The 72089-nt window shown below is 42.5% G+C and overlaps 1 protein-coding gene across 1 annotated transcript; it reads left to right on the top strand.

The window, feature by feature from the left end:
* Window positions 1-27910: 27910 nt before the first annotated feature.
* Window positions 27911-69609, top strand: gorasp2 (golgi reassembly stacking protein 2). The gene is made up of 10 exons (XM_078228362.1): window positions 27911-28052; window positions 49029-49109; window positions 51012-51215; window positions 54738-54824; window positions 55769-55899; window positions 56584-56716; window positions 58482-58593; window positions 63187-63276; window positions 63882-64001; window positions 67283-69609. Exons 1-10 carry the CDS (start codon window positions 27990-27992, stop codon window positions 67606-67608), a joined length of 1347 nt encoding a protein of 448 aa, XP_078084488.1. The 5' UTR covers window positions 27911-27989; the 3' UTR covers window positions 67609-69609.
* The last annotated feature ends 2480 nt before the right edge of the window (window positions 69610-72089 follow it).

The following is a 72089-nucleotide window of genomic DNA, read 5'->3' as shown; positions in this document are numbered from 1 at the left end:
TACCCCACAGTGTTTAAATTAGACACAGGCACACATGTTTCAGTCTTATATGATGAAGTAAAGTGGTTTAAATATATCATCCATCCAGTTACAAGGTCCAGGAGGGACGACACAGAAAGTCATAGCTCAACACTTGGCACGATTCAGATACAAGGATAAAGAAATCTTTGAACATCTGTATGTCATATGGAACCAAGATTCATCATTATAATGCAGGAAAGCAAGCTTACAATTGAGGCTAATCTACTAGGGTGATGAAATTGCTGATGAGCAGTCTTATAACATATTCAGGAATGCATTCCAACATTATTTTCAGGCTCTGGAAAGCTGAAGTCAGAATATCAAGTGGATGCTAAGACAATTTGCCTCTTTACATTCAGGAAATTCGCTCACCCATCCTTAGACATAGTCAAGAATGATATTGAGCACATGTTACAGCGGGGGTTATCTCTTCAAGAGCCTAACAAATTGGTGTTCTAGAATGATCATAAAGCTTGCTGGTTTAATTAGAACCTGCGTGAACTTGACTCAACCAACCAAATCAGCGGAATGTGAAATCCATCCTATGTCATCAGTGGATTGAAGTCTTACTAAATTAGCAAAAAGTACCCCATTCATCAAATTGGGTTCTGTTGTTTTTGATAGTTTCCTCTGGACAAAGAATCGAGACTGCTAACTACTTTTATAATACCATTCGGCTGTTATTGTTTTAACAGGTTACCATTAAGAATTGTTTCTGCACAAAGACATTCCAAAGAACAATGTTTCAAACCCTGGAAAGCATACTCATAAATGATTCATCTAAAGAAGAACGTGACTGTAGAGGGAGAACAGTCCTTAAAATTCTACAGGGAGCAGACTTGACATTAGATGAGAAATGTGAATTTGCAAAGCCAATTATTAAATTTCTACGGCTTCGGAATAACAACCAACCCACAGAAAGTTCCCACAGTCAGAGAGCATCACAGAGTGGAAAGATTCCTTGGGATGGTTAATCCAATAGGCAAGCTCCTACCAAATTTGACGGATATCAATGAACCGTTGAGACAACTGTTGAGACAAGGTCAACAGTGGTGCTAGAATATGAGCTGGCAAAATACTTTTGACAAGACTAAAATCTCCTAATTTCACTTGAAATTCGAGTGCACTATGATCCAGAACTATTGACCACAGTAGCAGCAGATGCATCATGTACAGGTTTGGGTGCAGTTTTGTTTCAAGTTCAAAAAGGTGGAAAAAGATCAGTTTATTGCACCTCAAAATCACTCCAAGATACAGGGAAGATGAAATCAACCATTGAGAAAGAAGCAATGGCAGCAACACAAGCCTGCAAGAAGTTCTCTGACTATGTGATGAGATTAATGTTTAAAGTTAAAACCAATCACAAGCCTTTGGTTCCACTTCTTAACCTAAAGGATATTGCAAAAATGTTGCCTAGAATTCAGCACTTCAGGTTCAGACTTATGAGATATGATATAGTAACTGAGTATATTCAAGAAAATTACCAAGTGAAAACAGATGCACTATGAAAAATACCTGTGGAAGGAATCAAACTGGAAGATTGAATTTTATTGAGGAAGTGGAAGCATATACTTCACTGATTACCCATCATTTAACAGCTATGGAGAAGAGATTACGAGAGATGAAGCAAGAACACCAACAAGATGAAGAATGCATCCAAATAAAAGGGTATTACCAGAACGGATGGCTGGATTATTTTCCTGACAACCCAATACTACATCAGTACTTTGAACAGTTGATCTCACAATCATAAAAACGTAAGAACTAGGAGTTGGAGTAGACAATTAGCCCCTCGAGCCTACTCCGCCATTCAATACGATCATGGTTGATCTTGTCTCAACTCCACTTTCCTGTCCATTCTCCATAAGCCTTCAACCCATTACTAATTAAAAATATGTCTATCTCCTCCTTAAGTTTACTCAATATCCCAGTATCCAACACACTCTGGGGTAGTGAATTCCAGATTCACCACCCCTTGAGAGAAGGAGTTTCTCCTCATCTCTGTTTTAAATTTACTACCCCTTATCCTAAAACTATGACCTCTTGTTCTAAATGGCCCCTCAAGAGGAAGCATCATCTCTACATCTACTTTGTCAATACCTTTTATCAACTTATATACCCCAATTAGATCTCCTCTTATTCTTCTAAATTCAAGAAAGTAAAGGCCTAAGCAGCTCAATCTCTTTTCATAACGCAAACCCCTCATCTCATATAAGGGAACCAAAACTCTACACAGTACTCCAGGTGCAGTCTCACCAATGCCTTGTATAGTTGCAGGGACACTTCCTTACTTTTATACTCTATTCCTTTAGCTATAAATGTCAAAATTCCATTTGTATTCCTTATTACCTGCTGTACATGCATACCAGTTTTCTACGACTCAGGTATGAGGACACCCAGATCCCTCTGCACCAATACTATTGGGATGGTTCACCGTGAAAACTGAGGCAAAATGTTGATTTAGCGTCTCTGCCATTTCTGTGTTCCCCACTATCAACATCTCGGTCTCATCCTCCAAGGGACCAACATTCACTTTAGCTACTATCTTCCCTTTTATATACTTATAGAAGCTTTTGCTATTTTTTTATATTTTGTGCTAGTTTTCTTTCATAATTTACCTTTGCTCTTTTTATTACTTTTTTAGTAACCCTTTGTTGATCTTTAAAAGTTTCTCAATCTTCTAGCCTGTCTTTGTAATTTGGGTATGCCTTAGTTTTTGCCTTTATGTTGTCTTTAACTTCCTTGCTTATTGTTGATGTGTTTTTCCCCTCTTACAATTTTTATTCCTCTCTGAAATATACTTTAGTTGGGAGGAATTGAATAGCTCATTAAACAACTGCCACTGCTCATCAACTGTCCTACATTTAAGCCTTCCTGCCCAGTCCACTAGGGCCAGGTCTGTCCTCATGCCTATACAATTACCTTTGTTTAACTCCAGAATGCTAGTATGGGACTCCCGTTTCCCGCCCTCAAACTGAATTTTGAATTCTATCAGTACAGAGGGATCTGGGTGTCATTGATGATATCTTAGTTTTTAACGAAAGGCTCATCATCCCTAAAACACTTTGACATATAATTGTCCAAAAAAACATGAAGGTCACTTGGCAAGGTGAAATGCAGAGCAAGAGGCCAACAGTCAGTCTGGTGGCCAGGCATTAGTTGTTCTACTGAAGAGCTAATCTTGAATTGCCTTGTGTGTGCAATGTGTAGCCAACAGCAGAGCAAAGCACTGAAACCCTTCACTTTTCCTTCAAGATCCCAGGAAAACCTGGGAATTTATTTATTTATTTGAGTTTAAAGGCAAAGTGCGGAATTTTCTGGCCCTTCCTGCCAGTGGGATCTTCCGGTCCTGTTGAAGGTGACCCCCGTCCCCCTAACCCTCAATGGGTTCCCTGGTGGCGGAAGGTGCGAGTCATGCAAAGCCTTTTAGACATTGGCGGAACTGGAAGATCCCACCACTGGCCACCTCCACCACTTGAAAACATTGCCACGTGGGGTCTGGAAAATCCCACCCAAAGTATTTACCATCGTCATTGATTATTATTCCAGATGGATTGATGTGAGCAGATTGTGCTACATCACGGCAGGGAGAATCATTCAATCACAGAAGGGAATCTTTGTGTCACATGGCGTCCAGACATTGTGCTGTCAAACAATGGTCCTCAGCTTTCCACTGAACTGTTCTGCAGGAAGATGGTTTCATGCATGTGACTCACTCATCTAGCTAGCCTCAGCTGACTGGAGTAGCAGAAAGGGAGCTGAACTATCAGGAATTTGATGAGAGAAAACAAAGATATTAATCATCCCTTCTTACTGAGCCTTGTGGCATCAAACTGAATTCTCACCATCAGAACTGTTGATGGGAAGATGCCTGCAAACACAACTTCCAACTCTACACCAAGAACTACAGCCTACCATTAACTCAAATGATCATGGGAAGGTTAAAAAGACAGACAAGGAACAAAGACACCAATAGGTTTGTAACTTAAACTTCAGGCACAGAGCATGAAACTTAAAATAGCTACAGCCTGGGGAGAGAGCGTGGATGAGAGACCAACAGAAAGAAGGCAAAATGATACAAAGAGCTCCACAGCCGAGATCTTATTCAATCAAAATGGACAAAGGAAGTATAGAGAGAAACCAAAAATGCTGCTTCTTTCATTTCTCTTCAGAGGTGCAAGACAGAGCAGCAAAAGTTGCTGCTCCCTTGCTGCAGTAAAGGTTCATAGCAGGTAAATGCAGGTCATAGTAAATGAAGTCCAAGGTTACAAAAGGGGGTTCCAAAATGCAGGAAATCATCTGTAAAGCAGCGAATGTACAATCTGAGAACAATTCCTGTGAGCAAAAGCCTTTCACCTGTGTGAAGAATTTGTGTCACTTCAGTATTTAAAGGCTTTCCAGCCTATCAATTTCACTAAGTCATCAAAGCCACTGCTCTTTTGCCTTGTGATGCTGGCACAAGCTCAGGCAACTCCCTCTTATTATCAAAACAAATGCAAAAATACATTACATTATTCAAGAAAAAATGCCATCTCAATTACAAATTATGAAGATAACACTTAACAATCAACAACAAACATGTTATTTAATATTTACCTACAATGGTACTAGTAATGCAGCACCATGGCGGACAGCTGGTATGTATTGCAAGTTGTCCACAACCCGCCTTCAAAGCTGCAGACAACTCACAACAAAGACCAGCAAGGTTATATATGAACATTACCGATGGCTAACGCCAGCTCAGGAAGCTCATACACTGGCTGTTCAATGATTATTTAATTGCCTGTTTACATATTCAAATAGCAGGTCTATCATTGCTGAGAGCCTCCAAGTGCACACCCATTAAAGACAGAAGTGAATATCATCGTGTCGGGTTTCTGACACAGTGAGTTTTTTTACTACTTCATCACTTTAACCACCCGCCGGCACTGGGCACCCACCCCCAGACCTCCTTTCAGTTTAGAATTCTGCTCAGTGTCAGCAAGGAGCCAATGTCAGTGGTTGAGCCATTAGTCATTCAACCCATTAGTTCTGAGTGATCTGAATGTCCAAGAAAAGTCTGAGATTCCAAGTACAGCATAAACCAAATCCCACTATGTACCTTTCTCGTGCTAAGTAAAACTATTGTTTCCTTAAGACACTCTGGTTTGACACTAAGAGGAATCCATCGCTGAAAATGTAAAAACCTTGGGTGGAGCCTCAGGTGAGCAGAGCTGTGTGTTTCTTATCGCCTGCACAGACAACATCTCAGCAAATAATCCAACACTCGGTGCAAAAAAAGTGGAAGTATGGCCCATACTGTCAGGCTGGCAGGCAGGGCCAGAAAAAGCCAACAACGCCAAGTGTCCTGAGATAGGGACGCCCCACCCTGATCTCCGATAACAAAACGAGATGGAGCCTCCCCAACACTCACATGCACCCTCCCATCTCCATGGTCCCCCACCTGTATGTACATGGGAACCACACCCCCCCCCCCCCAATGGACATGGGAACCCCCCCCCCCTTCCATGGACCTCCGCAGAGGGGATCCCCAGCACCTCCCCCCACACTCCTGCCCTTGACACCCTGACACTGGCTCCTGGCACTGCCTGTGGCACCCTGACTGGCAGCAGTGCCAGGGGACATGCCAGGGTGGCACTGTCAGGAGGCAGTACAAGGGTGCCAGGGCAGTGCCAAGGGGCATTGCCAGGGTGCTGCCCAGGCATGTTCCTCTCCTCTCCCCCCCAGGGACTGTACTTACTTGTACCAGCAGCTGGTTCCCTTTGCCGGGTTCACATTTTTGAAAACCTATCATAAGCCTCGCAATGTGACGTCACGTGGACGAGGGGGAAATTCCAAATGTGGGGGAGGGGGCAAAAGCCGGCTAATGATATTTAAATGTATTGAAATGAGGTTTCCAACCTTCCTTGGCGGGAACCTTATTACGTCACTGACAGGGCTGGGGGGAAAATCAGAAAACGAGATCTCGGCGGCAAGATTCTTGTTTTCCAGCTCTCGTGGGATTTTGCGCCCATGTCGCCATTTGCACTTCTGCTGGACATGGATACAAATCCCACTCCCCCTTATCCCTGTTATTTCTTCAGGAGAAGATCCAGTCGGAACACCGACACCTATGGCTCCGGAAGTAGCTCAGTGTGCTGGCCATGACTGGAGAGCGGATGTTTGGAGTGCTACCTGTACATTTCTACACATGATTAATGGAAGACAACCATGGCTGAAGAGGTTTGGTGAAGTCCATGTTTTGTATAAGGTGGTAAGCACAACGAATCAAAATAAGGAAAGGATTTCAAAACACTTATTTCACATAAAAACCTCGGAAACAAACATTTAGTTCTCCATATGCATGTGTAAGTGTTCAGTAAATGTTGAATGTGTGCCATTTTGAAGACTGAGAGTGGGATTCTCCAGTCGTTCCTGACGGCGGGATCATCCAGTCCCACTGATGGTGAACACTGCCGCAGGTTTCCTAATGACGGAGGGTGCAAACAACCCTGTTGATAGTGGCAGGACTGGAAGATCCTGCCGACGGCCAATGGCAGCCGTCTCTGACGTCGCAATGCATGCCTCAGCGGGGCTGGAAAATCCCACACTGATTGTTGCTCTTGACCTTCATCTCTGGAACCATCTGACAAGATGGAGGAGCTCTCTCTCTGGATGGAAAGGTCTGAGTTGAAGCAAGTTTGAAGCAGTTTGGTGTGGGGGGCGGTGGGGGGGGGGGGGGGGGGTAGTGTCATGTGTGTATGAATAAAAGAAAATGAGCAATAATTTGGATCTAATTAGTTACAACTTTGGTTAAAAAACCGAGAAGGATGGCTAAAATGGGACTTTCAGAATTAGATGTTACACTGCTGAGGATATAGCCAGACATGGTTGAAACAGAGTAGGAAATGTTTCATTTTGACCTAGAAGTACTTAGAGATGATTATGGGGGTGGAACCTTCCACTGGTGTGACTTTCTGCTCCCGCCAACATCAATAGACTTTTGAAGGGCTCGCCGCATTTTCCAGCCCCATCCACCCCGTGAAGGGGCCATAAAATTCAGCCCCCCCTCACCCCGCCGAGTATGGAAAATGGTGTTTTTTCCATTTCATCTTAAATACTGAAACAATCACTCAGAAGTATAGACCATAACCATTCAGTCCTTTGAGCCTACTCCAGCGTTCAGTTAGATCACGACTGATCAATACTTCAATCCAATTTACCTGCATTTGCTGCAAGCCCCTTGCTGTTCAGGCTTTGGCAACCTCCTCACACAGAAGGAGCTCAGATTCCTGGTTGGTTTCGGGTGATTTTAACTATCTTCACCTCCCAGCACCCTGCGCCCCACCAGTATGGTTCAGATTGAAAACACCCCCAAAATCTCTGACAAATTGCACATATGCAAATTGGACTTTCCTGTAATTTGATTGCGTTTTATTGCCATTGGGTAAAAATATTACCATTGTTTCCATTTTTACAGGATTGCCCTTTGTAATAAATCCAATGCCCGAGTACATTTTTAATGAACTATTTCTGCTTCATTTATCGGTTATAAATCAGCTATTTATTTGTCTCTTCCTCTGTCGTCATTTCAAACTTGTTTCTACACTATAAAATATCTGACATTTTGTTTTTCACCATCGTAATAAAAGAAAGTCTTCCCCTTGCAGATTGTAGAAGAGAGTCCGCCATATTTTGAGATCCCCCATCATGCCACATTCTGGTGGATAGTCTTATTAAGAGGGGCCTAATGGTGGATCAATATGAGAGACCATTTGCTGCAACCTTGCGAGATGAAGCAGGTGATGTCTTGGCTCAGAGGAAGAAACAATTTCTAAAAGAATACTGATTTATATATTCGTTGGAAATTTACCCCGTTTCACTCCTATCGGAAAGATGTTAAAGGACCTTTCTAGGCAGGTTTGCTATTTCACATTTGTGTTAAAATGAAATCAAAATGTCAGCATTCTGGTGACGCCGTGTTTCAGAACTGCAATGTTCCGTGTGGGAAAAAAACCCTGTGGATATGGACTTGTACTCACAGTTCACAACAGGATGAGGTCCCAACTATGGCTCTGCCACCGTGAGGAAATGCTAAGGAAAGATCGGAGGGATGGCAGGAAAGGCATGTGTAGGATCAATCTGGAGAATATAAACCCAAGTAGCCAGTATGCAATCAGCAAAGGCCAGACTATAGTGTGTGGAGCAAGAAGTCATAGAATCATAGAATCCCTAAGGTGCAGAAGGAGGCCATTCGGCCCATCAAGTCTGCACCCACAACAATTTCAACTTATCCACGTAACCGCAAGTATTTACCCTGCTAGTCCCCCTGACACTAAGGGGCAATTTAGCATAACCAATCAACCTAATCCGCACATCTTTGGAGTGTGGGAGGAAACCGGAGCACCAGTGCAGACATGGAGAGAATGTGCAAACTCCACACAGTCACCCAAGGCTGGAATTGAACCCAGGTCCCTGGCGCTGTGAGGCAGCAGTGCTAACCACTGTATCACCATGCCATCCATTTATATTTATAAAGTGTAAAATTACAATATAAAATCGAATGAATTATTTAGCAACGTGGTGAAATTGCATAGGCTAGCATCTAATTTGTTTAGAAATGTTACTTAGCTGTATAAAAAGGGTCTCAGAAAACTACCGACAATAATGCTTGCCTTGTTTTTGCCAGTTTCAAGGCTTCAGTTCATATTTGGGGAGCAGTATGCTGAAGTAACCTCCCCACTCTGCAACGAAGATACATCTGAGTATTCTTCTCAAACCAATCTTGAACTATCCTCCATTTTAAAAGATTTAAGTGACCCACCTTCAGGATTTGACCTCACTCCAGAAAGTGAAGATAAAGTAAACTAAGTACAAACTGTGGTTGAAAACACTTATGAAAAGCGGCAAAGTCGACAAGGGAGTACCATGGACAACGACAAAAAGGACGTTCATTCCAAGCCCTACGGTTCTAATATTGAAAATCAAACTTCACTTTTAAAAATGAATCCCCAACTGTGCCACAGAAAAGCAAGGCGTTGCCAATCGGTTCCTACTGCTGCAATCACAGAGAAATGAAGGCACTGAGCAGCTTCCATGAGGTATATCGGTGCTCAGAGTAGGTTTAACAGCTTCCTGCTGAAAGTGCACTGCAGCGATAACCAGCCTGCTGCTATTTCTAAGGCTCAGTTTACACCATGCTGTTACACTCCATTTGGACATAAATGTCCAATTAGGGAGTGGTAATGCTAATTGTATTTTACAGCACAGGGTGATAATATTTTAATACTGGTTTGTGTATTTAACAGGAATTTAATCAATTACTAGGATGGGGGGTATGTAAGAGGAATGATGCAACTTATTTTAGGCAGACAGCAACTCCTTCATCATTTCGCGGCCTGCTTACCCCAATAACTTTACTCTCGCAGACCAAATCCTAATTTAACACTGATTAGTGCAATTAAATGCATATTTCTCTCATGCATTCATCCCCTCATGGTAACTCTGCTATATTCTAATGGATAAGGAGTCAATAATCATCAACACAGAAGATTAGCAAACACATTTGTAAACTGTTGTGCCTGGATGTGACCTGAACTCACTTTGGATTGCATTGCAAAACAGGTAGTTTGTGATTCTGTGCACATTTAATGAATACACATGCAATTTAAGGAGATAATCAGCTCTGCCTCCTGATCGTGATGAATGGCGGAGCAGGCTCGAAGGGCCTCCTCCTGCTCCTATCTTCTATGTTTCTATGCTTCTATGTTTCCCACCTCTGCTCCAATTGAAGGGAAGGCTCATGGATAGCCTTCCCACACTGCTCTCATTGGTGTTCACACAGCAGTAGTGCCAGAAAGTTCCGACTGCACCCTTCCTGCTGGCTGGAATGGCGGGAACTCGTGGCCAATTCCAGGCTTGGAAACTCATCAGTTCTGTACAGACAAGTATCGGTCCAAATCACCTGGCAGTTCAGGAGCTGATTCGACCACCTGACACCAGCTGGGGAGTTCAAAGATCCTATTTAAACACCAGTTCAACACATACATCTCAATCTCTCCAGCCCACCTGTCTTCACAAAACTGTTCAAGATGTCAGGAAGCCAGAAGGAAAAGGCTCGCAGTCTCAAGAAGAAGGTAGCACCCCAATTCAGCCACCTGGATGATTAGAGGAGTGCAGTCACACAGGTATGTCCTGTACCCAAGTGATGGCTCTAGGAAGCACAGCAACCTCGCCCAGGAAGTCAGCGCCATGCCGTGCAGGAAGAAGATAAATGACCTCACCCGCTCCACCAGGGTAAGTCCTGCCTCAACTCCATCCAGCATCAAACTCTCAGCATGGCATCATGTACTCAAAGGGCTACTCTCTTCATGGATCTCACACATCGATTAGTGGGAGACATATATCAACGCTCACTTTCTCAACAGGATTTTCACATCACCACCATCCCATCTGTCTAATTGCTCACACTCCATCCTCTGACCCTTCTGGGGAGGACTCACCACACACAGCGGACATGTATATCACCCAACCTCTGCTCCATCCCCTCTGATCACATGCCTCTCCTTCATCTTCATGCGTGCCAAGCTAGTGGACAAGAGGGAAAGATTGCAGACTGGGGGAGGGATGGCCAAGATCGTTGCCCTCACAAAATTCAAGGAGGCGGCAGCCGAACCTGCTGGGGAGGATAGGGATTGCTTCTGTGGAGAAGGAGAGACCGGTCTCTCTGAGCAGCCTTGTACGGATCACAGCTCCATCACTTCATCAAATCCTGACGATCACGGTGAGTCACACGCAATGTTATATTGCTCATGCTCATCAATGGAAATTGATCTCTATTTTGTAGGCACTAGCAGATCGAGGCACTCCAAGGAGCTGAGCAGCATTCCGAGCTGCCAAACCACATCTGAGGAGGAGGCTCAGGAGGATTCTTCACAGTGCTTACCCGCACCCTCCACCATCGCAGAGACACACACCTTGGTGGGGAACAACTCTAGATTAAGCACAGGTTCCCTTTCTGGAGGACACCTCACTGACAAGTCCCTGCAGCAGACGGAAACAGGGACGGCCCAGGTCTCGGGCAATCGGACGGCTGCTGGAGACCGGACGGCTGCTGGAGACCAGCCACCTGCTCAGTCCCAGTCAGATTATAAGCCTCTGGAACCGGCCACCAACTAAATACTGGGGATGCAACAGACAGCGGTGGAATATCAGGCAGAGAGTCAACACTCACTGAGCAGACTAGAGTGAATGGTGGAGGGGTCCATCCCTATGCTGTCTGATTTAGTGGCTCCGACATGTGAGCGCCTGGCAGTCACCAGGGGAAGGTTGTCAACCACCATGGAGACTTTGGTCCAGTAGGTCTTGCTGGCTTTGTACCCAGGCACACACTCCATGGCCACACATCCTGGTGGGCACCATCAGGATGTAAGTGATATGGGGTCCAGGCACCTTAACATTCCTCCAGGTGCACCATCTTCTGCAGGAGTCAGGCTGGGGCCCACAGGCACCCACAGGAAGGATGTGCATCAGCTAGACATCCTGGTGGCCTCACCTGAGGACACCCTAAGGTGTGCAGCTGCTCACAGCCCCTACTCCAGCAGCTCAGGCCACTCAGGGCATTTCTGCCTCTGATCAGGAGACCCTTATCAGGCATGGGCCCTCAAGTTCTTGGACCATCAGAGGACATCCGCCAAGGTCATCACAGGCATCGGGATGTAGCAGTCAGCAGGTTGCCTCCACCGTTGTTGGAGCTGCACCAAGGTGTAGCAGTAGGGTTAAAGTTGATGTCACCTCTGGTTTGTGGTGTGTTAACTATCAATAAATTGTGAATACATTTAATGGTGTGTGAATGTTTGGGATTTGTACATTGAAATCCTCTTATGTCAAGGTTTAGTCATCCTCCCACTCAATGATAGTGTCCCACTGTGAGACTAACATTTGTGTGACGTCGACCTGAGTTGAGTTGGTCTCTGCACTCTTGTGTGCTGTCAGGGAGATGTGTTTGAATCTTTAGTCAGTGTTTCTAACACTTCTTCCTCAGGAATGCCACTGAAATGAGGGCAGCTCATCAGCACTTATACTTAACGGCATTTGTGTCTCGTCAGAAGTAGTGACAGAACGTATGCATGTATTGGGAGTAAGAGATCCCTAGGCATGTCCTCCTCTCAGTTGCAGCAATGTTTACATCATTAGAGGGAGGTGAAAGTGTCAAATCTTCTCTCACATTGCTCTGGTTCCTCAGTGGACTCTTAGTATCCAGAGTGCGAGCATTCACAGGGCACCATTGACTAAAACAGAGATCATAGCCTGGCCAGAATGTACAAGTGTGAATGCCGGACTCGTTCTTGATGCAAGTGGTTAGACATCCCCTGAGATGAAAGGAAATGGCATTGAGGGTTAGGAGAGATGTGGCCATATGTCCTCAATTGACTTTACTCTTCTTGTAACCTGTCAGTTATTAAAGTATGATGGGCACATTTCCAACATCTTCCTTCATCCATGGTATCATTGCACTCTTACTGACCTTCAGCAGCCCCCTGAGCTAGACTTCCTTTTTAATGAGCTCTCATCCTCCTCCAGTTCACCCTCTGACAAGGACTCTTTACATTTTTTTATATTTTTTATTCATTTGTGGGAAATGGGCGTCGCTGGCAGGCCAACATTTATTGTCCATTCCTAGTTGCCCTTGAGAAGGTGCTGGTGAGCTGCCTTCTTGAATCGCTGCAGTCCATTTGCTGTAGGTTGACCCACAATGCCATTAGGGAGGGATTTCCAGGATTTTGACCCAGCGACCGCGAAGGAACAGCGATATATTTCCAAGTCAGGATGGTGAGTGGCTTGGAGGGGAACTTGCAGGCGGTGGTATTCCCATGTAAATGCTGCCTTTGTCCTTCTAGATGGAAGGTGCTGAATAAGGATCTTCGGTGAATTGCTGCAGTGCATCTTGTAGATGGTACACACTGCTGCTACTGAGCATCAGTGGTGGAGGGATTGAATGTTTGTAGATGTGATGCCAATCAAGTGGGCTGCTTTGTTCCGGATGGCATCAAGCTCCCTGTGTTGTTGGAGCTGCACCCATCCAGGCAAGTGGGGAGTATTCCTGACTTGTGCCTTGTAGATGGTGGATAAGCTTTGGGGAGACAGGAGGTGAGTAACTTGCTGAAGTATTCCTAGACTCTGATCTGCTCTTGTAGCCACTGTGTTACTGTGCTGAGTCCAGTTGAGTTTCTGGTCAATGGTAATTTCAAAAATGTGGACAGTGGGGGATTTGGTCATGGTACCACCATTGAATGTCAAGGGGCGGTGGTTAGAGTTTCTCTGATTGATGATGGTCATTGCCTGGCATTTGTGTGGTGCGAATGTTACTTGCCACTTGTCAGCCCAAGCCTGGATATTGTCCAGATCTTGTTGCTTTTGAACATAGGCTGCTTCAGTATCTGATGAGTCGCAAATGTTGCTGAACATTGTGCAATCATCAGCGAACATCCCCCTTCTGACCTTATGATGGAGAGAAGGTCATTGATGAAGCAGCTGAAGATTGTTGGGCCTAGGTCACTACCCTGAGGGACTCCTGTAGTGATGTCCTGGACCTGAGATGATTGACCCTCCACAACCATCTTCCTATGTACCAGGTATGACTCCAACCATTGGAGTGTTTGTCCCCGATATCCATTGATTCCAGTTTTGCTGGAGCTCCTTGATGCCACACTTGGTTGAATGCGGCCTTGATGTCAAGGGCTGTCACTCTCACCTCGCTTCTGGAATTCAGCTCTTTCATCCATGTTTGAACCAAGGCTGTAATGATGTCAGGAACTGAGTGACCCTGGAGAAACCCAAACTGGGCGTCACTGAGCAGGTTATTGCTGAGCAGGTGCTGCTTGATAGCACTGTTGGTGACCCCTTCCATCACTTTGCTGATGATCGAGAGTAGACTGATTGGGCGGTAATTGGCTGGGTTGGATTTGTCCTGCTTTTTGTGCACAGGACACACCTAGGCAATTTTCCACATTGTTGGGTAGATGCCAGTGTTGTAACTGTACTGGAAGAGCTTGGCTCGGGGAGCGGCAAGTTCTGAGCACACGACTTCAGGACTATTACCGGAATGTTATCAGGGCCCATTGCCTTTGCAGTATCCTGTGCCTCCAACTGTTTCTTGATATGACGTGAATCTAATTAGCTGGAAACTGGCATCTGAGATGCTGGGGACCACGGGAGGAAGGCGAGATGGATCATCCAGTCGGCACTTCTGGCTGAAGATTGCTGCGAATGCTTCAGCCTTATATTTTGCACTGATGTACTGGGTTCCTCCATCATTGAGGGTGGGGATATTTGTGGAGCCTCCTCCTCCAGTGAGTTGTTTAATTGTCCACTGCCATTCTCGACTGGATGTGGAAGGACTGCAGAGCTTAGATCTGATCCATTGGTTGTGGGATCGCTTAGCTCTGTCTATCATTTGCTATTTCTATCACATAGCATAGAAAACAGGAACTGGAGTAGGCCATTTGGTCCTATGAGCCTGCTCCACCATTCAACATGATCATGATCTCAACGCCATACTCCCACGCTCTCCTCATACTCCTTGACACCTTAGAGCCTAGAAATCTATATATTTCCTTCTGAAATATATTCAGTGATTTGGCTGCCACAGCCTTCTGTGGTAGAGAATTCCGCAAGTTCACCACCCTCGGAGAGAAGAAATCTTTCTTCATCTCAGTCCTAAGTGGCCTACTCCATATCCTGAGACTGTGACCCTTGTTCTATATCCTCCAATCAGAGGAAACAACATCTCTGCATCCGGTCTGTCCAACCTTCAATTAGATCCCCTCTCATTCTTCTAAATGCCAGTGAATACAGGCCCAATTGCCCCATCTCTCCTTATATGAAAATCCTGTCATCCCAGGAATCAGTCTGGTGAACCTTCACTACATTCCCTTTATGGCAAGTATATCCTTTCTTAGATAAGGAGACCAAAACCGCCCATAATACTCCAGGTGTGGTCCCACCAAGGCCCTGCAGTAAGATATCCTTGTTCCGGTACTCAAGTCCTCTTTCTCCAAAGATCAACATACCATTTGCTTTCCTAACTGTTTGCTGTACCTGCATGCTAGCTTTCAGTGACTGGTGTAAGGACACTCTGGTCCCTTTGTACGTCAACATTTCCCAATCGATCACCATTTAAATAATACTCTATCATGTTATTTCTCCGTCCAAAGTGGATAACTTCACATTTAAACTAGGAGAGGAGTGACAATCTGATTCTGATTGGACATCTCCTTGTGTGGCTTGTCATATTTTGTTTAAATCACTCCAGTGAAGAATCTTGGGATGTTATACTATGTTAAGGACACTATATAAATATATGTTGATACTTTATTTCCTTTATTTCTCTCTAATTGAGTCCTCTTTGATAGTCACCAAGGTAGTTAGTGCTGTTGCCTACTTACCTATGAGACTTCTGTCTCCAATTTAAGTAGTTCTGTGCCTGGCTCCCTAGGTTTAAATGTGTTTTTTTTTAACGTTAAGGTAAAGCGGCACGGTAGCACAGTGGTTAGCACTGCTGCTTCCAAGGTCCTGGGTTCGATTCCCGGCTCGGGTCACTGTCTGTGTGGAGTTTGCACATTCTCTGCGTGGGTTTGCTCCGGTTTCCTCCCACAGTCCAAAGGTGTGCGGGTTAGGTTGATTGGCCAGGTTAGAAAATTGCCCCTTAGAGTCCTGGGATGTGTAGGTTAGAGGGATTAGCGGGTAAAATATGTGGGGGTAGGGCCTGGGTGGGATTGTGGTCGGTGCAGACTCGATGGGCCGAATGGCCTCCTTCTGCACTGTAGGGTTTCTATGATAAAGTGTTCTTGCTGCTGGTCCCTGCCTGTTCTGATTGCCACCAATCCAATCCCACCTTTTCCAGCAGCTACCAAACAATTTGTCACCACTGTAGGCTTTGTACCTCTTCTCTCACTCCTTTCTCTTTATAGGCTTCCAGGTGTTAAGATGGAGATCAACCATTAGTTTTTTTTGAAGTGCATGTCGTGGTACAACATGCTATGATTAAAAATATCAAATACATTATTAAGGTGGCACAATGGCACAGTGGTTAGCACTGCTGCCTCACAGTACAGGGATCCGGTTCAATTCCAGCCTTGGGTGACTGTCTGTGTGGAGCTTGCATGTTCTCCCCGTGCCTGTGTCAGTTTCCTCCGGGTGCTCCAGTTTCCTCCCACAGTCCAAAGATGTGTGGGTTAGGTTGATTGGTTATATTAAATTGCCCCTCAGTGTCAGGGAGATTAGCAGGGTAAATACATGGAGGTTATGGGGATAGGGGGTAGGATTGTTGTGGGTGCAGGCTTGATGGGCCGAATGGTCTCATTCTGCACTGTAGGGATTCTATGATTATATTGCTATTATCACTGTAGGGAATCAAACTGTTAGTTTCCCAGTCTTGAATATCAAAAGAAGATTTTAGGGTCAGGCTAATGGGACAATAGAGAGACTGAAGGAGTTGATATGATGATGAGGGACAGCAGGAGAGTGGTGAGTGAAGGAAGGAAGGAGTGAAGGAGTGAGAAACATAGGGAGGAGAGGATCCTGCAGCAGAAGACCAGGAATAGGAATCTATACAGGGAAGGCAATAGGGAAACAAAGGGGAAGCAGGACGGAGGAAGTATGGATTTAACATCTTTGTGAACATCTGGACATGATTGTTAAGTTTATCAAATTTAACATTACAAAGATTGGTATCATAAGGCCCTTACTTTTGTACAATGGATAATCAAATTGCCACAGTAAACTATGAGCAAAGGCCTGGCACAACTTTGAATTGCTGTTTTAATTGATTTATTATGGAGGTTTGGTTTAATAATTTACAATTTGTTATTTTGGTGTGTTAACAAATTAGAATGCTGTAAGTCAAACAACCTAAAGAGCATTGATTTCTTATTTTTGAAATAAGTTTTAGATCATTTAAGAGTGCTCTTAAAGTAATGTAATTTACATACTGCAAATGATTAATTAATCCAATTAAATCTCTATCTTTCTAATTTATTCTAAATGTACTTTTTGTTGCAGTTGGGCCATCATAAAAATGTGACCTGAAAAGAGTCATTAATTTTCATCTTGCTGAATGAACTTGGACATCTGAAACGCTCTTTACCCAGAGAAACAGCACCTGGAATTCAATTACAAAAGATCTAATTATATGTTATCCTTTTTCATTAATTATCCAAGTCCATTAAATTCTTTGAAATGTTTATATTATTTCAAGGAGTATTTTAAAAGGAAACCAGATTTCTTAACACATTTTATCTCTGAGCTGTACTTATAATAGCATAATAGTTTTACTAACTTTACCCTCCGAGCATAGTAAATTTATTGAGGCAAGCTTAATGTTAATCTTCATCCTCAACTAAGAGTGATCTTAAATTAGTATGAGAGCTTAGCCACGTATTCTAACTATAAACTCATTAAATAAAATGTCCTCCCTCCCCGGAGTATTTAGGCTAAACAAAGATATCTCAGAAAAAGATATGCTTAATAGATATGTTAAAGCAGAATATACTCCTCTGAGCTAATCAATCTCAATACAGAGAATTCCCCATTTAAGAATTCTAGGGAAGTTAGGATCCTGAGGTATAAATTATGAATCTACAACTTTTATAATGATTGCTTAATATTTTATTATGAGAATAAATCCTAAATCACATTATAGTATTCATTGCAATATTAGTGTATAAAGTGTAAAATAATTACAATAATCAAATCCATCTAAAAAAAATAAATGCAGAATAACAAATGCACCTAGAAATAAATGCAGGATATTCAAACAAATAATGTACTAAGATTATGCTCACAAAGTATAAAGTACAGTTTTGTCTTGTCTCAGCTGTGAGGAAATCTTACATAAGACCTCTATTCTCTGCTGGGTCAGTGATGGCAAGTTCTGACATCGATATTTACCTAGAGGTCAAATTTAAAGAAAATACTTTGCTTTAGTAGTAAATTAACCATTGATATTTGTTATTGGGTTTTTGATTTTCTTAGAAGTCTTTTGACTTAGAATTTTGAGGATCAATTGGTGTGTGTGTATGTGCAGGTGTTTTCCAACTTGTAACAAGCCACGTCGAGGCCTTGGTTTGCAACAAGCAGTATCGAGGCCTTGGCGTGTAACAAGTGATGTCGAGGGCTTGGCTTGTAACAAGTAGTGTTGAGGCCTTGGCTTGCAACAAGCAAAGAACAAAACAGGCCCTCCAAGCCCGCGCTGATCACATTTATCTATCTAAACCAACTACTTTTATCCCTCTATTCCCTATCAAGATAAGCCTTAAATGTGGCTAACGTAACTTGCCTCAACCACCTCACTTGGCAGTGCATTCCAGGCCCCCACCACCCTATGTGTAAAAAACTTCCCCCGCACATTTCCACTGAATCTTCCACTTATCTTGAACTTGTGCCCCCTTGTAATTGTCATTTCTACCCTGGGAAAAAACTTCCAACTGTTCACCCTATCTACACCTCTCACAATTTTATAAAGTTCTATCAGGTCGTCCCTCAGCCTCCATCTTTCCAGGGAGAACAATCCCAGTTTATTCAATCCCTACTCACAGCTAATACCCTCCATACCAGGCAACATCCTGGTAAACCTTTTCTGCACTCTCTCCAAAGCCTCCACGTGCCTCTTGTAGAGTGGTGACCAGAATTGGACACAGTATTCCAAATGCAGTATCGAGACCTTGGCTTGTAACAAGTAATGTCAAGGCCATGGCTTGTAACAAGCAGCATTGAGGCCTGAGCTTGCAACAAGTAGCATTGAGGCCTTGGCTTGCAACAAGCAGTGTCGAGGCCTTGACTTGCAACAAGCAATGTTGAGGCCTTGGCTTGTAACAAGTAATGTTGAGGCCTTGACTTGCAGCAAGCAGTGTCAAGGCCTGGGCTTGGAACAAGAAGTGTCGAGGCCTTGGCTTGTAACAAGCAGTGTCGAGGCCTTGGCTTGTAACAAGCAGTGTAGAGGCCTTGGCTTGTAACAAGTAATGTCGAGGCCTTGGCCTGCAACAAGCAGTGTCGAGGCCTTGGCTTGCAACAAGCAGTGTCGAGGCCTTGGCATGCAACAAGCAGTGTCGAGGCCTTAGCTTGCAACAAGCAGTGTCGAGGCCTTGGCCTGCAACAAGCAGTGTCGAGGCCTTGGCTTGTAACAAGCAGTGTCGAGGCCTTGGCTTGCAACAAGCAGTGTTGAGGCCTTGGCTTGTAACAAGCAGTGTTGAGGCCTTGGCTTGTAACAAGCAGTGTCGAGGCCTTGGCTTGTAACAAGAAATGTCGAGGCCTTGGGTTGTAACAAGCAGTGTCAAGGCCTTGGCTTGTAACAAGCAGTGTCGAGGCCTTGGCCTGCAACAAGCAGTGTCGGGGCTTTGGCTTGTAACAAGCAGTGTCGAGGCCTTGGCCTGCAACAAACAGTGTCGAGGCCTTGGCTTGTAACAAGCAGTGTCGAGGCCTTGGCTTGCAACAAGCAGTGTCGAGGCCTTGGCCTGCAACAAGCAGTGTCGAGGCCTTGGCTTGTAACAAGCAGTGTCGAGGCCTTGGCTTGCAACAAGCAGTGTCGAGGCCTTGGCTTGTAACAAGCAGTGTCGAGGCCTTGGCCTGCAACAAGCAGTGTCGAGGCCTTGGCTTGTAACAAGCAGTGTCGAGACCTTGGCCTGCAACAAGCAGTGTCGAGGCCTTGGCTTGTAACAAGCAGTGTCGAGGCCTTGGCCTGCAACAAGCAGTGTCGAGGCCTTGGCTTGTAACAAGCAGTGTCGAGGCCTTGGCTTGTAACAAGCAGTGTTGAGTCCTTGGCCTGCAACAAGCAGTGTTGAGGCCTTGGCTTGTTACAAGCAATGTCGAGGCCTTGGCTTGCAACAAGCAGTGTCGAGGCCTTGGCCTGCAACAAGCAGTGTCGAGGCTTTGGCTTGTAACAAGCAGTGTCGAGGCCTTGGCTTGCAACAAGCAGTGTCGAGGCCTTTGCTTGTAACAAGCAGTGTCGAGGCCTTGGCCTGCAACAAGCAGTGTCGAGGCCTTGGCTTGTAACACGCAGTGTTGAGGCCTTGGCCTGCAACAAGCAGCGTCGAGGCCTTGACTTGCAGTAAGCAGTGTCGAGGCTTTGGCATGCAACAAACAATGTCGAGGCCTTGGCTTGTAACAAGCAGTGTCGAGGCCTTGGCTTGCAGTAAGCAGTGTCGAGGCTTTGGCTTGCAGCAAGCAATCCGCAATCTCAAGCAATCAGTCTTAATGCGAGTTATTTTTGTGTAGAGTTGTTATTTACTTTGCTCTCCCTGCTCTTGACAAAGTTTCAAATTCTTAATTAGTTGGATTAAATCCTTAACAATAAAATACTGTCTTTGACCATTACCTTTTGTCAATATACTTTAAACATTGATGAATTCTACAATTTGTCTTTGTCTCTCCATATCTTACGTTTCCTGCCTTTGGCTCCGTTAAAAGATAAATTCAATTTAAGTATAAAGTGATGATATAAATTCATATTCCATGGCTTGAATGGTTGTCTGAGGAGGAAGGGGGACTGATGGCGGGTTTTGAAGGGGAGGGGGCCTAAGTAAGGCTCCAGAGGGGGGAGCGGGCCTGAGTGGAGGGTCTGAAGGGGGGCTCGGGTCACCTTGTGCCTACATGGTGTGGGAAGGGGTGTTACCCATTATTTGTGTGTGAGGATGTCCCTCTTTGGTGAGGGGTTAGTGGTCAGTGGGGGAGAGGCACCATTTCATTCTTTGGCGGGGAAGGGGGCTTGTCTCTGAGCACAGAGATTGGGGCACCCTTGAAAAAGGCTCTCAGATTTCAGAACAGCAAGGCTGGACGCTGAGTTCCCCGAGATGAGCTCATTTGCATATTTCAGGTTGTTAATCCTACTTGGCAGCGTGAGTGGGAAACACTCCCATTCTCCTGCCGGCCTGGGTACTTAGCCTGAAAACAGGAGAATTCCACTCTATCTTTTTAAACTTAAATAAGGGCAATTATGAGGGCATGAATGCTGAGCTGTCTTAAGTGAATTGGCAAATTAGATTAAGGGTTAAAGTTAAAGTTTATTTATTAGTCACAAGTAAGGCTTACATTATCACTGCAATGAAGTTACTGTGAAATTCCCCTAGATTAGTTCAATAGAGATGCAGTGGCAAACACTGAAGGAGATATTTCAGAATATACAGAATAGATATATTACAACGAGTAAGGAAAAGTCCAAGGGACAGACCCATTGTCTGTGATTAACTAGCAGGATTAAAGATAGTATCAAACTTAAAGAAAAAGCATATAATTGTGCCAATTTAAAGTGGTAGGTCACAAGATTAAACAGAATATAAGGAACAGCAACGGATGACTAAAAGATTAATAAGGAATGAAAAATTACAAGAGAAAGCTAGCCAGCAATATAAAAAACAGATAATAAGCTTTTTAATAAATATTTTAAAAAGAGTTAACAAAGAATTGTTTAGTGAGATAGTCAATGCATTGGTTTTAATTTTCCAAAACTCCCTAGATTCAGGGAAGGTCCCACTAGATTGCAAAATAACAAATGTTTAAAAAAAAGTTTCATTATTCTAAAAGGTAGGGAGACAGAAAGCAGGAAACTAGAACAGTTAGCCTAACATCTGCCATAGGCAAAATGTTAGACACTGTTACTAAGGAAGTTATAGCAGGGCACTTGGATAAGTTCAAGACAATCAGACAGAGACGACATGTTTTTGTGAAAGGGAAATCATGTTTAACCAATTTATTGGAGTTCTTTGAGGAAATAACATGTGCCGTGGATAAAGTGGAACCAATGGATGTACTGTATTTAGATTTCCAGAAGGCATTTGTTAAGGAGTTACAGCAAATATTATCGGGAAAAATAAAAGCTCATGGTGTAGGCGGTAACATATTAGCATGGATAGATGATTGGCTGGATAATTCCAAACTTGGAGGCCACAAAAAGATATAGAAAGATTAAGGGAAAAGATCTGGCAAATGGAGCATAATATGGGAAAATGTGAAAATTGTTAACTTGGGCTGGAAAAATTAAAAAAGAAGAATATTATCTAAATGCTGAGAGATTGTGGAGCTCTGAGCTGCAGAGGGATCTAGGTGTCGTAATGCATGAATCACAAAAGACTAGTACACACATACTGCAAGTAATCAGGGAAGCTAATAGAATGTTATCATTTATTGTGAAGGGACTTGAGTACAAAGTAGGGAGTCGGGATGTCCCTAGTCAGAGCTGCTCTATCCTCTCTCCACAGATGCTGCCAGACTTGCTGAGATTTTCCAGCAATTTCCGTTTTTGTTTCTCGCGTCCAGAGTAATTTGCTTTTAATTCAGATCAGGTCGGTTTGCTCAGGACCAGGTTAATTCAGACCAGGTTAATTCAGTTAGGACCAGGTTAATTCAGACCAGGTTAATTCAGACCAGATTGATTTGCTCAGGACCAGGCTAATTCAAACTGAACCAGGTTTATTCAGTCAAGACCATGTTAATTTAGACCAGGTTAATTCAGTCAGGACCAGATTAGTTTGCTCAGGACCAGGTTAATTTTGACCAGGTTAGTTCAGTCAGGAGCAGGTTAATTAAGGCAAATCATGTTTGACTAATTTGATAGAGTTCTTCGAGGGTGGATAATAGGGATCCTGTAGGTGTAGTGCATCTGGACTTCTGGAAGGCATTTGATAAAGTGCCGCACAAAAGGTTCATTCAAAAGGTTAGATCACATGGGATTAGGGGTAATTTATTAGCTTGGATAGGTGGCAGAAGACAGAGAGCCTGGATTAAAAAAAATTTCTGGATGGCAAGAAGTAACTAGTGGGGTGCCACAGGGTTTGGTTCTTGGGCCCCGAGCTATTTACAATCTATATAAATGACGTGGATAAAGGGATAGAAGGCTCTATAGCCAAGTTTGCAGATGACACAAAAATAGGCAGGACAGTAAGTTGCAATGAGGAAATAAGAACCCTACAAATGGATATAGATAGGTTAGGAGAATGGGCCAAAATGTGGCAGATGGAGTTTAATGTGGATCAGTGTGAGGTCATGCATTTTGGTCGGAAAAATGGGAAGGCGACTTATTATTGAAATGGGGAGAGACTTCGGAGTGCTCCGATGCAGAGGAATCTGGGTGTCCTCGTTCATGAGTCACAGGAAACTAGCTTGCAGGTACAGCAGATAATAAAGAAAGTGAATGGAATGTTGGCATTCATAGCTAAAGGAATAGAATATAAAGATAAGGAAGTATTGTTGCAACTATACAAGGCATTGGTGAGGCCACACCTGGAGTATTGTGCACAATTTTCATCCCCTTATTTGAGGAAATAGGTAGTTCAGAGGAGGTTCGCTAGATTGATTCGAGAGATGAGGGGTTTGTCGTATGAAGAGAGATTCAACAGTTTAGGCCTATACTCTCTGGAATTTAGAAGAATGAGGGGAGATCAAATTGAGGTATACAAGATGATAAAAGATATGGATAAAGTAACCGTGGAACAGATGCTTCCGCTGGTGGGGCATTCTAGGACAAGAGGTCATAGTCTTAGGGTAAGGGGTAGCAAATTTAAAACAGAGTTGAGGAGAAACTATTTCTCCTGAAGGGTTGTGAATCTGTGGAATTTGATATCCCAAAGTGATTGGGTGCTGGGACAGAGTAAATTTAAGGAGGAGTTAGGCAGATTTTTAATTGGTAATGGGTTGAAAGATTATGTTGAGAAGGCAGAAAAATGGGGATGAGGAGCATATAAGCCATGATCGAATGGCGGAGCGGACTTGATGGGCTGAATGGCCTAATTCTGCTCCTATATTTTATGAATTTATGAACTTTTCAGTCAGGAGCAGGTTAATTCAGACCTGGTTAATTCAGTCAGGAGCAGGTTAATTCTGAACAGATTAATTCAGTAAGAAGTCTCTCACACCACCAGGTTAAAGTCCAACAGGTTTATTTGGCAGCACAAGCTTTCGGAGTCTCGCTCCTTCTTCAGGTGAGTGAGGAGTTGTGTTCACAAACAGGGCATATACAGACACAAACTCAATTTACAAGATAATGGTTGGAATGCGAGTCTTTACAGGTAACCAAATCTTAAAGGTACAGACAATATGAGTGAAGAGAAGGTCAAGCACAGGTTAAAGAGGTGTGTATTGTCTCCAGCCAGGACAGTTAATAAGATTTTGCAAGCCCAGGCAAGTCGTGGGGGTTACAGATAGTGTGACATGAGCCCAAGATCCCGGTTGAGGCCGTCCTCGTGAGCGGAACCTGGCTATCAGTTTCTGCTCAGCGATTCTGCGTTGTCGTGTGTCGTGAAGGCCGCCTTGGAGATTAATTCAGACCTTGTTAGTTCAGTCAGGAGCAGGTTAATTCAGACCTGGTTAATTCAGTCAGGAGCAGGTTAATTCAGATCTGGTTAATTCAGTCAGGAGCAGGTTAATTCAGATCTGGTTAATTCAATCAGGAGCAGGTTAATTCAGACCTGGTTAATTCAGTCAGGAGCAAGTTAATTCAGACCTGGTTAGTTCAGTCAGAAGCGGGTTAATTCAGACCTAGTTAGTTCAGTCAGGAGCTGTTTAATTCAGTCAGGAGTGGGTTAATTCAGACCTGGTTAATTCAGTCAGGAGCAGGTTAATTCAGACCTGGTTAATTCAGTCAGGAGTGGGTTAATTCAGACCTGGTTAATTCAGTCAGGAGCAGATTAATTCAGACCTGGTTAATTCAGTCAGGAGCAGGTTAATTCAGACCTGCTTAATTCAGCCAGGAGCAGGTTAATTCAGACCTGGTTAGTTCAGCCAGGAGCAGGTTAATTCAGACCTGGTTAGTTCAGTCCCCCGTACTCCCCGCGCTGGAGATCTCTACTGCCTCCCGAAGATACACAAGGCAAACACACCCGGCCGTCCCATCGTATCGGTCAATGGGACCCTGTGCGAGAACCTCTCCGGCTATGTCGAGGGCATCTTGAAACCCATTGTACAAAGAACCCCCAGCTTTTGTCGCGACACTATGGACTTCCTACAGAAACTCAACGCACATGGAGCAATTGAATCAGGACCACTCCTCGTCACAATGGATGTCTTAGCACTCTACACCAGCATCCCCCACGATGATGGCATTGCTGCAACGGCCTCAGTACTCAACGCCGACAACTGCCAGTTTCCAGATGCAATTTTACAACTCATCCGCTTCATCCTGGACCACAATGTCTGCACCTTCAACAACCAGTCCTTCATCCAGACATACGGAACAGCCATGGGAACAAATTCGCACCTCAATATGCCAACATCTTCATGCACAGGTTCGAACAAGACTTCTTCACCGCACAGGACCTTCAACCGATGCTATACACTAGATACATCGATGACATTTTCTTCCTTTGGAGTCATGGTGAACAATCACTGAAACAACTATATGATGACATCAACAAGTTCCATCCCACCATCAGACTCACCATGGACTACTCTCCAGAATCGGTTGCATTCTTTTGGACATACGCATCTCCATTAAGGATGGTCACCTCAGCACCTCACTGTACCGCAAGCCCACAGATAACTTCACGATGCTCCACTTCTCCAGCTTCCACCCTAAACACGTTAAAGAAGCCATCCCCTACGGACAAGCCCTCCGTATACACAGGATCTGCTCGGATGAGGAGGATCGCAACAGACACCTCCAGACGCTGAAAGATGCCCTCATAAGAACAGGATATGGCGCTCGACTCATCGATCGACAGTTCCGACGCGCACAGCAAAAAACCGCACCGACCTCCTCAGAAGACAAACACGGGACACGGTGGACAGACTACCCTTCGTCGTCCAGTACTTCCCCGGAGCGGAGAAGCTACGGCATCTCCTCCGGAGCCTTCAACATGTCATTAATGAAGATGAACATCTCGCCAAGGCCATCCCCACACCCCCACTTCTTGCCTTCAAACAACCGCACAACCTCAAACAGACTATTGTCCGCAGCAAACTACCCTGCCTTCAGGAGAACAGTGACCACGACAGCACACAACCCTGCCACAGCAACCTCTGCAAGACGTGCCGGATCATCGACACGGATGCCATCATCTCACGTGAGAACACCATCTACCAGGTACACGGTACCTACTCTTGCAACTCGGCCAACGTTGTCTACCTGATACGCTGCAGGAAAGGATGTCCCGAGGCATGGTACATTGGGGAAACCATGCAGACGCTACGACAATGGATGAATGAACACCGCTCGACAATCACCAGGCAAGACTGTTCTCTTCCTGTGGGGGAGCACTTCAGCGGTCACGGGCATTCAGCCTTTGATCTTCGGGTAAGCGTTCTCCAAGGCGGCCTTCACGACACACGACAGCGCAGAGTCGCTGAGGAGAAACTGATAGCCAGGTTCCGCACACATGAGGATGGCCTAAACCGGGATGTTGGGTTTATGTCACACTATCCGTAACCCCCACAGCTTGCCTCCTGGTCTTGCAGAATCTCATTGGCTGTCCTGTCTGGAGACAATACACATCTCTTTAACCTGTGCTTAATGCTCCCTCGACTCACATTGTCTGTACCTTTAAGACCTGGCTGGCCGTAGAGATTCGCATTTTAATCAGTATTCTGTAACTTGATTTTGTGTCTCTGTACCCTGTTTGAGAGCAGATATCCACTCCATCTGACGAAGGAGCAGCGCTCTGAAACTAATGGCATTTGCTACCAAATAAACCTGTTGGACTTTAATTTGGTGTTGTTAAAACTCTTACTAGTTCAGTCAGGAGCGGGTTAATTCAGACCTGGTTAATTCAGTCAGGAGCAGGTTAATTCAGACCTGGTTAGTTCAGTCAGGAGCGGGTTAATTCAGACCTGTTTAGTTCAGTCAGGAGCAGGTTAATTCAGTCAGGAGCAGGTTAATTCAGACCTGGTTAGCTCAGTCAGGAGCAGGTTAATTCAGACCTGGTTAGTTCAGTCAGGAGCGGGTTAATTCAGACCTGGTTAGTTCAGTCAGGAGCAGGTTAATTCAGACCTGGTTACTTCAGTCAGGAGCAGGTTAATTCAGTCAGGAGCGGGTTAATTCAGACCTGGTTAGTTCAGTCAGGAGCAGGTTAATTCAGACCTGGTTAGTTCAGTCAGGAGCAGGTTAATTCAGACCTGGTTAGTTCAGTCAGGAGCAGGTTAATTCAGACCTGGTTAGTTCAGTCAGGAGCAGGTTAATTCAGACCTGGTTAGTTCAGTCAGGAGCAGGTTAATTCAGTCAGGAGCGGGTTAATTCAGACCTGGTTAGTTCAGTCAGGAGCAGGTTAATTCAGACCTGGTTAGTTCAGTCAGGAGCGGGTTAATTCAGACCTAGTTAGTTCAGTCAGGAGCGGGTTAATTCAGACCTGGTTAGTTCAGTCAGGAGCAGGTTAATTCAGACCTGGTTAGTTCAGTCAGGAGCGGGTTAATTCAGACCTAGTTAGTTCAGTCAGGAGCGGGTTAATTCAGACCTGGTTAGTTCAGTCAGGAGCGGGTTAATTCAGACCTGGTTAGTTCAGTCAGGAGCAGGTTAATTCAGACCTGGTTAGTTGAGTCAGGAGCAGGTTAATTCAGACCTGGTTAGTTCAGTCAGGAGCGGGTTAATTCAGACCTAGTTAGTTCAGTCAGGAGCGGGTTAATTCAGACCTGGTTAGTTCAGTCAGGAGCGGGTTAATTCAGACCTGGTTAGTTCAGTCAGGAGCAGGTTAATTCAGACCTGGTTAGTTCAGTCAGGAGCAGGTTAATTCAGACCTGGTTAGTTCAGTCAGGAGCAGGTTAATTCAGACCTGGTTAGTTCAGTCAGGAGCAGGTTAATTCAGACCTGGTTAGTTCAGTCAGGAGCAGGTTAATTCAGACCTGGTTAGTTCAGTCAGGAGCAGGTTAATTCAGACCTGGTTAGTTCAGTCAGGAGCGGGTTAATTCTCTGACGTGTCTGCCCTTTCCCAGAAGGCTGCTGCTGCCACGTATTGAGCTGGAGTGGATCCGGATCCGGAGTTTCCAGTGGAAACATCAGCCCGACTCCAGCGGCAATGGGAGGCTCCCAGAGTGTGGAAATACCCGGCGGAGGCAGCGAGGGATACCATGTCCTCCGAGTATGTAACCGCTAACTCGAGTGTCGGCCCGGCTCTGGCTGATAATCGGCTCCTACTGCGCCCGCCGAGCGGGGTAGCGGGTTCCCGGGTAGTGGGTCGGTACGCGAGGCCGGGGGCTGGCCCGCGGCCTGTTCCCTCTCACCCAGCCTGGGCGGTTGAGCAAACAGCAGCGACCGGGGGAATCACTCACTGGCTGTCTGTCTGTGAGTTTTACTGAACCTGAGAGCTTTAGCGTTCCCAACATGGCTCTGAATTACTGCAGGCCGCTGCCGCCGTTTCTTTCTGTAATTAAAAGTCACGTTAATGGAGTTTGGAGCTTTACAACTCTGGGGCTGGCAACGAAAAATGTAAAACCCTAACCTGTTCGGGACTTTGAAGCTTAACTGTTAACTCTCTCTGCTCAAACTGACTTCATTTATACCCCAACCCAAGCCTCAGAGAGTGGACAGTTTGTTTGTTTGAGGGGGGTGTATTGTTAGTCTACAAGACTTTATTCCTGCTTCAGTGGGAAACAAAAACAGAATATGTTTTAAAATATGCAGTACTGCACTTCATTCAGTAACTGTAAAGAGAAAAGAATTAATTGCTTTGAATGAATTGCCCAAAGTTAAATTCATTATGTAACACTATATTTTAAAAAATAGTGCATCAAAATGCTGTGGGGATTAATGTTGAATTTCTAAGTAATTAACAAGTTAATGTGACAGTATTCGTGCATTGTCATTGGTAGATATTGATTTATGGGTATGTTGATTATTTTATGATTTAATGTTATCATGCATCTCTTACAGGCATGTTGCTCCTGTATACAGAATAACCGTGGGTGTATTCCTGGTTAATGTATTGAGCAGACTGTAATTGTCAGTTTTAGTCTGTCCATGCTCATTGTAATACATTCAGACCAGGCACACACGTTTTCAGTTTGGAAATAGCAGTTATTTGTACTTTTAATTGGTTGTATCTTCCCTCAATTTTCTCACACCATGCTTTACTTATATATTTTTGATGGCTTATTTTGAAAATCTTCAATCTTCAGAAAAATCAAAAGTTCAGAAATAATTGGATCTTTAGCATCATTCATATTCTGTTTATGTAGATTAAATTTTATCACATTACTTAGCCGTTTGGGCTGAGGGTGTTCTGAACAGTTGCAAATTTGTGACAAAATGTTTGGCATCTCCCTTTTCAGGAGTTAGGGAGAAAGTTTTTTTTTTTAAAATAAGACTTCTCTGCACTACTTCCAGTGTCATGCACTAGTGAAGATCAACATATGGCATAAATCTGATGCTTCATGAGGGCTTCAGGTTCATAAAGTTAGAATACGAGGCTGTGCAAGAGAAGGGAATAGGTGCACATTTAGCTAGGAGAGGACTAAGAGGAAATATAGTAAGTTGTCAGGTGGGTTCTGAGTATGAGAGAAAATAATGAAATCTGAATGTAAATGCAGAGTGTGGTAAATAAGATTGGTGAGTTACAGGTGCAGAAAGCCACATGGGACTATGATGATGTGGTTACAACAGAGACCTGGCCCAATGAAGGGCAGAATTGGGTGTTAAATAATACTGGATCTGAAGTATTTAGGAAATGGGGGACTGGTGGTAGGTTTGTGTATAATGTTACAGTGCTGGAGAGTGAGGAAGTTCTGCAGGGGTCAAGGACGGTTTTGTGAAGAGCAAGTCGTGCTTGACAAACTTGCTGGAGTGTTTTGAGGATGTAACCTCAGGTGGATAGTGGGGATCCTGTGGATGTGACATCTACACTTCCAGATGGCATTTGACAAGGTGCTGCATGAAAGACTGATCCAGAAAAAAACAGACTTGGTGTGAGAGCAGGTCAGCTTTTTTTCTTTTTCTTCTTTTCTCTTTTGTTTCTTAGTTCGGGAAGTTAGCAGGGATGTCAGTGCAGGCAGTGCAATGTTCCTCCTGTGGGATGTTTGAGGTGAGAGACACCATTAGTGTCCCTGCTGAGTACACCTGCAGGAAGTGCACCCAATTCCAGCTCCTTGAAGACCGTGTTAGGGATCTGGAGCTGGAACTGGATGAACTCAGGATCATTCTGGAGGCAGAGACAGTTATAGATAAAGGCTACAGGGAGGTTCATACTCCTAGGAATGAGGATACTTGGGTGACTGTTAGAAGGTGTCAGCAGCGCTCCGAAAGCTAGTGGCGTTTGCTACCAAATAAACCTGTTGGACTTTAACCTGGTGTTGTGAGACTTCTTACTGTGAAGGGGTAAGAAGCAGTCAGTGCAGCGATCCCTTGTGGCCGTTCCTCTGTATAACAAGTATACTGTTTTGGATACTGCTGGGGAGGACAACTTACCAGGGGTAAGCCATGGGGTACAGGTCTCTGGGACAGAGTCTGTCCCTGTTGCTCAGAAGGGAAAGGGGGGAGGAGTAGAGCATTAGTCATTGGGGACTCCATGATTAGGGGGACAGATAGGAGATTCTGTGGGAGCGAGAGAGACTCGCGGTTGGTGTGTTGCCTCCCAGGTGCCAGAGTCCGTGATGACTCGGATCATGTTTTCGAGATCCTTAAGGGGGAGGGGGACCAGTCCCAAGTTGTGGTCCACATAGGCACCAATGACATAGATAGGAAAAGAGATGGGGATGTAAGGCAGAAATTCAGGGAGTTAGGGTGGAAGCTTAGAGCTAGAACAAATAGAGTTGTTAATCTCTGGTTTGTTACCAGTGCCACGTGCTAGCGAGGAGAGGAATAGGGAGAGAGAGCAGTTGAACACTTGGCTACAGGGATGGTGCAGGAGGGAAGGATTCAGATACCTGGATAATTGGGGCTCATTCTGGGGTAGGTGGGACCTCTACAAACGGGATGGTCTTCACCTGAACCAGAGGGGTACTAATATCCTGGGGGGGAAATTTGCTAATGCTCTTCGGGAGGGTTTAAACTAATTTGGCAGGGGGTGGGAACCTGGATTGTTGCTCCAGTGTACAGGAGGATGTGAGTGGTGAGGTCATGAATAAGGTTTCAAGGTCGCAGGAGTGTACCGGCAGGCAGGAAGGAGGTTTGAAGTGTGTCTACTTCAGCGCCAGGACCATCCGGAATAAGGTGGGTGAACTTGCAGCATGGGTTGGTACCTGGGACTTCAATGTTGTGGCCATTTCGGAGACATGGATAGAGCAGGGATAGGAATGGTTGTTGCAGGTTCCGGGGTTTAGATGTTTCAGTAAGATTAGGGAAGGTGGTAAAAGAGGGGGAGGTGTGGCATTGTTAGCCAAGGACAGTATTACGGTGGCAGAAAGGACTTTTGATGAGGACTCGTCTACTGAGGTAGTATGGGCTGAGGTTAGAAACAGGAAAGGAGAGGTCACCCTGTTGGGAGTTTTCTATAGGTCTCTGAAAAGTTCCAGAGATGTAGAGGAAAGGATTGCAAAGATGATTCTGGATAGGAGCGAAAGTAACAGGGTAGTTGTTATGGGGGACTTTAACTTTACAAATATTGACTGGAAAAGCTATAGTTCGAGTACTTTAGATGGGTCAGTTTTTGTCCACTGTGTGCAGGAGGGTTTCCTGACACAGTATGTAGATAGGCCACATTGGATTTGGTACTGGGTAATGAACCAGGCCAGGTGTTAGATTTGGAGGTAGGTGAGCACTTTGGTGATAGTGACCACAATTCGGTTACGTTTACTTTAGCGATGGAAAGGGATAGGTATATACCGCAGGGCAAGTGTTATAGCTGGGGGAAAGGAAATTATGATGCGATTAGGCGAGATTTAGGATGCATAGGATGGGGAAGAAATCTGCAGGGGATGGGCACAATTGAAATGTGGAGCTTGTTCAAGGAACAGCTACTGCGTGTCCTTGATAAGTATGTACCTGTCAGGCAGGGAGGAAGTGGTCGAGCGAGGGAACCGTGGTTTACTAAAGAAGTTGAATCTCTTGTGAAGAGGAAGAAGGAGACTTATGTAAAGATGAGACGTGAAGGCTCAGTTAGGGCGCTTGAGAGTTACATGTTAGCCAGGAAGGACCTGAAGAGAGAGCTAAGAAGAGCCAGGAGGGGACATGAGAAGTCTTTGGCAGGTAGGATCAAGGAAAACCCTGAAGCTTTCTATAGGTATGTCAGGAATAAAAGAATGACTAGGGTAAGATTAGGGCCAGTCAAGGACAGTAGTGGGAAGTTGTGTGTGGAGTCCAAAGAGATAGGAGAGGCGCTAAATGAATATTTTTCGTCATTATTCACACAGGAAAAAGACAATGTTGTCGAAGAGAATACTGAGATACAGGGCTATTAGACTAGACGGGATTGAGGTTCATAAGAAGGAGGTGTTAGCAATTCTGGAAAGTGTGAAAATAGATAAGTCCCCTGGGCCGGATGGGATTTATCCTAGGATTCTCTGGGAAGCTAGGGAGGAGATTGCAGAGCCTTTGGCTTTGATCTTTATGTGGTCATTGTCTACAGAAATAGTGCCAGAAGACTGGAGGATAGTAAATGTTGTCCCCTTGTTCAAGAACAGGAGTGGAGGCAACCCTGGTAATTATAGACCAGTGAGCCTTACTTCTGTTGTGGGCAAAGTTTTGGAAAGGATTATAAGAGATAGGATTTATAATCATCTAGAAAGGAATAATTTGATTAGAGATACTCAACACGGTTTTTTGAAAGGTAGGTCGTGCCTCACAAACCTCATTGAGTTCTTTGAGAAGGTGACCAAAGAGGTGGATGAGGGTAAAGCAGTGGATGTGGTGTATATGGATTTCAGTAAAGCGTTTGATAAGGTTCCCCGTGCAGAAAATACGGAGGCATGGGAATGAGGGTGATTTTGCGGTTTGGATCAGGAATTGGCTAGTTGTAAGAAGACACAGGGTGGTGGTTGATGGGAAATGTTCATCCTGGAGTTCAGTTACTAGTGGTGTACCACAAGGATCTGTTTTGGGGCCACTGCTGTTATTTTTATAAATGATCTGGATGAGGGCGTAGAAGGATGGGTTAGTAAATTTGCGGATGACACTAAAGTCGGTGGAGTTGTGGACAGTGCGGAAGGATGTTGCAGGTTATAGAAGGACATAGATAAGCTGCAGAGCTGGGCTGAGAGGTGGCAAATGGAGTTTAATGCAGAAAAGTGTGAGGTGATTCACTTTGGAAGGAGTAACAAGAATATAGAGTACTGGGCTAATGGTAAGATACTTGGGAGTGTGGATGAGCAGAGAGATCTCGGTGTCCATGTGCATAGATCCCTGAAAGTTGGCACCCAGGTTGATAGGGTTGTTAAGAAGGCGTACAGTGTGTTAGCTTTTATTGGTAGAGGGATTGAGTTTCAGAGCCATGATGTCATGTTGCAGCTGTACAAAACTCTGGTGCGGCCGCACTTGGAGTATTGCGTACAGTTCTGGTCGCCGCATTATAGGAGGGATGTGGAAGCATTGGAAAGGGTGCAGAGAAGATTTGCCAGGATGTTGCCTGGTATGGTGGGAAGGTCTTATGAGGAAAGGCTGAGTGACTTGAGGCGGTTTTCGTTAGAGAGAAGGTTAAGAGGTGACTTAATAGAGGCATACAAAATGATCAGGATTAGATAGGGTGGACAGTGAGAGCCTTTTTCCTCAGATGATGATGGCTAGCACGAGGGGACATAGGTTTAAATTGAAGGGTGATAGATATAGGACAGATGTCAGAGGTAGGTTCTTTACTCAGAGTAGTAAGGGTGTGGAATGCCCTGCCTGCAACAGTAGTGGACTCGTCAACATTAAGGGCATTTAAAGGGTTATTGGATAAACATATGGATGATATGGGAATAGTGTAGGTTAGATTGGCTTTAGATTCGTTTCACAGGTCGGCGCTACATTGAGGGCCGAAGGGCCTGTACTGCGCTGTAATGTTCTATGTTCTAGAAGTTTAGATCCCAGGCAGTTGGGGTAGCGTATTGGTTTGAATAGAAGATTGGCTGACAGAAAGCAGAGGGTTGGGATAAATGGGTCCTTCACTGGATGGCGAACTGTAACCAGTGGGGTGCTATAGGGTTCAGTTTTTGGATCTCAACTATTTACAATCTATATAAATGATCTGCAAGCGGGGATAGATTGTAACATAGCAAAATTCGCAGATGATACTAAAATAGGTGGGAAAGCTGTGATGAGGGGGTAGAGTTTACAGACAGATATTGAAAGACTAGGAGAATGGGCCAGAATCTGGCAAATGGAATTTAATGTGGATAGGGGGAGGCTATCCATTTTGGCTGGAAAAAAATAAAAGGGCAAATTATTATTTAATTGGGAAGCAGATTCAAAGTGCGTCAGTGCAGCGGGATCTGGGTGCCCTTGTGGATGAATCAGAGTCGGTATGCAGGTGCAGCATATAATAATAAAGACAAATGGATTCTTGGCATTTATTGCAAAAGGACTAGATTTTTAAAGTAAAGAAGTGTTATTACAATTGTATAAGGTGTTGGTGAGACCACATCTGGAATAGTGGCCAGTTTTGGTCTCACTTGCAGAAGGATGTAGTGCACTTGAGGCAGTTCAGAGGAGGTTCACCAGGTTGATTCCAGGGATGAAAGCATTGTCATGTGAGGAATGGTTGAATAGCTTGGGCTTGTACTCACTGGAGTTCAGAAGAATGGGCGGGGGTGGGGGGGGGGGATCTGATTGAGGCATGAAATGCTAAAGGGGATTGATAGGTGGACGTTGAACAGATGTTCCCCCTTGTGGGACAGTCTCGAACAAGAAGCCATAGATATAGAGTGAGAGGAGGTAGGTTCAAAACTGAGATGAGGAGAAACTATTTATTTCAGGTTGTGAATCTGTGGAACTCATTGCCCCAGAGTGCAGTGGTGGGAGAATCAATCAACAGATTCAAAAAGGAAATAGATATGTTTCTGATGAAAAGTGGGATAAAGGGCCATGGGGAGCCAACAAGAAAGTGGAGTTGAGACCAGAGTAAAATCAAGTTAAATGGCAGAATGGGCTTGAGGGGCTGAATTGCCTATTCCTTCCCTAATTCCTATGTTCTTATGACAGGATCTATTTGGCTCGAGATAATGAACAAAAACGATGCAATTGCATTGCTCAGTATTGTTTACCGCTATCAACCAATAGGAAACAGGGGGACAAAGCAAATGGCAGGTGCAAGAATTATAGTGCAGTTATAAAGGGCGACCTTAATTATCCAAATATAGACCGGAATAGTAGTAGTGTAAAAGGCCAAGAGTTCCTACGTGTGTTTCAGAGAATTTACACGGCCGTATGTTTCCAGTCCGAAGAGAAAGGAGGCAATGCTGGAATTGGTTCTTGGGAATGAGGGGGTCAAGTGTGAGTAGGAGAACAATTTGGGAGCAATGGTCATTGTATTCAAGGAGCAATCCAGAGTAAGAATAATTAACTGGTGGAAAGCCAACTTCAGTGGGGTAAGAATAGATCTAAACTGAATAAATTGGAATCAAAGGTTGGCTGGGGAAATTACCTGAACAATGGTCTACAATGGAAGAGACAGTTCGGTCACAGTTGAGGTTTATTCCCTCAAGTGAAAGGCAGGGCAAACAGTCAGAGCTCCCTGATAATAAAAGTGATGAAGAAGAAGAAAGTCGGCTTATAACAAATGTCAGGTGCACAAAACAACCAAGAACTGAGCTGACTATAGAAGGCTCAGAGGAGAAATGTAAAATGCAAATAAGAGCAGCAAACCGAGTATGAAAAGGGGTTGGCAGCTAATGTAAAAGGAAATCTTAAAGTTTTCTATAGCATGTAAATAGTGAAAGATGGAGTGGGCCCAATTAGGGACCAAAAAGGGGATTTAAGCATGGAGACAGGGGCCTTGGCTGAGGTATTAAATTTTTGCATCTGTCTTTGCCAAGGAACAAGTTGTTGAGGAGTTAATTTTATTATCGCAAACATGCTGAGAAGTTAATTTTATTATCGCCAGTTGCCTTCTTTCTCCCCTCCACTTCAAGGTCTCAGTAAACATTTTAAAATATTTTAAGAATTTTAATTACTTGGAGCCTTTAAGTTCAACTTTGACCCTTTGGGACATATGAAGCACGCTGGTCTAATTTACCCTTTAGCTGGTCGTATAAATTCTGTAAAAGTGAATGTTTTACCAAAATTTCTATACTTATTTCCGTGCATTCCATTGTTTATTCCCAAGTGTTTTTTGTTGCAATGGACCAATTAATTTCTTCCATTATTTGGAATAAGAGAACATCCAGAATTTGTAAAAGCTTTTCTACAAAGACCCAAGCATTTAGGTGGTTTGGCACAGCCAAATTTCCAGTTTCATATTGGTCTGCTATCTGCAATATTTCTGTTTGGCTTAATTTCGACCCTGCTCATTTAGCGTGGGTGCAATTAGAGGCAGTCTCCTGTGAAATTACGCCCCACCCTGTTCTGTTGTGCTCCGTCATTCCTTTCTGAACCAGTCACTTTTCAAACCCTATTTGTACCAAGTTCCAAACACACCTTTGGGCTGCAATCTCTCTTTGTGCAACCCTATTGACTCAAATAATTTATTTCCATCTTCATTACAAGATTCTGCCTTTCAAGTCTGGCACGCAAGAGGTGTCAAAATCCTGCTAACTTATCGATTGATACTTTTGCTTCTTTTGACTTCCTCTATCGGAAATATGATCTGCCTCCCACGCACTTCTTTCGCTACTTACAAATCAGAGATTTTGTGCTCTGTTTCCTTCATTGCTTTCTAATTCACTGATAAATATTAGAATGAAATCCTTGTTATGGAGTTCATTTCTCAATTATATTCTCTAATCTTTTCATTACACTATCCTTTGCTTTCTACCTTAACTTTTTGGAGCAAGATTTTGATTCAGACTTATCAGAAGATAACTGGAAATCTATTCTCACTCTGTCTTTCTCTCTTGTGTACATTCCTCATCTGTACTTGCAAGACATAGGTTGCTACAGGTTAAGATCTTGCATCCATCTATCCAAAGTTTAAGTTATCTAAACTTTATCCAAATTTTGATCCAACATGTAATAAATGCCATACTACTCCAGCACCCCTAATTCAAATGTACTGGTTGTGCAGTGGAATGGACCTCTGAGCAACCACACTAAATTGGCTTTATTTTTGGACAAATTTTTTTTATATCACTCGCATTTTTAGTAGTAACATTGAACCTTCTCCTATTACAACATTCTTTGGAGTGAAACCAAATAGCACTAATCTTGCACAAGTTTGGACTGATGCACTCACCTTTTCAACATTATTGGCGACTCGCATTATTCTGTTAAATTGGAAGCAGTGTGCCCCGCCCTCTCTCACTAATTGGATGTGTGATCTTATGAGAAAATAATGTACACTATAAGAAGCTCCCCTGATGGATTTTATGTAGCTTGGCGACCCTTCCTAGATTATTTTGAGGACCTACAACTTTCTACTTTCATATAACTGATCCTAAAGTAGAAAGCTGTAGGTATACACCATATAAAACTATGGGCACGACCTTACTGGCTCGCCACAGCGGTTGATATTGGCATGACAAGCCAGGAAGATTGCTTTATTTATTTATTTTCTTCTTATTCCTACTTTTCATCCTCTCTCTTCCAAATGTGAATCAGTTTGCTATCCTCCTGGCCCTGTTTTGCCTGTGAAATTGGCCTCCTGCCCAGAAAGCTGATTAACATAAAAATTAGATAATTTACCTGCTCCAGCACAGCATCTCCCGGCCTCCTGGAATCTTTCCCCACGCTGGCATGACATCACACTGGCAAGAATCACTGTTGGTCTCCACCAGCGGAGTCCAGGCACCGTGGCCATGCCGGGGGAATTGGAGGCCATTAAAGTCCCCGGTATGGAACACTCCTGTTTTCAGACTTTTAGGAGGCACACCAGAATTCTACCACCCGCCTCCCATGGGAATCGGAGCACGCGAGGGGCGGACAACGGGATGCTCCATTGACCTTGGACGGATTATCCGGCCTCGGGTCAAGCGAGGCTGCAAAATCCTACCCTTTGAATTTTTTTGGGAAGATCGCCCCCTATATCTGTCCTATCTATGATTGTTGATTTTCATATTTTTTGGGCGAGGAAGGGTTTTTATTTTTTCTTCTCGCTCCTACTTTTCCTCTTCTTTCTCTTCCAAATACAAGTTAATTAAATTATTGCTGTACTGTAAGCTATTATCTGTACTGTTTTTCATTGTTGTTAAAACTATATTTTTTTTTATGTAAGTGTTTCATAGAAGCTTAAGAAAAAATGGACACCAAAATGGAAAGGAGAGTTTAAGATGCTTGTGGAGGTAAATTTTAAGGAGGATCTTAAAAGAGGAAGCAGTAAGTCATTTAGGGAGGGAATTCTTGATTAGGTGCTGAAGTCATGACCACCTAGGGGCAAAGGAAGAACCTGTGGCCTTGAGAGAGGGGAATTTGGGAGGGAGGATAGCAAAGCTGGAGAAGGTTACAAAGATAGGGAGCAGCGAGTGCGTATGTAGTGTTTTAACCACAAGGGCAAGAACAGTATACATAAGAATAATCAGAAAAAATAAATAGAGCTAGTAAAGTTGTTCCTATTTTGGAATGTGTAAGAACCTGTTTTTAAAGTAAAACTGCAGTTTGGGGGGGAAAGATATTCTTGAAGTTGGGGTGCAGTTTCTCAATCTTTCTGGGAATGATTGCCAGAAATATAAAAAATGTTCAGTTTTGAAATATTGACATCCTTCATGGCACCTTATGAATAAAGTTGGTGATTTGTTACAAGAGAAATGCCCAAAAATCATATAGTTGTAGGATTGAGAAAATCAAACTGGCTGTATGAACATCCAATTTCTGTTTGAGATGCAGTCCTGTGCTGGTAGAGAACTGGCATAATACTAATATCGATAGCACAGAGGTACTAAGTGCTTTTTAGGATGCCAGAAATTTAAGCTTGAGCCTTATCAATATCAGGACTGCATTGTAAAAATGGATGCAAATATAGTAGTCTTGTGCTTGGTTTTTATTTCAAGACGCATTTAAGCAATTCTTTTTGGCAGCACGTCAGCCCAATTTTTAATCGCATAAACTTGGCAAAATCATGTTTGTCATGGAGGCTACAAAGGTCGTGGAGATTGTCATGATGTGAAATATCACTAGTCTCATTTTTAAGCTGTCTTCATCCCTTGGGTGTTTTACTCCTACATGTTAATTGCTTCTGAAGTCAGCTGCTGAAATAGGACTCTAGAAGCCCATTCTTTTACTTAATACAGGATTGATTTACAGAATGCAACATGATAAATGTCTGCTTCCTCCCTAATCACTGCCTAATGTTCCAGAAGTGTCTTTTTCTATTTTGTTTTGCATGTTCAGTGTGTGGAAAGGATTTGCAGGCTGTATAACAACCTGTTGATACATATTGTGAACACTTCTATGGGACTTGACCCCAGGGCCTTCTGGCTCAGAGGCAGTAGTGCAACCAACTGAGCTATAAGACCTCCACAGCAAGAAATAGTCAGGGGATGTATGAAAAGTCCATCCAGAATAACACTACTCCCGCCGCCCAAGTCCTTGAGCAGGTGTTCTCAAAATTCTGCCTGATCAGAGGACGGTGCACTAACCAAATGCATCACTCGGATTCCAAGTGTCGTCTCTTGTTCGTTTGAGTTAACTTAAAAGAATTAACCTAATTAACTAATGAACGACCCTTTAATGGGGCACTAACAAAAAAAGTATCTTTTTATACTGTTTGGAGTAAAGTAGTGAAACAGATTAATTAACATACCGGTAAGAGACAAAATGTAACAAAAATAATTTGAAAATTGATACGGTTCCTTTGCGTGCATTCTAATTGAAATGCAGCATGGGCTGAACAACCTTCTACTATCTTCACCTTGAAGAATAAACTTTTCTGATATTCCAGCTTTGTAAATAAAATTTAATTAGCAAAAAAAGTTCATCTTTGGAGCTGCTGATGTGCTCCACTCCCTGCGGTGCCCACTGGCTTCGAGTGTACCTGTGGTCACTGGATGCAGACATAACTTCAGGAAGAGGCAGGCAACTGGGACAAATGTGCTCAAGGTACAGCCTCCACCTGTCTACCCTGAACTGTATTACTATTAACAGACTCCCTCTTTAAATCAAAACTTTTTAACACCAACAATATTTCAAAACAAATTGAAGGGAGAAAAAAATGATTTTCCATGTTCTGTACACCACATAATACAAGGCAACCCTCTTCCAGGAACTCCAAAATAGTTTTTTTTTGTGCGTTCATTCCTGTTTGTAAAGGAATCCGAGAATTAAGGATTTGGATCAATGTATTTTGTCATGGAAATTTCCTTTCTAACGTCTCTTATACTAGCAAGGGTAGTCCTGAACCTTTTTTCTGTCGCACGTTTGGTTGACTTTGCATTATTCCATGGGGAACTATTCTCAGGCTATGGTGTGTATCAAATTTCATCTAAAATATTTGATAAGTAGTGCCCCATATCTATTGCTTCTACAATAACCAGTGTTTCCATAGCTGAAGTACTTTTAACCAACCCTTTTTATTAGTTTCCCGGCAAAGGGACAACTTTTTCTATTTTCAGCGTCCAAGAATATAAAACCAGCTGTACTTGAATATCCATCCGGCAGATTGTCATGAAAAGTATCACTAAAAAGGACTAATTTTGTGTCTTTAGTTCCTTCCAAGGCTGGAAATTTGAGTACATGTTTCTCTTTTTTTTAAATGTTCTATTTGCCCTTAAAACATCCACAGTTGCAGCATGTTTCAATATTTGGTTCCAATACATCAAAACTGGCATCTGGTTGCATAGTCAGTACAACCGTCCAATCGAGCTTCTTAACTGCTCGGTTTCTTCTTTAGATGCAAGATCATCTTTCTGTAATGACAGCCCAATTTATTGAAAATAACACTTAGATGAGATTGAGTCAAGGTTACTCCTGACCTATTCTGCTTAATGCCTAAGTCTGTGTATTTAAAGGCTCCTTAAGCCTCTCTTTCAATCTTGTAACAAATTGCTCAAATTCCACAGAACCTTCCCACGGAAAATCATCGACATGCGTTGTAAAGATGCCTGAGAGTTTTTCTTTGTAGTACCATATGAACATTATTCAATCTGCTTTCAGCTAACTATAGCCTCTTTCAGCACGACTGAGAAAAAATACCTTCCCCCTCAATACACCATTCCGTAAATGTATTTGTTTAATTTCCACAAGTTTCCTTCTACACCACTCACTTTAGACAGTTTCAAAAACACTTTACTCTGAAATTTTCTCCCTGCAAAAATGCAGCTTTTATGTCGATTGGTCTACATTCCCATGAATATGTGGCCAACAGAGCTAAGAAAATTTTCAGGATTCCATAATAGGGGAGCCTTGATCTCCAAGCCTCTCAAACCCTTTATTAGTCTAATTAGTCATTAGTCTCGCTTTAACCCCATATGTCCTGTTTGAGCAGATTGTTTTTTGGATAAATCCATCTATATGATGAGGCTGGCTGTCACCTTTCTGGCACTTCAAAGTAGACATCAAATTGCTTCCAACTGTCCAACTCTTCTCGTTTTGTCTCAATTTATCTTTTAATTTGTTAGCACCACCAAAACCTCCTGGTCAGAAAGGCTTCTACTTCTATTAATGTTCCTGGATTGTTTTTATTCCTTGTCTAGATTAGTCGAATCTAGAACAAGCTACAGCAGTGGTAGGCAACCTGTGGCCTGTGGTCCACATGTGGCCCATCAGGGTTCTGTGTGTGGCCCACGAGATATTTTGTTGACCATTGCCCATACTCAGAGTTGCTGCATTCCGCTGATTTTCATCTGCATAGTTTCTTTCCTACTTGTGTGACTGAAGTGATTCCGCATGTGAAGTGAGGTGCACCACATTAACTGTGAGAGTTCTGCGCTCCCTCTGCGTCTAAAAGTGTAAACATTTCCTTTGTTTTTGAAGTTTATAGTTCTGTTAAATTATTAAGCATTTTCTTTAACTTATGAAATATTTGGCATGTATTAAATGTATTTACTCTTACTCATGAGGTCATGGTTGGTGAGCAAACCTGATTTCGATCTTGTGGCCCATTGAGATAAAGGAAGGCCACTCGTAGTCCACTCACTAGCTTGGTTTGCCCATCATTGAGCTACAGGAACTACTTGTCCTTGTACGTCTTTCTGCACTATTATTACAGACTATCTCTCTCCAATGATCTGTCACCAGTATTTGATGGTTTTCTGTGCAAGTGTCGCTCCCAGATCACTGAAAACTTGCACATTCTCTTGTTTTCCATGGTTTCACATCATTTTGGCTATCCAGAAATCTTGCCTTTTGTCCATCATCTTGGACATTTAGCCAATTTGCTCTCTGTATAATAGTCACATCCCTCCGTTCACTGGACCCTTCTGGTATGTGTGTCACCCTAGTACCAACTCTAGGTAATTGTCCTTTGGATGCAATGGGCCTGATCTGTATCTTGGTGCTATTCTGCCTATTGCCATCTGACCCTTTACCTACCACATTCTGTTCCTCATTTCTGTCAAACATATGAATATGTGAGGTGCAGGATGCCTCATTGCCTTCTATTAATTGCTTGGGTTATAAAGGTTTGTAATCAATTCCAATTAACCAAGATGTATAATAGTTTGTCTACCATGTTGGAGAACTATTGTGTTCCTATCATACACTATCACCATACCAAGACCACTCCACTTACTTTTTGACTCTTTTCAAGGTCCCCAGGATTAAAGTTGCTGATTATGCGATGCCTGAGTTCCCTGAATATTCTGAGACTTCTGACCTGTGAAAACACTTCTACCTCGGAAATTATCCCATCACCTCTCCCCATCTGTGGAAGCCCACTGATTTTCCAAAAACCATTGCATTATTATTATGTTCCATGTCCAGTTTCATTTGTGCCTTTTTCATGGAAGGTTTACTCAGCTACAAGGCAATCCCATTAGAGGTGCAACTGCTATCTTAACATGGCACAATTTGATGAATCTGTGACTAACGCACTCATTACTGGAAAAAAAACTTCCGAGAGACTGGTACAGTTTCCTCAGGCTGAACGTCATCATCATCGTCAACTTTCAAATTCTGTCTCATGTTGTTTCAAAGCCCTGCTGTTCTGCCAAGTTCAAGACTTAATGATATTTTGAGTCACGTTGGAAGTGCCTGTCAACTGTTCCCCAGGCATTCCTGGGGTACGTTTGTCTATTATTACTACTCTAATCGTGACGACTGCCAACTCTGCTAAAAATGCCTTTATTCCCATTCGTTCTGTCTGCAATTCCTCTGTTGTACTGACGCCTGCACCATATATCTGAACAATCTCAAATGCAGCAATTATTGAGTTCTCCATCCTTCCTGACACCTGGGAATGCTCCATTTGTGCCATCAAGCCTTTTTGAAATGACTGCTTCTTTGGTTTCTTTTTAAAACAGCAGACATTTGACCCAAAAGGGTGTCTTTTTTCTGAGAATTGAATGGCAGTTAATGCCAGGAACCTATGCATAATCGACACCTTGGCAAAATCCAGCATTTTAAATGCAAGCACTGAATAAGAAATATCCAAATTGAATTTTTGAAATCTACAGTCTATTAAAGCCAGTGATATATTCCTCTATGGAGTTACTGTCCAAGTCTGACCATGCCTCGTTGGCATCTAATAGATCATCCTCCTTGTAAATTTCATCCATGAAGTTTAATAGACAATCTGAACCTTCATCAGTATCCAACTGACAGGCATTCAGTTCTCACAGTTCTTTGCTTCTGATTTTACTTTGTTAGGAAGTGACAGGGAACAGAGCAAAATCAAATGTAATTGCAGCATTCCGTGGGCCCTGTTTGCAAAGTGAACTCAGCTTGGCTTTGTCCCAGAATAGATAAAAGCTTTGAGACAAGTTTGAGATAAGAATCCTGATACCTTAAGTCCATTTTGGTATATTGAGCTACTGTTTCTGAATATGTCACCATTTTCACCCAGTTCATCGATCTTCTGCTTCACCAAGATGAGAGATAAATAAAGACACCGTGACCACACCTTGTATAGAAGTTTGTTTTGCAGTTACTGGTCCAGGTTTGCAGGTTAAGGAATTCAGAAATGAGGTGCTATTGAAATATTTGAGCAGAGGAACTGCAAATCGAGAAGTTCTGTAATCAGTATTAACAGATAAGATGCTGTTTAATTTTTATGTCTTATAAAAATGATTGACATTTAATCTGCCGCCCAAAGGCCAGAGGAACCGGGGTTTCTTATAGTAAGGATTGACTTTTTTTTTCTGGATTTGCAACGGTAACGCCAATAATACAACATGCGTTGCAGACATGTTACCACCCTCTTATTGTCCCAGGAGTTGATGGTGATTCGATGGAGCTTTCATATTGGTTGGTTTGGGACTCCTGGATTTGTCCATGTTTCAGTTCATACTTGTCTTTCCTTATGTTGTGTGTGTGGTCATTCAGTTGGATGCGTAGGTGAGTCTTTGAGACCTCCATGCAGGCATGCTGCCATGTAGCGAAAGGCTCCATCTCAGTAAAGTGAATCCAATGTTCAGAGACCAAGGGCTTGATTTTACCAAAACGTTGCGCCCGTTTTCGGGTGCGAAATCACGGTAAAGTTGGGCGTCGGGCCCTTAATGCGATCTGCACCCGAATCTGAGCAAATCGCAGCTTTACCGACACCCGATTCGGGTGTGGGTCCAGCCCGTGCCCGAATCAGGCAGCCCGACAATTTAAATGCATTTGCATGCATTTAAATCGACTTAATGAACCGTGCGCCCAACTCTACCACCAAATCCCACTTTACCGTCTGTAAAGGGATACACCGTCACTGGTACACTACCAGCCACAGATTACTCTTCCCTGCAGTGGCAAGAGAGCGGGAGAGATGGCTGTGACTGGAAGTGTACCAGTGATGGTGTATCCCTTTACAGGCCCAGCTTGGTCCTTCTCCAGTGTCTTCTCTTGGAGTTGTACTGATCTTGTAGCTGGTTTTAATGTGGATCCACTGTGGAATCGGCCGGTTCTGCTTCATCTTCTTCGCGAGGAATCGCTTCATCTTGAAGGTTTTGTGGGATGGCATGGCTGCAGGTCCACTCCGGCAGGAGGGATTGGCCGCAGACTTGCAGCGGAACCCCACAGCCAGAGGATGAGATGTCCCCGCCCCCGGACCACAGAGGATGATCGGTCACACACACACACACACACACACACACACCCCCACCCCCCCCAGGACCACAGAAGATGATCGGTCACACCCCCTCCCCTACCCCCCTCCCCGGACCAGAGGATGATCATCAGAGAGCCGCTCTCTCCGCTTTCTGCTTTTTCTTTCTTTCGCGCCCGGGCCGCACTCTGTCAGATTTTTTTCGAACTGCGCATGTGCAGTTCAGAACTCCGATCGGTCTGCCAGCGCTAAGCCTCGCCCACAGCACGGATCGGGCCAGAGCTGGCAAAATGCATATGGGCGCGCTGCAAAGAGGATTCCAGGTGCAGATCTATTTGACGCCCGGATTCGGCACTTAGACTCAAAATGGTAAAATCCCCCCCCCCCCCCAAGTGTGAATTTTAGTGAAGTACTGCCCTGATCTGAGACAGGAAGTTAAAGTGGCTGATTTCATGATTTTAACATTGAGCTTCTTCATTCACAACCCACTCACTATGCAATCTGAATGTGAAGCCAGTAGAATTGCTGTGATAGCTGAGACAACTTGGATTGTGTCAGAGCAAATGAAAGAATTGGGGGGGAAAAGGGTGTTGTGGTTGCGTGAATGAAGGACATGCCAAGATTTGCTGCTTTTTCTTAAGAAAGACTAACTAACAACTCCCTATGTGGAGGAGGGAAAATTGGAAAGGAAATCGTATCTAGCAGTTGCTTGCAGATTCTGGTGGTTAACTACAAGGCACAGTGGGAGCAGCTAGCTACTGCTTGGCTGGAAATCTAGCTTTCAAGTAAGCATGCTCCTATATGCAAGAATCTACCAGAGCAGACTTTTTTGCATTGTATGTGGTTTTCTGACCTTCATTTTGAGATGTTATGTGCTGATCAGTTGTACACTTGGATGAATGCAAGACGCTTCTCAAATTAAGTACTCCCAAATATTTACTTTTTCAAATATACAAAGGGGAATGGGAACCTGAGTTGTTGCTCCAGTGTACAGGAGGATGTGAGTGGTGAGGTCATGAATAAGGTTTCAAGGTCGCAGGAGTGTACCGGCAGGCAGGAAGGTGTTTTGAAGTGTGTCTACTTCAACGCCAGAAGCATCCGGAATAAGGTGGGTGAACTTGCAGCATGGGTTGGTACCTGGGACTTCGATGTTGTGGCCATTTTGGAGACATGGATAGAGCAGGGACAGGAATGGTTGTTGCAGGTTCCGGGGTTTAGATGTTTCAACAAGATTAGGGAAGGTGGTAAAAGAGGGGGAGGTGTGGCATTGTTAGCCAAGGACAGTATTACGGTGGCCGAAAGGACGTTTGATGAGGACTCGTCTACTGAGATAGTATGGGCTGAGGTTAGAAAGGGGAAAGGAGAGGTCACCCTGTTGGGAGTTTTCTATAGGTCTCCAAAAAGTTCCAGAGATGTAGAGGAAAGGATTGCAAAGATGATTCTGGATAGGAGTGAAAGTAACAGGGTAGTTGTTATGGGGGACTTTAACTTTACAAATATTGACTGGAAACGCTATAGTTCGAGTACTTTAGATGGGTCAGTTTTTGTCCACTGTGTGCAGGAGGGTTTCCTGACACGCTATGTAGATAGGCCACATTGGATTTGGTACTGGGTAATGAACCAGGCCAGGTGTTAGATTTGGAGGTAGGTGAGCACTTTGGTGATAGTGACCACAATTCAGTTACGTTTACTTTAGCGATGGAAAGGGATAGGTATATACTGCAGGGCAAGTGTTATAGCTGGGGGAAAGAAAATTATGATGCGATTAGGCGAGATTTAGGATGCATAGGATGGGGAAGAAATCTGCAGGGGATGGGCACAATTGAAATGTGGAGCTTGTTCAAGGAACAGCTACTGCGTGTCCTTGATAAGTATGTACCTGTCAGGCAGGGAGGAAGTGGTTGAGCGAGGGAACCGTGGTTTACTAAAGAAGTTGAATCTCTTGTGAAGAGGAAGAAGGAGACTTATGTAAAGATGAGACATGAAGGCTCAGTTAGGGCGCTTGAGGGTCACAAGTTAGCCAGGAAGGACCTGAAGAGAGAGCTAAGAAGAGCCAGGAAGGGACATGAGAAGTCTTTGGCAGGTAGGATCAAGGAAAACCCTGAAGCTTTCTATAGGTATGTCAGGAATAAAAGAATGACTAGGGTAAGATTAGGACCAATCAAGGACAGTAGTGGGAAGTTGTGCGTGGAGTCCAAAGAGATAGGAGAGGCGCTCAATGAATATTTTTCATCAGTGTTCACTCAGGAAAAAGACAACGTTGTCGAAGAGAATACTGAGATACAGGGCTATTAGACTAGACGGGATTGAGGTTCATAAGGAGGAGGTGTTAGCAATTCTGGAAAGTGAAAATAGATAAGTCCCCTGGGCCAGATGGGATTTATCCTAGGATTCTCTGGGAAGCTAGGGAGGAGATTGCAGAGCCTTTGGCTTTGATCTTTATGTCGTCATTGTCTACAGGAATAGTGGCGGAAGACTGGAGGATAGCAAATGTTGTCCCCTTGTTCAAGAACAGGAGTGGAGACGACCCTGGTAATTATAGACCAGTGAACCTTACTTCTGTTGTAGGCAAAGTTTTGGAAAGGATTATAAGAGATAGGATTTATAATCATCTAGAAAGAAACAATTTGATTAGGGATAGTCAATACGGTTTTGTGAAGGGAGGTCGTGCCTCACAAACCTTATTGAGTTCTTTGAGAAGGTGACCAAAGAGGTGGATGAGGGTAAAGCAGTTGATGTGGTGTATATGGATTTCAGTAAAGCGTTTGATAAGGTTCCCCACGGTAGACTATTGCAGAAAATACGGAGGCATGGGACTGAGGGTGATTTTGCGGTTTGGATCAGAAATTGGCTAGCTGTAAGAAGACACAGGGTGGTGGTTGATGGGAAATGTTCATCCTGGAGTTCAGTTACTAGTGGTGTACCACAAGGATCTGTTTTGGGGCCACTGCTGTTTGTCATTTTTATAAATGACCTGGATGAGGGCATAGAAGGATGGATTAGTAAATGTGCGGATGACACTAAAGTCGGTGGAGTTGTGGACAGTGCGGGAGGACGTTGCAGGTTACAGAGGGACATAGATAAGCTGCAGAGCTGGGCTGAGAGGTGGCAAATGGAGTTTAATGCAGAAAAGTGTGAGGTAATTCAATTTGGAAGGAGTAACAAGAATACAGAGTACTGGGCTAATGGTAAGATACTTGGTCGTGTGGATGAGCAGAGAGATCTCGGTGTCCATTTGCATAGATCCCTGAAAGTTGGCACCCAGGTTGATAGGGTTGTTAAGAAGGCGTACAGTGTGTTAGCTTTTATTGGTAGAGGGATTGAGTTTCAGAGCCATGATGTAATGTTGCAGCTGTACAAAACTCTGGTGCGGCCGCACTTGGAGTATTGCGTACAGTTCTGGTCGCCGCATTATAGGAGGGATGTGGAAGCATTGGAAAGGGTGCCGAGGATATTTACCAGGATGTTGCCTGGTATGGTGGGAAGATCTTATGAGGAAAGGCTGAGTGACTTGAGGCTGTTTTCGTTAGAGAGAAGAAGGTTAAGAGGTGACTTAATAGAGGCATACAAGATGATCAGAGGATTAGATAGGGTGGACAGTGAGAGCCTTTTTCCTCGGATGGTGATGGCTAGCACGAGGGGACATAGCTTTAAATTGAGGGGTGATAGATATAGGACAGATGTCAGAGGTAGGTTCTTTGCTCAGAGAGTAGTAAGGGCGTGGAATGCCCTGCCTGCAACAGTAGTGGACTCGTCAACATTAAGGGCATTTAAAGGGTCATTGGATAAACATATGGATGATATTGGAATAGTGTAGGTTAGATTGGCTTTAGATTGGTTTCACAGGTGGGCGCAACATCTTTGGCTAAAGGGCCTGTACTGCACTGTAATGTTCTATGTTCTAAAGCATTTGAATTATTATTTATCTTCTGCTTTCAGGTTCAAGAAAATTCCCCTGGTCACAGGGCTGGACTGGAGCCTTTCTTTGATTTTGTTGTTTCCATTGGGAATGCTAGATTGGTAAGCAATTTTTATTTGTGGAGTGAGCTATAATTTGCTACAAATTTCAAGTACCCCTGGAGGTACCCCAGAGGATGCACTGGGCATAACAGTCCCCGAGGAATGGTTAGGATTAAAACCACTTTGAACCCCTGGGTAATTTTGGTACTGGGTAATTTTGGTACTGCCCCTGCCCACCTCCCACCTTCTGATCAGAAGGCAGGTCTTTTCCATGTGCTGTGGTCACTCAATGGGTCTACAGCCCTTTCTAACTATCAGTGCATTTTCTCTTTTGCCCAGAGGCTATTGGTCAAAAAATTGCAGCTCGCTTCGTGCTGAAAACAGCAATGTCTCTAACAGTTAGATCACAGCTCCTTTGAATTTCTTTATATTTGGATTATTCCAGGCAGCAGTAGGTTATCTTTTCCATATTAGTCAGGATGCTGCTCACTATGGTGGCCACTGATGCTCTATTCAGAAGGAGAAGGACTGCACAATTAGTATCCTTCCAACTGAAAGCTGACGAGCAGAAAAAGAGGCGCCAATCCAGGTCTTCTGTTGGGCAGATTTACCCAAGGGCAAGACTGGGGGTACCCTAAAGATGTGCTTGGAACCCCCACCCACCCGTAAGTGCAAACGTCTCTTGGGTAAATTGCCCTGCAATTGGAATCTTTTGAAAGTACGATTTAAATCGCAAACTTTGGATGATTCTGACTGGTTTATAGCAATAGTTACCCAGGAATAATTAGAATTACAACCACTTCTAACACCCAGTAACTGTAGTATTGATGAACATATACCTCTCCCTTATAGTACGTCTCACACTGACTGAGCCAACACCTCTTCCCCCAGATTGAACCGACCTGACGGTACACCCAACCGAACGACAGCCAGCCTCCCAACCAACCAACCCCTCCACAGACCACCTTGGCACCTCATAGAATCATAGAAACCCTACAGTACAGAAAGAGGCCATTCGGCCCATCGAGTCTGATCAGAAGGCAGGTCTTTTCCATGTGCTGTGGTCACTCAATGGGTCTACAGCCCTTTCTAACTATCAGTGCATTTTCCACAATCCCACCCAGGCCCTACCCCCATTACCCTACATATTTTACCTGCTAATCCCTCTAATTTACGCATCCCAGGAGACTAAGGGGCAATTTTAGCATGGCCAATCAACCTAACCCACACATCTTTGGACTGTGGGAGGAAACCGGAGCACCCGGAGGAAACCCACGCAGACACGAGGAGAATGTGCAAACTCCACACAGGCAGTGACCCAAGCCGGGAATTGAACCCAGGTCCCTGGAGCTGTGAAGCAGCAGTGCTAACCACTGTGCTACCGTGCCTCAATCCTACCTAATTAGCTTACAAAATTGCCTTCTCCATGGCTTCATGGAAAGTAGATGGACCTTTAAACTTAGCACTAGCTGCCATAAAGCAGGTTGTGGATGAAGTAGGCGTGGCTTCCTTACCTCTGACTCTGCGACCCTGGACTGAAGGCCTCCAAAGCACAGATGCCATCACAGGTTGGGTGAGAAAGTATTGGCTGGATTTTGAGATAAAAAACTAGGACTGGAGTGGCAATCTCACTCTGAGCCTGAACATCTGTGGAGTGATGATGTGTTTATCACTGAAAGCCCCAGGTGACAAGAACACTCAATTTTTATAAAAGGGATCACGTTCATTCTGTTTAATGCCCAGCTAGTGTGCAGTATTAAATAGCTTCTCTTATTTTTTCAGAAAAGTGGTTGTTGGGGTGCTAATTGGTTAATTATTGATCAAGGCTATTCCCTGATAAAATATTTATTTTATTGACTGAGGTTTTGGAGAAATGAGCAGAAGTTCAATTTTGGAAGCATTTCATTTTGTATTAGATTTGCTGTTTTAATTTTAAATATATTTCCTCTGTTTTGACTTCAGAATCAGGACAATGATACCCTGAAAGATCTTTTGAAAACCAATGTGGAGAAGCCAATTAAAATGGTTGTCTACAGCAGCAAGACGCTCAAATTGAGAGAAACCACAGTAACTCCCAGCAACATGTGGGGTGGCCAAGGTTTGTTAGGAGTCAGCATACGTTTCTGCAGTTTTGAGGGAGCTAATGAAAATGTGTGGCATGTGTTGGTAAGTAAATTTTGATATGGGGGTTGGGTGAGGTGGGTGCAAGAGTTAAATAGCTTTTAGTTTGAAGTCCATAATAAAGCTATGCAGTGTGAAGGACTCGGTATTGCATTTTCAATCTGGGGAGTGAAGAAACCGATCAGAATGTTTTTTTAAAATTTAGTTTTGAAGCTATTACTTTTGGCCTGAAATTATTTAAATGGTTAATCCTAAAAATAAGCAAATTTAAGTGCAACTATCTCAATAATATCAACTATCTTTGGCAACAATTTTAAAGTTGTTGAAGCATCTTGTGGATGGATGGAGAGAGAAACAGTTTTAAAAATTAACACCTTAATTAGTTATCTTACATGGAAGTGGTCAGAAGCAATTGCTTCTGTTATTACAAATACTTTTTATTGCATTAAATTTATGGGGATAATTTCAAGTTAAAAAAGTTATTCGTGGGATGTTCGCTTGCGGGATATTTGTTGTCCATCCTAATGGCCCTTGAGAAGGTGATGGTGATCCATCTTCTTGAATGGACTATGTGTTCGTAATCCCACGGTTAAAGCGGGAGTTCCATGATATTGTCCCAGCGATGACGCCGGAATGATGATGTTTCCAAGTCATGATTGTGTGCCACACATCTTCCAAGTAGGAGGGTTGAGGTGGTGATTTGATTTGGTTTATTATTGTCACATGTATGGTACGCAGTGAAATGTATTGTTCGACTGGAGAGATGGTGAGAGAGGGTTTTAGATTCCTGGCACTGGTTATGGGGAGATAGGAAATGAACAGACTGGACTGGTTGCTCCTGCATAGAGTAGGGACAAATGTCCTTTTGGAACAGTTTGCTGGTGCTATTAGAGAAGGGGAGAGAACCAAGAGATAACATTCAGGAGGAAAAACAGGGTGCACAAAGAGTTGAAAGAGACAGGCTCTAGAAATTGTACGGCATTGGATGGAGAGAAGGGAGTAGGCAATGAAATCTGGTCTAAGTTGAGTTTACTGTGCATATATCTGAATGCATGGATGTGGTAAGTAAGGTTGGTGGGCTGCAGATGCAGGAAGATGATGTTGTAGCAATAACAGAGAACTGACACAAAAGACAATAGGGCCAGGTACTAAATCTTCAGGATAGAAGGTATTTAGAGAAGATGGGGAAGTGAAGAAAAGAGGAGGGGACTGATTAAGGATAACAATGGTGTTGGCGAAAGAGGATGTCCTAGAGGGGTCAAGAACCGAATCTGTTGGGTTAGAGCTAAGAAATATTAGAAGTACCATTACACTACTGGGTCTCTTCTAAAGACCACTAATTAATGGGAAAGGTAGAAGGACACATTTTCTGGAGGGGAGGGTACAAGTACATTCTTGGATTTGGTTTTGGGCAATAAGGAGGAACATGCTTTTAGGAACAATCTAGCACTAAATTAAGTCACTTGGACAAAATGTCGATTAACCCAGGAAACAGGCATGCATTTTTTTAAGGGCAAATCTTATTTAACTAATTTGATTAGGATTTTTGATAAGATACATGAGAGGAAAACGGTTGATGTGTTCATGGACTTCCAAAGGATGTTTGATAAAGTGTCAATAACATGCTTGTCAGTAAAGTTGAAGTTCAATTCTGATGAAAAATCATCTCGACCTGAAACATTAACTCTGTTTCCCTCTCCATAGATGCTGTCTGACCTGAGTATTTCCAGCATTTTTTTGTTTTTATTTCTGATTTCTAGCATCCACAGTATTTTGTTTTTTGTACTGTTAATTTCTTTGATTGTAAAATATGCCTCCTGTCTCCCTTAAATTTATTTTTAGTGACCAGTGATTTAATTTCTCTTACTGTTGTTTTGAAACTAGGGAACATCTATTTGTCCTGCCATGAATAATTTCCATTGCCTCATCATTAACCCATTTGGATCTGAAATTTGTAATATGAACATGCATGAATATAAACCGAGTGCTATAGGAAGCTCCTGAAATTTAATGAAGAGCATCTTCCCTATTTTTCAATATTCTTAAATGCCTACCCAAATAGATCATGGGAGCAGAGAATGTATTGGCCAAAGTGCATCCGACCATTTCAAATAAGCTACTGCATTCTAAGTAGAGGACTTAAGTTAAAATTGTATTTTAGTTTATTAGCTCATTTTCCTAGACCCAACAGTTGGAGAAAGAAAACTAAATAATGGGCTCAAACCATAGTCACAAATGATCTTCTCTGTGCTTTGCATCATTCAAAATAGAGAACCATTCCATGGTCATCTACATCTCTCCTCCATTATCCAGTATGGTTTCACTCCACCCTAACCAAATGTCTTCTCCTGCTCACGTCTGGTGTTCCTAAAAACATCTACTCTTGGTCTACTCATCTTCCTCATCTACACAATTCTTCTCAGCAATTATAATCCACCGATATGCAGTCAGTGTTCACATGTATTGTGAAGATGCCTACCTCAACCTTTCCAGCATCTGTTACCTGGACTGCCTCTACTGTCGCACAACTTATCTAGTGTCCAGTCTTGTATGGGTCTTAACTTCTTCCAAGTTCAATACTTGGAAGATCATAGCCATGATCTTCAGCTTCCAGTATAAATGCCATTTGCAACTGACCCAAGTTTTTGTTGCCTCCATGCTCTCTTTCCTGACCTAGCATCTGCTTCCCTCGCTAATCCTCAATTTGTCCTGAACACACATTTTGTATTCTGCAATAAATGCTGCCGATCCATTGCCCAAGATCTTGTTGACTTGTTTATCCGTTCACCAGACTGTATTGAAAATCCTCATATTTAGGTCCTTTCATGACCTTGATTTGGAATTGAGTTGAATGTGTCGTTTTGACAATTTCAGGATAAGGTTTCAGCTGAAGTTTTACTAATATTCAAGGTCAGTGCCATTAATTTACCCCCAAATTTTAAACAACGGCACTGAAGTAAGCATGCTGAAATTTTTGTGTCATTTGGTAGTTTAGGTGAAATGATCCATCTTTTAGGTATAAAGGTAAAGTCGGCATAGTCCCAGATGACCATAGGCTGCTCTTCCCTTTGAGCAGGAGAACTGACTGGTGGTGATTTAACTTGAGAAACGCCACAACTCAAGCGAGGGGCAAGGTTAAGAAGGCAGGGCCTTCATGAATAACCTCAGCCAGTACAGGATCCATCCAGCCGATCCATTCTTTAATGTGACAGGCCACTGAAATCTGGTGCGTAATTATCTAGATCTGTCACAAACCATTGAAATCTGGTATGTATTTTACACACAACTCGTTAACCTAGAAAACTAATAAAATTAATTTTTGATTATTAGAACCAAATTATTCAAACCTTTAGTTGCAACAATGAAAACCTTTGTAGATTGCAGTATTTTGATGCGTTTGCAAATTCCTTGTTTAGTTGGACTGATTCTAAATGCATTTTGATTTCCACTAAAGCATGGACAGGTTTTGGAGTAACTTGTTCTTGAGTTCAATATCAGAAGGATCATTTATTTTTCAGTAACTACACAATTAAAATAGTTGTTATCATATGCTTATTTTTTAACCAGGAAGTGGAACCAAATTCTCCAGCAGCACTAGCTGGTCTTCGACCTCACACAGACTATATAATTGGAGCTGATACTGTCATGAATGAGGTAAATTGAACAGATAATATGGATTCAAGTTTTGATAAAACCTATGGAGATACCTTCTACGTTATTTCTAACTATCAAAATTTGATTATTCTGACATAAATGATTTTCTGTAACCATACAACAGCAATATAAAGATTCTGCATTGGTTTGAGAAGCTGCATGCATTTACAGTATTTTATGTATCGAGATTGGAATTTTACTTTCTTTCTGAAGGGAGAATTTTCAGGTTTAAAAACCATGAATGCCTTTTTTAACTTAAGAAATTATGCATGTCTCTTCAAAATACCCATATTTTTCCCTTTGTGAAAAAGGGCAACAAGCTTAAATGTGCATATCAGTGAAATATTGGGGCACCTGCATATTTTTTTAATTCTATTCGTTCATGGAATGTGTGCGTCTATGGCTGGGCCAGCAATTATTGCCTATCCCTGAGGGCAATTAAGAGTCAACTACATTGTTGTGGATCTGGAGTTATATGTAGACCAGACTAAGTAAGGATGACAGATTTCCTTCCCTATAGGACATTAGTGAACCAGATGGGTTTTTACGACAATGGGTTTCATGGTCATCATTTAAACTTTTAATTCCAGATTTGTATTGAGTTCAAATTTTACCATCTGCCATAGTGGAATTCAAACCCAGGTTCCCAGAGCATTACCCTGAGTCTCTGACCCTAGTCCAGTGACAATACGACTGCCTCCTCTGCGCAGGGAATTCCACTTAGTTATGCTGACACTCCATTTCGTTCCTAAATAAATTTTCAAACTGAATTGCAAATAACCTGCTTAAAATTTAAAGACCATAAATTAGTGAATTCTAGTATTTCCTACACAAGTGCTACATATCTATGTTCTTATCAGCATACTTTGCTTATCTGTTTTTGTACGTGTATTGAATGGATCCAGAAAATAACATTTACTAATACGTTAATTTCTTCTCCCTAGTCTGAAGATCTCTTCTCTCTGATAGAGACACACGAAGGGAAACCTTTGAAGCTATATGTCTACAATACAGACACTGATAACTGCCGAGAAGTAGTTATCACACCAAATACTACATGGGGTGGGGAAGGCAGGTAAGATGCAAACTCATTTTAAGGGAAAGAATTCAAATCTGAAATGAAACCAGGAAGTTTTGGACACAAGTATCCTGTCCATAGCGTTCAGACTGCAGTGTGGATGTATTTACACTACATAAACAGCAGCAGTTCAAGAAGCTGTCTCACCATCAGCTTCTGAAGGGTTTTTAGGAATGAGCAATAAATGCGAGCTTTTACATGAACAGATGCAAAGAAACAAAAGTTTAAAAGTTTTGTTTATTTATTAGTCACAATTAGGCTTACATTAACAATGCAATGAAGTTACTGTGAAAATCCCCTCGTCGCCATATTCCAGCACCTGTTCGGGTACACTAAGGGAGAATTTAGCACAGCCAACGCACCTAACCTGCACATCTTTGGACTGTGGGAGGAAACCGGAGTGCCCTGAGGAAACCCATGCAGACATGGGGAGAATGTGCAAACTCCACACAGACAGTGACCGAAGCCGGGAATCGAACTTGGGTCCCTGGCACTGTGAGGCAGAGACTTTGGTAGAAACCCTTTTCCTTGTCGCTAGCACATTTTGGGTGGATGGAATATTTTTGGATAGGTGGAGACCTATCTATTCACTTTTCCAATGCTAGCAGACTGCTAACTAGTTCCAGCTTTTTTTTTTGTTTCTCTAGAATTTGGTGAATAACATACACAAATTGTTTTAAGCCTAGGTTGTGGGATTGGATATGGCTACTTGCATCGAATTCCAACCCGTCCATTTGCAGAGGGTAAAAAAATAAGTCTTCCGGGACAGCAACCAGGTACACCAGCCAGTCCATTAAAAGATGGTTTCACAGAGGTAAAATTTGATTTATCTTGAAGCTTCATTGAAAGAAATGTTTATTTTGTTGAAACGTTTGGTTTTACTTTGATGTGGAATTGCATTTTAATGTAAAAAAAAATTAAAAGACTATTACAAGGATTTCAGTTGGCTATTTCAATTGATGAAAAGCTGTATATCTTTGAGGTAGAAAAGCTTGTAGACATTTTTCATTTGAATTGAGAATTAATGTAATTCACACTTGTGAAAAAATGAATTTAAAGAATAGTTGACAGAACTCAAGTGGAGATTTATTTGTGCACTAGATAGTTATCCAGTCATACCTACATTTCTGGCATTAATCTGGTGTTATTTTTTAGAATGTGCTTGTGTTTCAATTATTCTGCCCATTCTTGCTGAAAATATCATTCCTGTAATTATGATCGGTCTACAAAATTATTTTTTGCTTGGCTTTTAATATTCATGTTATTTTATGCAAATAAAAATTGGAAATTTCCACTGTGCTGATTCCCAGAGGGCTATTGCATAAAGCAATTTGAATATGCTAAAAATTACCAAAGTTTTAGATAAAAGCAAAACACCATGGATGCTGGAAATCTGGAGGAAAAAAACCAAAAACGTTGGAAAAACATAACGGGTGCAATTTTCCTGTCCCGCCTGCCACAGGAATTGTAGCGGGTGAGACAGAAAATTCGGCAGACCATGCAAAGGTCCATTGACCTCGGACAGGAATTTCAGGCCTTGGGGTAAACGTGGCCAGAAAATCCCACCCAACAAGTCTGACAACATCCCTGGAGAAAGAAACAAGTGTTAGCATTTGAGTCCATGTGACTTTACTTCAGAACTAAAAGGTTTCAATATATTGGCTCCAATTTTGTGATCAGTGGCAAAGCAGTGCTCACCACTGAGCTCAAAGCCACACACACAAAAACCTGCCAATCTGTGCCATGGACACCTCCTTTCACAATGTCCGTTTGAATCTGACAGCAAAGCAGGAGATCTTCAGATGTTTAGCAACAGTGATATCATTAAACAGAGTAGGCAGCCAATCACATTGAAGTATTCTCGCAGGCAGCAATCTAGGAAGTAAATTGCACTGAATTATTAAACTTCTAATTAAAATTTTGTGAAGAGCAAAATAGATGATTGGGACATACATATGGGATTGCGGTTAACTGATTAGAATGGTTATAGCACAGAGAGGCCATTCAGCCTCCATGTCCATGATGGTTGTCATCAAGAACAGTTTACCCAGTGCCAATCCTCCACCTTTTTCCCCATAGCAGCTGAAATAGCAAACTTTCAAAACAAAATTGACCTTTCACATAAACTGACTCTCCAAGGCCAGTGAGGCTGATCAGAAGTAATTATGAACTTACTTCTGAACTTAGTTTGCCGTAAAAACCTGGGTTATACCTCATTCAAAAAGGTGTAATATTTCAAGAGGTTTTCTACGAGACTAATAGAGTAAAAGGACAAGTTTTCATAGTTCAGTGATTTCTATTTGATTTCGGTGTGGGGTGGGATTTCGGTGCACACAATAGGGAAGGAAGTATAGAATCTTTGACAGCAATTTAATATTTGATGTGCATATGGACTCCAGATATTGCTGTCTTTTTTGAGGCGTGACTGTTTGTCGTCATTACTACCATAAAATCCGAGCCATTGTGTTTATTTCTGTAATAAATGTGGTGGTGTGCTTTTAAATTTTGTACTAAGTGTAATTCGCTGCAATTTTGGGTTTGAGTTAATTTGTTGAATATAAGCACTTTTATCTTTGTAGGTCCAGCTGTCTGCTGTTACCTCATCATCTGCTACAGCCAACCTCCAGCAGGGATTATCAGGACTTTCACTGGGTACTGCTCCCCCTTCTGTTAACAGTGTTCTTAATACAGGTAGGAATCAATAGCATTTACACAAGTACTGAAATTTATTTTCAAAAAACCTCACTCTCTAATACTTGCATTCAAAATCTTTCCTGTGCCGCTGAGAGCTTGTGATATGCCAACCTGAAGATCATTCAAGCTGTGTTCTTCTAAAACTTCTGGACTGCTCATTATTTTGAGTTCCTTAATCAGAAAAGACCCACTCGGATGACTCGACCCTATGAGTCCAACTGCAGCTGTTCTTGTTATCTGTGCAGGGATTAGCACGTTTGCCATTCCTTATTTCACATCATTGCTCATGTAAAATATTGGGAGTCATACCACACTTACTATTATAAATTGAGACCTGTTTTAGAAGTATTCTTTGGTTTAGTGGCATTGTCACCCCATAAATAGTCCAGCCATTTTTTATGGAATTGACTCACTTTCTTATATCTACTTGCACAAGAGAATCTTTGGGGGGGATTTGTGACTGTGGTGTATCTGTCTCTATGCCCTGAATCAAATACTGTGCCATTCATATGTACTGCTTCAATCTCTCGAGTCAGACCAAGTGAACACCTGGTGAGATGAAGCTCAATATTATTTACTTCACAGCTCATGAACATACAAGTTATAATCAGGTTCACTTTGTTCAATTTGTACAACTTTCCATAATACAAATATAATGAGCACACCACATTTCTCCACATTAATGTATTGTCTTGCTTGACAAACTTACTGGTGTCTATTCTCATAACCTTTAGTTGCCTGACAGACAGAAGCATTGTTTCAAAATCCTCTGCCTTTGTCTGTTTCAGTCTCACTGTTCACACTCTAATGCTTTGCACCTGCCAGACCCTCTGCTGAGCAGCCAGGGTCTGTAACTGCCCCTACACTGAGCGAGAGGAGTTTAGCAATTACTGAGACAAGCTAGCAACATTTTTTGGATTGAGGAAAAATCAAAGATAGATTGAGTATCTTAACTACCTATCATCTCGGAACTATTTAAAATTAGCATGATTATGGTTTTCTTTAAAATGCAACATTTAAAGAGACTTATTCCTCATTTTCTTCTCTGAAAAAGTTATGAAAAGATTATTGCATTTGTAATTTACTTACATTTGATCATCTGAATTAGCAAATTAGTACAAGAAAGATGCTAATCCTGTTTGGATTGATTGTGTACGGACCCATCAGGCATCTCAAGTGAGCTTTATCATTTTTTTTCTCTGTACTGCCAGAAGCACAGAAATAGAAGCAACTTTTCAATTATCAAACAATCTTTGTGGGGGTGAATTTTGGGAGTATTTCTTCTCCATTCTCTCCTCGAGCAATAATCCCCTTTAAGGGAATAGTTCACAACTGTAGTCACAGTGAAGGTCATCTTGTTCTCATAGAATCCCAACAGTGCAGAAGGAGGCCATTTGGCCCATTGAGCCTGCACCAATGACAATCCCACCCAGGCCCAATCCTCATAACCCTACATATTTACCCTTCTAATTCCCCGACACTAAGGGGAAAGCTAAATTGCATGGCCGATCAACCTAATCCATACATCTATGGACTGTGGGAGGAAACTTGAGCACCCAGAGGAAACCCATGCAGACTCTGGGAGAACGGGCAAACCCCACACAGTCACCCAAGGCTGGAATTGAACCTGGGTCCCTGGCACTGTGAGGCAGCAGTGCTAACCACTGTGCTGCCCATGTGTTTCACTGAAATCAGTGCTTGGAATGGGAAACGAGGAACTGCTTTGACAGCAAAGCAAAATATTTCCACAGAAAATAACTTGATTTCTCTACTCTTTCCAAACACCCTGCCCCTGGTGGGAACTCTTTATGAACATAAGTTTGCTCTCATTAAAATATTTACATTTATTACACTTTATAATGCAGTACATAGAAACATTTTTAGCATATTCATCATATAGCATAATTTGACCAACTGAGTTCTATTCATATATTTCCTGTTGGTGTGAATTTCCAAATATGGGAATAAAGCATTTTCCTGAATGGTTAGATAAGAAATCAGTTTCGGAGCTACGTTGGAAGATCCCATTCATTCCGTAATACTTGAGGTAGCAATGTAATAGAGTACTATTTTGTTTGTTAGCTGGGAAGAAATTTCATTTTTATATAAATATATTATGCAGTACGTTAACTTCATTACAGGCAAAACAGCTCAAGACATTGTTGTCACAGTGTAGCCACCAGGTTTGTTTGTGTACTGATGAGCTTTAGGGGGAAAAAGAAAAGGTAAATTGTATCAGTAAGCCATAATGTTGTACACAATTACTTCACACAGTTTTTGCTACTAATAGCATCACTAGTACTTCATCCACATGATGTATAGCTCAAAATAACCTCCAAAGATCTGTTAAAAGAACAAATTCTGCAGCAGTAGTGCTCTGTACCTTTCATATTTGAAAATACACAATACCAAAATAGTGTTGCTTTAGTGAAATTGCAGTAACAATACTGTTAAGACCTTGCCTTTTCTATGCACTGTCATAGAATGGTAATGTCAAAGGAGGCCGTTTGGCCCATTGGTGTCTGTGCTGGCTCTCTAGAGCTATTCGGCTTATCTCATTCCTCACACCTTTTATCTAGCCCTGCACACCTTTTATCTAGCCCTGCAAACCTTTTCTCTTCAGGTCATTTTCCAATTTCCTTTTGAAAACCACAATTGAATCTACCTCCGACCACATACTGGGCAGTGTATTGCAGGTTCTAGCCACTCAGCATGTAAATAAGTTTTTCCTCCTATCATCTCTGATTCTTTTGCCAGTAATCTTCAATAGGTGATACTAAGAGTGTTCTTATAAGACTTTCTCCCTTCTGAGCATGTGTGACGCTTGGGAGGGGCTTCTGTCTGCAAGAGAGTCCAGATCGGTTTTCTAGTGCTCCTGTTTTCTTTTGTTTACTACTGTTTTGTTAAAAGAAGGATCATCTTCATTTAAGAAGTTTAACACCACGTTTGACTACCTTATTTGTGAACTTGAGTTACCACATTTTTGGCGATGAGGAAGAAACGGAAGGGGAAAAAAGTGAAGTTTCTTTGTTCAGCGTGGCAATATGGTTGCGTACAGCAAGTAGCTAGTTTCTTTGCGAATTTATTCGATGGGCAGCACAGTGGTTAACACTGCTGCCTCTCAGCACCAGGGACCCAGGTTCGATTCTGGCCTTGAGTGGAGTTTGCACATTTTCCCTGTGTCTGTGTAAGTTTCCTCTGGGTGCTCCAGCTTCCTCCTACAGTCCAAGGATTTGCAGGTTAGGTGGTTTAGCCCTGGTAAATGCGTGGGGTTATGGGGGTAGGGCAAAGGGCAAGGCCAGAGTGGGATGCTCTTTAGGAGAGTCGATGCAGACTCGATGGGTCAGATGGTCTCTTTACTTTAGGGGTTCTGTGGACAGAATTTCAAGTTGGCAGCACCATGGCTAGCTTTGCAGCAGTTGGAGTTCAATGAGCGAAGGACTGGGCATAGGTCCCAAATCGCCATAATCTGAAGCCCTCGGTGATTGTTCAAAGATTCGAATTTCATAACCATTTTCAAAAGGCAGGTCAATCCATAGCTAACTTTGTGGCATAATTCCGCCAGCTTCCTGAACACTGATTTTGGAGCAGTTTTGGAAGATCTGCTTGCTCGATGGCAGGCTGGTCTCTGGCATTAACAAGGACACTAGTTCCCTGCAATCTGCCGGCAGGCCTTCGCCTCATTTTCTACTGTTGTTGGTACCAATTTGGAACTTGAATGGGTGACTGTTCACTCTTCCCCCTTGGAGCTTTTTTGCAACCACGCTATGACATCCATGACGAGTGAGGGAGAAGGTTTTTTTTTAGTTAGGGCATCCTGATTGTGACAGGCTTGGAGGGCTGAAGGGCCTGTTCCTGTGCTGTACTTTGTTGATCTTTGACCCTGTACCGTAACCCTAACTATAGAATCCCCCATCAATTTGCTTTCCTAGTCGTCTTTCTGCTGTCCAGTACAGCTGAGCCAACCGTGATACATAAGCTCCAGTGTACCAGTGAAAGTTTACACTGCTATATTTTGTTCACTGAACCAACAATGCAGAATTATTTATGATTTTCCAGCTTATTAGAAAAAGGAATGAGTTTTAAAGTGTAACAAGTAGGCTTACATTAACATCGCAATGAAGTTACTGTGAAAATTCCCTAGTCGGGTACACTGAGGGAGAATTTAGCATGGCCAATGCAGCTAACCAGCACGACTTTTGGACTGTGGGAGGAAACCCATGCAGACACGGAGAACGTGCAGACTCCACACAGACAGTGACTCGAGCTGGAAATTGAACCCAGATCCCTGGCACTGAGAGGCAGCAGTGCTCACCACCGTGCCACCCCATGTCTGCTGAAGAATACCTATTAACTGTAAATTTTCTTATTTCCTTCAGCAGTTATTTTTGGACAAAGCTTGCAATTTCTACCTATTAGATATATCTGGTGTAAGAGTAACACATTTCTATGGAAGTATCCTGCATATTTCATAAGGCTTTGTTTTTCCTATTTATTCTGTTGCAGAAGATTCTGGGAATCAGTAGTTGTTTTTGCTCAAAACATTGAGACTTTAGTAAATTTCTGATTTTTTTTTTAAACTTTTGTAAGGTGTTCCAACGGTTCCGTTGTTGCCTTCATCTGTGAATTCATCCCCAGGTGCAGTACCGACAAATATAAATACTGATCCCACCTTACCTGGTAAGTCTCAGAAGAAAAATAAATTGGTATGATGTTGGAGGAAAACTTTGTTTTCTACTTGGATGTTAAAAAAACTTTTACTGCAAAACAGTTTGGCGATGTCCTTCATAATATATTGTCAAAATGTGTCGGGCTGGAACTTCCACTGACACAAAACAATTTATTTAAAATAAGGACCACTGGGTGAATATTGATTATGCACATTTCTGGCTAACATGGAGCTTGAAAGTATTCTCACTTCAACACCAACTCCATGCTCTAACCAATAACACAGACTCATTGGTATCACTTAAATGGACTTGATGCAGTGAGTCAATTTATTTTATAAGTTGGCATGTAACTTGTTTCAACAATTTAAAAGTAATTTTTAAATGTGGTTGACAATGTTATGAATTTTTAATTGCTGCTCATCTTTTGAAAAGTAAATTTTAAATGCAATGAATTAAGTATCAGTATTTTGCTTTTATTAATGTGTGTATGTTTCTATTTGAACAAAAATTAATGGTAATATAAGTACTCTAGTTTTTCTGAAAGAGGTGCCACATATATGGCATCCTTCACATTGTTAACATTGATTATTAGATGCAATTTATCGATATTTGCAGGTTTAATGCCATTATCAAGAGGACTTCCAAATTTGCCCAACCTACCCAACTTGAATATCACCCTACAAAACCTTGCTCCAGTGACCTTACCAGGAATAGGTGTGATACCTCCCCCCGCTGGTATGTAAATGCCCTTTATCCAATCTGAATAATCACTTAAAATTGAGCTATTTTCATTTTTAAGTGGGAAATATTTAGAATATAATCATCTCATGATTTCTGTTCTTTTCCATTAAAAAAAAAATCTCCATATGCTACCCACCATTCTGTATTTGTGAATATTGCAAAGCCGTTACTGGTGGTGATCTTGTACAAATCACTGGGTAATTTAATAGGGCAGTTTGTTTTTTCCCACTCCTTCAACCAATGCCAAAAATCTGAAATCCTAATTTGGATAACAGATTGGACGCACCAGAAGTGAAGACAGTGGTATATAGTAGGAAGAGAGTGGCCCTGAGTCCTCCAAATTGACTCCAGACTCTATGAACTCTCACTGCATTGGGTTAAACAAGAACAAGGAAACTTCCTGTTGATCACAATCCACTCCCTCCCTCAGTTGATGAGACAATATTCCTCCATGTTGACCATCACTTGGAAGATTGAGGGTAGCAAAGGCACTGTGATTGTGGGACTTCAGTGTCTCACCATCAAGAGTGGCTCAGTAGCATAACCACAGAGTTGGATGAGTACCGAAGGACATATCTGCCAGACTGGGTATATGACAGGTGGTGCAAGAGGCAACCAGGGGAGATCCTACTTGACCTCACCCTTGCCAGTCTACCTGCCATAGATACATCGGTCCATGACAGTATTTGTAGGAGTCAGCACCCCATAGTCCCTGTGGTGACAAAGTCCCATCTTCACGAGCTTATCCTCTATGTATTGTGATGCTACCAAAGTGCTACATGGGATAGATTTAGAACAGATGTAGACACTCAAAACTGGACATCCATGTGGTCCTTTGGGACATCAGCAGAATAGTGTTCAACCACAATCTGTAACTTCATGACCTGTCATATGCCTCACTCTACTGTTGCATTCAAGGCAGTGGATTCAGGAGACCATGCCAGGTGCAGCAGCAGGCATGTCTAAAATGCAGTACCAACCTGGTGAAGCTACAACACAGTCATGAATGGTGGTGTACAATTAAATAGCTAACAGGAGGAGGAGGTTTCACAAATATCCCTATTTTCTATGATGGGTGAGCCCAGCATGTCAGCGCAAAAGACCAAGCTGAAACATTTGCAGTCGGCAGTGTTGAGTGGGTGATCCATTTCAGCCACCTCCCAAGATTCCCAGCATCACAGATGCTGGCCTTCAGTAGATTCAGTTCCCTCCAATTGAGATCTCAAGAAAATGTTTACGCCACTGAATAATTTGAAGGCTATGGACCCTGACAACATACTGATTGCTATACTGAAGTATTTGGCTCCAGCTGCACCCCTAGCCAAGCTGTTCCAGTTCAGCAACAACACTGGTATCTGCTCAACAATGTGGAAAATTGCACAGGAATGCCCTGCTTGCAAAAAGCAAGACAAATCCAAAACAGCCAATTGCTACTCACAATCAGCAAAGTGATGGATGGTGTTATTGACAGTGCTATCTAGCAATGCTTGTTCGGCAACAACTTGCTGATGTTCAGTTGATTCCCTCAACTCCAGACCTCATTACAACCTTAGGCCAAACATGGATAAAACAATTGAAATTAAGAAGCGAGCTGATTGTGACTGCCCTTGACATCAAGGCAGCATTTGACTGAGTTTGGTATCAATGAGTACTAGCAAAATTGAAGTTAGTGGGTGCCAGGGAGAGGACTCTATGGGTGGGATTTTCTGGCCTCGCACGGGCGAGATCGTAAAATCCTGCCCAAGGCCAACAGAGATTTCCGTTCCGCGGCAGGCGAGGTGGTAGGGTTTCGGCCTTTTGGAGTCATATCTAGTACAAAGGGAAATGGTCGTGGTTGTTGCAAGTCAATCATCTCAGGAGTTCCTCAGGTTAGCTCCCAAGACACAAGCATCTTTAGCTGCTCCACCAAAGACCTTCCTTCTGTCACAAGGTCAGAAGTGGGGATTTTCACTGATGATTGCACAATATTCTGTACTATTCACAAATCCTCAGACACTTGAGCAATCCATGCTTACACACAGCAAGACCTGGGCAGCATTCAGGCTTGGGTTGGTAAGTGGCAAGTAACTTTCATGCCACACAAATAGTAACATCTCCAAATCCCCAAAATAAAATCTGGCCATCTATCAATTATGTATAATTATGTTATCATCACTGGATCACCCACCATCAACACTCGTGATTACTATTGTTCAGTAACTTAACTGGACTAGCTATATAAATACTGTGGCTACTAATAAGGTCAGAGACTTGGAATTCTGTGGTGAATAACTCATACCCTAAATGCCCAGAGCCTGTCCATCTACCTGGCACAAGTCAGAAATGTGATGAAATAATGGATGAATATAGCTCTGACAACACCCAAGCTCAAAGCCATGCTGAATAAAGCAGCATTTTTAATCAGTGTCCCATCCACAATCTCAACATTCACTCAACACTATTGGCGCACAGTGGCAACAGTGTGTACCATCCACAAGATGCACCTTGCCAGGCCTCTTTCAGCAGCACTTTCCAAACTCATGACCTATACCACCTGAGCACAAGAGCAGCAGATTTATGCGAATGCCACTGTCTGCAAGTTCCCCTCAAGTTGCACACCATCCTGACTTGGAACTATATCATCGTTCTTTTCTGTCACTAGGACTCCCTTCCTAAACAGCATTGTGGGTCCATGTACTCCAAATAGACTCACCACCACCTTCTGAAGGGCAGTTAGGGATTGGCAATAAATTCTAGCCTTGCAAATGGCACTCCCATCCCATGAACAGAATTTGAAAAACATGTTAATGTGTCAGGGTGCCTCAAGAGGACATGCACTATCGTTGCTTTATTGGAAACTACTTTCTGTTAGAATCATAAAATTGCTACAGTGCAGAAGGAGGCCACTGACTTACTCAAGTGCACTCCCTGTCCTATCCCCATAACCCCACACATTTACCCTGCCAATTCCCCTAATCTACACATCCATGGACACTAAGGCAATTTAGTATGGTCAGTCCACCTAACTTGCATATCTTTGGACTGTGGGAGGAAACTGGAGCACCTACAGGAAAACCACGCAGATATGGGGAGAATGTGCAAACCCCACACAACCAGATCAGCCTTTTTTTAAAAGCAAAAGCTTTTGCTTTTAAAATATCCATGTGTCAATTTCCATTCTCTGAATATCATCATGGAATAGTTATAGATTCAGCTGCAGTGCCACTATGCTGCAAAATCTTTTTCAAATTGGAGTGTGTAAAATATGAAGTAATTATTATGTTTTTTTCTCCTAGGTTTTCCATCAGCTGCTCAGCTGCCGCCAGTAACTCTTCCTGGACTGCCCCCTCTAACAATGCCCACCATGTTTCCCTCGCAATCACCCTTAATTACTGAGGCAAAGGCTGGTCTAACTGAAACAGTTTCAGCCCCCTCTCCAGGAGGAGGTGGTTTTCATGTTTCTGCCTCTGCACCGCCTGCTGAACAAACCCCTGCTCTCATCTTGGATTCTGCAACTGTTTCCATGACAACTGCTGACATCCAAGCAACTGCATCACCTAATGCAAATAATAAAGAACCATCTTCTGTTTTCACAGATGCACAAGCTTCTTCTAAGTCTTAACTGTAGACCTTTTCAAAGCAGGAGTTGATTAATGTATTTATTCAGCTGCAGAATGTTCTGAAATTAAAACATTGTAAAAGATAGACTGGCATGATCACATCTCAAGGAGCATTAAAACATTGTACATAATTGTAAGGATGAGGTTAATACATACCTTTAATACAGTTGGATGGTTTACCACATTGTTAAGCAATGGGATTACTTTTGATGTAAATGGAAAATAAATTATTTTATCAAGTACAGATTCAATTACCTCTCTTCTCCCACTCCCCCTCTCCAGCTGAGGTTTGTTTCTGGTACAGCATGTGTGCTGTTCAGTTACATATTTGTTGCGTCTATAGATGGTATCTTGGTTGTAATCTTTTCTAGCCTATACAATTTGCAGATCACTAGGTCAATACGTGCTGTATCATTAAAGCACCTTGCTGTTTTTAATGATTGAAAGGGAATAATGTAGGAGAAAGCTAATGTGCAGCTGAAATCCAATAGGTGTCACTGTGAACATAACGGGGAATATATTTGAAAGAGATGATTTAGCAATAAATGCTCCTGGAAAGCTTGTCCTAATTCATTCAGTTTCAAATTCTACTGGTATTTTTCAGAATAGAAGGAAAATTCTATTTTTAAAAAAAGCTACCTTGTCAACTCTTGTGCCAAAATCCTATGTTGCTTTTGTGTATATAATCTGGAAACCCTGTGACTTTGTCAGGATTTCAAATGAGTGACATGGTATGAAAAAAGTAGAAGTTCTTGAATGTAAAGCACTAATAGATTCAGTATTTGAATAAATGTAATCATGTGAAATGTTTTAAACATGTGTTTAACCATTTAAAATGCTGGTGACTAGCACTGGGTATCTCGATCCCCTCAAAGAAATAAGGGTCTTACATTAGAGTTGAAAAAGAATGAGGCAAGAACACATTATTGAGGGTCCTTTCATGTAAGGCAGTGATGAAGAGACTTGTTTTAAATGTTGTGGAAGCAGATTGGGCTGGTGTAGTTCTGTAAGATAAAATATCTCCGCCACTAATCCTAAGTAATTTTCAAGCCAAGCTTTTCTATTTTATCTCAAATTGCTTGTTCTGGCTAAGCTGTGACAAACCTGTTAGTATGATAATGATTTGAGGAGATTTTGGGGGGAGGTAAGCTTACTTTTATTAGAGGCACTGGGCTTTGAGGCGAGTGGATCGGATAGTTGACTTCTGGATTGTGAATTCTAGTATCTCCTGCCTGCCCTGAGTTGTTGAATGTGTGTATGGGTGCTAACTAAGGCCAGGAGCTAATTAAATTATGCTAATATCTAGGCTGAGGGATGTGGAACATTCTTAGAAATAGATGCAGGAGAAGCTTGTTAACATTTTGATTGAAATATGTTGAAGTAGAAAGCATAAACACTGGAGAAGATGGGGTAACAACTAACGAGTACTTTAAGAAAGAGTGGAATGTGAGACCTTAGTATTGGTCGGAAGCAAGATGTGGATTTAAAAATGAGTTGTGTTGTAATATGAAATAAAAATCTAGTTATGAGTTTAAGGAATAAAATTGTAACTTTGCTAGTGCCCCATTCCAAATAAGGTGGCTTGGTGTTTTACTTTACTTGTATTACATGGCATGAATATTCTTTAAATTTAGTGTTCTACTGTAAAAACATTTTACAAAACTAGATGTAGAATAGAATTCTGTGGATAGACAATTGTCTTAATCTGCCCATATAGACATTTAAAAGAATAATTATTCAGTAGTAATAGAATCTATACAGCAACAACTTTCTATTTGAATATACTGCAGATACAGTTTCAAGCAGTATCTGCTTTGATGCAAACTAACAGCATCAATAATGCAAACAATTGCATCTTACTCATTAGAGAAAAGCCAACTTCTGCACATTGAGTACTTCAGGTGTTCCAAGTGTCCAAGAGGTGTCTGAATGCCAGCGAAATTTGCATTCTTTGTTTTTATGACTCTGTTTTGCATTGTATAAAATTGAACTACCGAAACATGTTTTTCCTTGTTTGATCTCAATTCATTGCAGGTATTAATGTATTTGTTTAACATATAAGACTTCATAATCTAGGTTATTCAGCTATCCATCTGAATCTTTAGAATGAATTAACTTTACATATTTAATGCATTTCACATTCTAAATCAACATGTATGATATTAAAATTAATCTAGAATTTATTTAGTCATCACCATGGACATTTCTGAGAGGAGTTTGGGTTTTTTCAGAATAGGTACCCAATGATTGGTAATGAAACTATTTTGAGAATACATTTCAAGCTGGGCCTTTTCGCAAACCATTCATGAGCAAATAATTTAAATTTTTGTGGGTGTATTGTAGGCAGTGTCATTCTTTTACATAGTTTGTGGTTAGATTTTTTAATTGTTTAAATTTTAGCTACTTTGTACACTGTATATGTACAAAATTGACCTTTTTATAAAAATTTACTCCAGTGCCACAGTGCTTAATTCCAACTGATATAAAGACGTTTCATAATTGGGAAATTTTGTGTTTATCTACTTCTGTTGCAAACTGGATTATTAGAACAATTGAAGGTTTGTCATTTTGAGTGTTCAAAAAGTGCCTTTTACATGATGCAAGCATTTCTGATTTTGTAGTTTATGATATGGGACAGTTTGTCAAGATCAAGGTAGTTGTACAGTGCAGAAAAGGCCCTTTGGCCCATTGAGTCTGCTCCAGCAGTAACTACCACTCATCGTGCTAATCCATGCCCGTGCTTTTAACCTAACCCACCTAGGATCTTTGGTGGAAAATAGGATGGGGTGAACTGTAAAATGCATCCAGCCAGAACCTGTGCCATTCCTGCAGAACAGTCTAAAATCAGGGCTGCTAATTTGATTCTGGGCACATTCACAGTTACTCCCACAAACTGGCAGTATAATTTTGTTGGTGCTGACCAGCACAGACCATTTCGGAATGGAAGTATGTCATTCATCTCAGTTAGACCAATGACAAATTTGTTCTGGATCCTTTGATGCCTTTACGTAGCAAAAATCTTGCTCAACCTTGCAAGCTTGAATGGTCCCAATATCTGTAATGTTTTGAGGTAGACCATTCCAAATTTGTTCCCATCAGGTAGTGTCCTTGTCCAAATTCCAAAGTTGTGATAGCATATTGCTCTTGGGAAGACCCTTCATTCAGTTAAAAAGCAAAATAAGCAACCTCAAATCTCTACTACTTTTAGTGGCATTTTTCACTAAATTCCCACGATACACTGATTTAATAGGGTAGGATTATTTTTCCATGTATCGCATGATGTCAGATTCCAGCAGTTTAGGTGGAGCTGCATTTAACTAGACTTTCTTAAGACAAAGTTTAATCCAGGGGAGGAATTCAACCAGGGTAGCAATGGAAGAGAATGTGAAAAGAGTGGTCTTTACAAATGTGCTGTGCTGTAAATACCCCTTTTGGATTTGATGGCATTGGGCACTTTAAGTTGTCTGATCTATTCTTTACAGCCATCCATTTTTCACAAAAATATCTAGAAACACTTCGCACGCAATACTTTATTTTCCGATGCAGTCATTGTTTTATTAACACAGCTGTCAGCTGTTTTGCAGAAGATCTACATACAATGATTAAAACAACTAATCTGTTTTGGTAATTAGAAGAATATTGACAAAGGTAGCTGCAAGAATGTTTTCCTCTTATTGTCATGGAACCTACATCGTTCAATTAAATCACCAGCATGTGTGGTTGTGCTCCAGTTGAGAGTTTTTGCTGAAATTGAGTTTTTTAGATGGGAAGTAATTGGAAGGAAATAATTCAAAATTGGGAAGACCTTATCATATTTTCAGGATGTTTCAAAGCATTTCGCATCCAATAAATGCATGCACTGGTTCTGTGTTAGCAAATAGGCAGCAATGTCCAACAGAAAATGCTGGAGAATCTCAGAATAGAGCCAGATGGTCCTTCAACTCTGACGAAGGGTCATCTCGACTCAATGTTGGCTCTATTCTCCCCACAGGTGCTGTCAGACCTGCTGAGATTTTCCAGCATTTTCTGTTTTTGTTTCAGATTCCAGCATCCACAGTACTTTCCTTTTGGCTCTTTGTTCATTTCATTTGTTGAGCTGGTTACGAGGGGTATATTTGTTTATAATACTGGGCCAGCTCCCTGTTTTGCGTAGTACAATGGGATCTTGTCCAACTGAAGATGTCTCAGTTTAATATATCTGAAAGATGCTTTTTTTTCCCCCAACAGTACACGTTTCAGATTGTGTTCAAGTCCTGATTTGGAACTTGAATCCACAACTTCTGATTTACAGGTGTATGCTACCGACTAAGCCTTATGGAACAAAGCTGCAGAATGATGGAATATTATTTCCAAACAGCCACTCATTTTCTGATACTATAGAAAGCTAAAGATTCCCAGTGTTTCTAAACCTGATGATATGCAGTCTTATTGAATTAAAAAGGCTATTTTGCAAGGAACATTCTACGTGTGTGGAGTTTAATTT

This window comes from Mustelus asterias, chromosome 14 (genome assembly GCF_964213995.1).
Source record: "Mustelus asterias chromosome 14, sMusAst1.hap1.1, whole genome shotgun sequence".
Taxonomy (NCBI): domain Eukaryota; kingdom Metazoa; phylum Chordata; class Chondrichthyes; order Carcharhiniformes; family Triakidae; genus Mustelus; species Mustelus asterias.
Note: the sequence above shows the minus strand (reverse complement) of the source record. Positions and strands in the feature narration are given on the sequence as shown.

What these genes read in the sequence shown, in the direction of transcription:
- gorasp2 (XM_078228362.1), top strand. Translation starts at nt 27,990, where the DNA reads ATGGGAGGCTCCCAGAGTGTGGAAATACCCGGCGGAGGCAGCGAGGGA. An exon ending in CCATTGGGAATGCTAGATTG is followed by an intron (nt 49,110 to 51,011) that starts GTAAGCAATTTT and finishes TTTTGACTTCAG; the next exon opens with AATCAGGACAATGATACCCT. An exon ending in ACATGGGGTGGGGAAGGCAG is followed by an intron (nt 55,900 to 56,583) that starts GTAAGATGCAAA and finishes AATTGTTTTAAG; the next exon opens with CCTAGGTTGTGGGATTGGAT.